At 35.6% G+C, this 54,318-nt stretch overlaps 2 protein-coding genes across 3 annotated transcripts; both read right to left on the bottom strand.

Annotated features, from left to right (window-relative positions):
* Positions 1–1,816: 1,816 nt before the first annotated feature.
* On the bottom strand, positions 1,817–8,602 carry LOC145774900 (uncharacterized). Of its 2 annotated transcripts, none has more exons than XM_082586227.1 (4): positions 8,458–8,602; positions 5,442–5,597; positions 2,422–2,569; positions 1,817–2,082 (listed from the first exon to the last, which is right to left on the bottom strand). In XM_082586227.1, exons 1-4 carry the CDS (start codon positions 8,507–8,509, stop codon positions 1,980–1,982), a joined length of 459 nt encoding a protein of 152 aa, XP_082442353.1. In that variant the 5' UTR covers positions 8,510–8,602; the 3' UTR covers positions 1,817–1,979. The 2 variants fall into 2 exon arrangements, with proteins under 2 accessions (XP_082442353.1, XP_082442354.1); XM_082586228.1 differs by lacking the exon at positions 8,458–8,602 and adding an exon at positions 6,536–6,932.
* Positions 8,603–31,370: 22,768 nt separating this feature from the next.
* LOC145774431 (kelch-like protein 25) lies at positions 31,371–49,939 on the bottom strand. Its single transcript, XM_082585681.1, has 11 exons — positions 49,802–49,939; positions 49,018–49,167; positions 48,115–48,246; positions 46,208–46,310; positions 44,064–44,146; positions 43,582–43,762; positions 43,051–43,167; positions 39,808–39,951; positions 34,769–34,924; positions 31,817–31,958; positions 31,371–31,473 (listed from the first exon to the last, which is right to left on the bottom strand). Exons 1-11 carry the CDS (start codon positions 49,937–49,939, stop codon positions 31,371–31,373), a joined length of 1,449 nt encoding a protein of 482 aa, XP_082441807.1.
* Between the last annotated feature and the right edge of the window lie 4,379 nt (positions 49,940–54,318).

Genomic DNA, 54,318 nt, shown 5'->3' with positions numbered 1-54,318 from the left:
AATAGCCTAATTCCAAAGCAATAAATCAGGCCACGTTCAAAAGTAGTGTATCAAAACCATTAAAAAACATTTTTTGAAACCTTGTTTTTTGTTTAAATTGTCTTCGGCAGTTGACGCTTTTGTCCAAAGTTCTCTAAATCCAAAGCAACAGATCGGCCACGTTCACAGTATTTTTTCAAAACGGCTACCACGCAATTTTTTGAAACCTTGTTTTTTTAAGAATTGTGCTTGGCAGTTGACGGTTTTGTCCGAAGCTCTCCAAACCAGTGACGTAAATTTGATTATGCGGCAAAGTGCAATTTGTCGGGTCAAATGATCGCATATCAGTCAATACAATTGCTCAAGAACAAGGTAGGCTAATACATTTGCAATAAGTTTAGGTGGATTTTCGAAAAATATTTGATCACACCACGCTATGATCAAAGCTACCACTTGTATTTACGCTGTTGGCCGTAAACATCAATGGACCAAGTCTTCAGAGTCTACCATTGCAATCTCTAGAAATGGTTGCTGAGTAATTGAAAGACACTAGATACCCAGGTTATGCTTTTAAAGTTGACCACATTGAGTAAACTCCTCCTTGTGCAGAAATTCTTCACTGGTCAAACCTCAAGAACACTATAGGTTAGGCTACCCGAAATACAAACTAGTTGAATAGTTGATATAAAATAGTTGATATCCAAGAATCATACAAATATTCTGGTATCCTTAGTTGGCTCTTAGTCTTATATTCAATACAGACCTGTTCTATTGCAAGGTTTACATAAAGCACTCATCTTAAAGTTAATCACCAAACAAAAAGCAAATAAACCAAATTAAAAGTGTAATAGTGACTTGATTGTTAGTTTTGAAACTTTGATTATTCTGATGAGGACATAATGCAGTTATATCATTGAACGAAAGAAGAGCAGAAATATCAGTTACAAATTTCGATTATTACGTAGACTTCTATAAGGGAATCAAGGAAAGAACAATTCAATTTGATTTGCAGCGAGCACTACGGATTTAAGCAGGCGAACATTATCCTGCAGCATATTGCTGATATAGCGCTGAGATAGCTATGCGCCAAGGTGACCACTCTAATGCCCCATTTAGAGCCAACCAAATTATCTTAGCAAAGCTTTATGAGATGGATCTTATCATGCAGTGTTTCCTTATCTTAACGGTGGTAAGCAACCTATCAGCAACTATCAATAGATATTTAGATTTTGAGTAGAAGTTTAGCGCTATTTATTATAGAGCTATGAACGACAAACATTAGAGTTCAAATCGAACTGTTTTGCGGTAATCTCTCCCTGGGTTCAGTGTTTTGAGAAACATAACACAACAAAATGCAGCATAGCAAAGAAATTACCTAATTTATGAATTAGTTTCAGGGGCAGCTAAGCTTAGTAAAATGATGGAAATAGGATTGAAATACTAAGCAATGACAATTCGATCAAAGTTTTGGTTACATCACTTGCACAGGCCAATCGAATAATACGTCACTTATTGTCTCGGGAGACTTTGAGCTGATACGAGTTGGTTGAGCATGTTAGAACAGAATATCGCTTGCATGTTCTCTCTTCGCCAGGGCTGGTCAGAGGTTAACAACAAAACAATGCCTGATGAGATCAATGAAAATGACGACTACTTCTGGCTTACTCTGCATTGATATAAAACAACGTTGAAAACACAAAAAAAACATCGTTCTTTGTTCACAGCTCTGAAAACTGAAAAAAAGGATTTTCTGAAAAATTAGTTTAATTTCCACATATTAGCCTACGCTCTTTTATCGTTTTGAAACGATGATTCAACAACAAAATACAATACAAAATAAGTTGTTTGCTGTTTTAAACACAAGAAAATGCGACAAACATAAAGCGAGACAAACAAATCTGCCTTTATAAAAAGGAAAGTAAAAGATTTTGAATTTTAAAATGCAACAAAACAAAACATTGAAAAGTCATCGATGTGATGACGCGACCAGTTGATGACAACTATATCGCCACAATGAATTCTGCATCTTCAATTTCTTCAACATTTCCAACTACTTCCCACGTATTCTTCAATGCATCATAAGTTTCTATTGCGTGGGTTTCTCTGTAAATTATGATCGAATAAAAAATTAGAACACGAAGCAATAATATTAAAAGACAAAACAGTGTTCAAAACTGATTGAATTATTTCAGTCAAATCAACTCTGTCGTTTGTAAAAGTTGAATATCGCAAATTTGAAATATTAAAAACAAAATGGACTAAAACTAGAAATTTTACATCAGCGATGGACAGATGCAACCAAACTATGTTTCAACAAATTGTAATCATCTCATATTAAGTTATTAGCATCTCGTATGTTTCTATTCACAGGTTGGTAGAATCCATTAATTCAACTTATTCATGCTTTCTATGCATTGATGACGTTCACAAACAATCACTCACCCTCCAGCGACATACACCCTCCTGTCTATGACGCATGAACCGTGTGAAGATCTTACAACGTTCATATCAGCAACATCGGACCATGCTTGCTTCCGTGGATCGAATCGTTCAACTGAAGACAGGACGGACAAATTGTCATCACATCCTCCTGTTGGAACAAGGCTTCGAAGTCAATATTCACAAATTGTATAAATATTCTGGTAACCTCAGCTGCCTCGTTGAAGCAGTGCAGACTTGTTATACTGCAAGGTTTACACTAAATAATCAATTCAAGTGAGACTAAATGGACGCAAAGTGTACCAGCCAAGGTGATGAACAAACTGTCATAGCATCTGCATTGGCTTATTGAGTGAATGATTTCGAATGAGTTGCAAAAATAGCAAAATTTTGATTCAACTTACAAGGACAAATATTCATAGCAATTTGTAGCAAAATAAGCAAAAATATCATTTAAAAAACACATTATTACATTTTATGCAAAGGCTCAAGAAGTGACGTCATGCAATGGAAACATTTAGAAATCATAAGTGGTGAGATATCGCAATCATCTTGAATCTGCGTTATAATGACACCTTGGGATGAGATTTGTTCAGCTGGGGATGCCGCGAGCGTGTTTGACCTGAATTTTGTGTTTATGTAGATTGCGCTAAATATCAATCCACTTTTTTGCTTCAGCACCTTCGATATCATGCACCGTGATTGCATTTATTGCTTTATTTTGGTTATTTATTATTGTAACGATTATTTGGTACCGCATTTTCAAATTTTCCGTTTTATTTTAACATATATATAACATTTCTTTCTGTCGTCGGTCATCCTAGTTTTACATCCGAAGAATGCCAGGCTATTAAAAACTAGTTTTCTACATTGTTTTGTAGTGGTTTTTCGAGCAAAAATGCTCATTGCTCATGTTACAAATGAACAACTTGGGGCTGAAACAGAGGATAAAATAAGTGACTCTTCATCATTTTGTAATGCAAGATGACAGTGACAACAAGTGGTTTTCTAAAAATCATCATATTATATATTAGCAATGTCGATGATATTTGCAATTCAAAGACTGATACCAAAGTCATGAAAAAACTAAATGATGATGCTAGGGAATGCTATGCCATCAAGTTTCGTCGGATTCCACAAATGTGTTTTGCAGTCAGATTTTTACAGTTTGACTCGTTCAAAAAAAATGGAATAAAAATTCCACAGAAAATAGTTTCAAATCAGGTGTTGAGAAAGAACAACTGCAGTAAATATAGTCACATTTGATGGCTTGTCACGCTTAGCAGAATATAAAATAAAAGATGCTGATCTAAACTTCGTTTTTGAAATACTAAATTACATGAGTCTCTCTGATTCCGTTCATCACTTCTTTCTGAAATCTTTAAGGTATTCCACAAAGACACTGTTTTGACAGAAATATAAACGTTTTTGCTGCATACATTTGTGTGCAGCGATAACGTACACCAGAGTGTGCTGTTGAATTCTGGTTCACTTGTTTTATTGATTTGTTACAATCTGCAGAATTCTGCTGAGGTTATTCCACTGTTGATAAATAAACTTCTGTCAAACAGTCTCCAAGATGAAAACTTGAAGCAACTTCAATTTGCCAACATTCCGTTTCCCGAAGTGAAGCTTCCAACCAATTGAATATTCAAAACGTGGCAAGATCGATTATGCTGGAAACGTTTTCGGTAATAGCAACTTTCTAGCAAATCGTGTATTGGTGGTGAAAGTCGATGTTTTAATTTTGGACCAAAACATTCTTTAAGTATTTATCCAGTTGGAAATGAAAAAAATCAGAAACACTGGTAAATGTAGAAAGTGATCTTAGAAGCTTCGAGCTGTTCATAATGGTGGACGCACAACAACTACCTGTGTACTTTGCAACGACAAAGTGAATATTTCCGTTTGCATTAAGTTGAAAATTTAAGTTAGCTACTGGAATTCAATGTCAGATTTTATTTTTAAAAGCATTACTGTAGGTTCTTATTGAAGTTACTACCAATTCTTTATAAATTTAGGGATTTTTTTTCAAATAATGATCTGACAATATCTCCTCTGTCATTAGGTGCCGCAATGTAAATCACTAAACTGGAAGTTTGAAGCAAAAACCTTATATTTAGCTGTTCACGACTTTTTGTGTCAAGCAGGTTTATAAGAAAATACTTAACAGTTGCAGCCTAATCAAAAACTAACGAAACATGGAAGGCCACGTACCCGTGTAGCCTTGTGACGTCACAGTGACAGTCGTCACACTGGCAATGGTTTGTTTCAAAGCTTTTCAAAGCAGAGGAAAAGTTAATGCAATGCAGCAGGTTGTTCATGATCAATAGAACTTGTTAAAACTATTACAAAACTAAACAGCAAAACTTGCAAACTTTCGAATTTTTGGGACTTTGTGAGATTTCTGTCAAATTGATCACTGTTAGTTTGACCATTGACATTCAAGGACTATCCACGTATAGGTCGCAACCCAGTGGTTGAGTAGCACTGAGTCAAGTTACAGTTGTTCTCGTGCCTGGTTAGACGTAGAGTGGCGCCAATCTATGCTTTGTCATCATTTATTCACATAGTTTCTCAAACCGCTGCACAAGCCACACTCAAATCGCTGGACAGGCCTTGTGACGTAATCGTCTGTCACTTACTCCAAACTGCGCTGTTCTGAACGCCTCGAAGGAGAATTGTGAGTACCGGACTTAGTTTGTTATAATACTTTTGATAATTATTTCGCTTGTCATATATAAACCAACGATCCAGATATCACACTAATGAAATGGTTAACGAAGTCAAATCTCAAAAATTAAGAAAAAAAGCTCGTTAAATATTTTATAATTTTACATTAACTTTGTTATTTATCAACTTTGAAAGATTTTTTCATGTTCGCCTGGAACTTAGTTGCGTTTGTTCTATCAATTATATTGAGCTGATCAGAAAAACTTGAGATTCTAGATGTCCTAGTTGTTACAAACAGATCAATATAAACATGGCAACAAACGTTGATATAATAACACAATCATTCCTACCTATTGCATAGACTTGATCGTTCAAAACAACTGCAGGGAAGTAACATCTTTTAACTTTCATGGACGGAATTCCTCTCCACCGACCTTCTCGTAGATCCATGCATTCCACTGTGTTCAACCATACATCATTACATCCACCGACAGCGTATATCAACCCTGTTGGAGATTGTTGTTTTGTTAATACTAATATTCCAATTTCATCCCCAGATTTCGTTATAATCAATGCTTAAATAAAAACATACAACAAAAAGTGATTGTTGCGACTGTATCAATGATGATAGTGATGGAAGCTGCGACGACTATAGGAGCGCTACATACCAGCAACTACATCCCGTTCATTTCGCAAACTCAGAAATTGGACATTAAATATTTACTTTGCAAAAGTTCTTAAATTTGAAAAAATATTTTCTCTTCTTTAACATAAATATAAATCAAAATAAAGTGCAGCAAACAATTTAGTTTTGCTGAAAGTTATGTAAAACATTGTTACGCTATTACGGTAATATTGTAACTTCAACATCTTTTGATAAGCAACAAGTGTAATTGTACATACACAAATAAGTAATAAAAAATTTGTAACACATCCTTATAGGCTACTGTTTCAAAAGCAGTATGGCGCCATATTTCATGAAGACACAAATATGGCAATCTAGCGAAAATGTCAAACTCGGCAACTATCAGTGTCAGCATCTGCATGCGTATGTCACCATTCCCAGGATGAAACCTGGCGAACATCATTTCATGCATTAAAGAGCAAAAATAGCTCAATGAGTCAATCTAGGATTGAGTTATTTTTGCATAAAAATCGATTTGATGAAAATCAAACTGTGAAGTCGAACGAAAATTAACGAATTCTCAATTTCTAACTGTGCGGCTAAGTCCAATATAACGTATAAAACTGGCACTTTTTCAAATTCAAAGCTAAATTTTTAGAGTGATCGGTTTCATGCTGTTTTTGGTATTTCGTCACTTAACTACCAGAAATCGTTATTTAATTTTATACAAAAGATACATAAAACTTGTAAGAGAGTGGCTACATATATTTAAGCATAAAAGTGTCACACAAGAAAACATTTCAAAAATACTTCACTTACTTTAATTTGACGCAAAAGATTTTGTCTTGATTTTGTTTCAAATTAAATTGCCAAAAATTTCATTTTCATTGTAAATAAACGTCATTTCGAGCAAACATAAGCTACTGTACCTACCACTAAGTCAAAAGAACAATCATTGAGACAAAGAAATTAACTTAAACAGAAAACTGTAACAATCGGTGACACAAACATAACACAACCAACAAACGTGCTATTGTTCCTCGTTTTATATCAAGCCAGATTCGGAATCGTGCTTTTTCCACCGATTCCGACTCCAGATACATCACACACCTTCCGACTCCACACAGCCCTGATAAGCTCAAATAATTCGATACAAAATTTAGAAATAACAATTACTGCATGCGATATTATTTTAAGACATTGATTTTACAAAATATTCACGATTTGCTTGGAACGCTTAGCTCACAAATTATTTTAATTTTATTGAAAAAGGAAATCAAATAAGAACAGACCCAACGTTTGTTGCAAAGTAAGTTGGAACAAAGTGGATGATGTTAACAAAAGCATTGAAAAGTTAACTTCCGAATGAACAAACGTGCAAACATTTTGCATCTATTTCATTTCTATGGTTTTGCTCTAACGATTTTTTTCACTACAAACAGTGTGTTGCACTGGAAGACCATCATTTTGCTTCTATCTCATGTCTCATTACGTGTAGTGAGTTGGATACACAGAATGTAAGATGGATGGTATGAACTGAAAAGTTTTTTGTTAGTTTCAACTTTTTGTGAGTTTCATGTTGTTCATTAGGCTATTCTTCATATCAGTGATTCTCAAGGGGGGGGGGGGGGGGGGCGTTTTGATTTTGCAGAGGGAGCGGTATGATTACATCGGCTTAAGGGGGGGGGGGGGCATTTTGATTATTAGGGGGGATTCTGGTATAACCCATCTACCGCCCAGCGTAACGATTTCGTCACATCATTTTCTGGATAATCTACTCTACACGCTCGCACGATAGCCAAACAATTTCTCTTACACCATCGTCGTATTTGATTGACCAACCGTTTTGTTTACAAACACTATCTATTTAAAATTTAAATTCAGTAATTTTTCAGTATAACAAAATCTGCTGAATTCCATTATGACGCAACCAGCAGAGCAAAATAAAGGCATTCTCTCGTTTTACCAGGTTCAAATTGTGTTCAAAGACAGAGGCTAGTTGAGATTAACCCTTAGCACCAAAGTTTGCAGTCGTTCAGACTCAGTAACGCATGGTGTGTTAGTTAGTGGCGTTTCGTAGTTTAGTACTATATCAGATTTTTCCATAGTATTCATCACAAATCGCCCAGTTTTACAGTCTGTTGTCATTGTAAGCAGCATTTTTAAAAGGGACATTTTGACTAGGCAATAGGCATAAAAGATATAACTTAGGTAATCGGTAATCCTATAATAAATTTTTGTAATTCTGTTCGAATAATTATGGCACATTGCAAGAAGAAATGTCGGCAATACAGTGTGGATTACTTAAAATTCGGATTCATACCATCACCACACAATCCTCAAATGCCGCTATCTTTGATATGCCATAACACATTTTCCAATGAGGCAATGAAGCCATCTCGTCTAAGCGATCACCTTACAAAGAACCACCCAGCATCTTCTTCGAGTAATTTGGACTATTTTAAGAGATAGAAGGAAAAATATAAAAAACCTACTACAATTACATCAATGGTAAAGAAAACCACTGCGCAGACTGATGATGGACTGATTGTTTCGTACAATATATCTCGCCTAATAGCTCAGTCATATGACTATTGACTAATATATATAATAATATGACTAATTTTGACTAATAGCTCAGTGCGCTAAATCACATACAATTGGAGAAACACTTATTCTTTATGCCATTAAAGAAGTATGTTAAACTGTTCTTCAAAGTACAGATTTCTTGAAGGTGATACCTCTTAGCAACGACTCAGTTCGGCGTCGCATTGATGAAATGGATGCAGACATCGAAGAGCAACTCTGTGACGTTCTTCAAAAGATTGAATTTGCAATACAAAAAATTGACTCATAAAAATAATTAAGGCCTGGAGAAAAGCTAATTCTAGAAGAACCAAGAAGAAAATTTGATTGTAGTCATATCAACACCAAAACTATCAAAATCAACCAGGAAGTTGCAGAGATAATTAAACTTGAAAAGACCTTCAGTTAGGCTAGCTAACAAGTCATCAGTCATTGTTTGTTTGTTTTTTTGCATTTACGAAGATAAATCACAGCTGCCAGTAAAATCCTCAAGTTTAGAAGACAAAGTAAGTTAAAAGGACTCATTTTTGACTTTCTTACATTTTCTAAACCAAGCCATTATTTTTCATCCAACCGTTACTAATAACCTTCAACCCAACCAAGACCAATTTCAGCACAAGTTCAACCATCAACACCAAAGAGGTTAATTTATTGGAAACAAATCAGATTTCAGAAGAAAAAAAAGATCAAATCTGGACAGTTTATTGTACGCTACCACTCCATTTTTTGTTTAATTTTAGTTTGTTATTCTATTAATTTGTAGTTCTACACAATTTTAAAGTACAGTAATCAGATTCAGCTACAGCTAGGTCAAGAGACTCAAGACTGACTAATATTTTTCCCCTAAGTTTCATCCTTTGTGACGTAATAATAATATTTTTGAAATCTTCACCTTCCGAACTGGTATTTTTTTTTCTCGTACTGTATTTTACATTTCGTATTCCGACATTGATCGATATCATAAACCGACTAACTTAGGCTACGTCTACGTAAGTATATCCATTATCCTCGCCAGTGTTAATTCTCTTTTTAAGCTGCATATTTTAATCAGGTCATTTTAACACAATTCATTTGATTCTATATCACTGCTTGACGGAATTTTGCCCTGAGTTACCTCTCATCAACTAAAGTACCGTAATTTAATTTAGTTCCTAGTTTCAAATTAAAATTATTACTTAGTCAATTTCCAAAATCCTTGCTAAATTAAATATTTGATAACGCAATAATAGTGTTTTGTTTATTTTCTAAAGTGTTTCTCACACCACTTAAACCAGACTTGTTATTTGTTCTTTTTCGGTGCTTGTTGGTCACCGTCCTATTTCGTCACACATAAGTGAATTCTTTGATTATCCTGACTACAAGTTATAAATGCAGGTGTTGGTGTTGGTGATTTTGCTTTTAATCTGTTTTGTTGCAAAGTCATTTTGTAATCTTTCGTGTCCTGCGTTATTGGTTTTGTATTCATCTGTTGGTCATACTTTGTTTGTGGCAATGTCTGCGGATTGTAAAAATTTTTATTCAAAAAACTCCTTCTCTTTAACTAACAATATTAATAGGAACCAGCTATCGATTTTACATGTAAACATGAGAAGCCTAGTTGGCAACTTTGAAAAATTAGAATCACTGCTTGTCGAAATGCAAGAAGCACCGGACCTTATTGCTGTGTCAGAAACCTGGCTGAATGAAAATCGATTGCATTTTGTTAACTTGCAAGGCTATAGTTTTGTCCACTTTAATAACAAACAAACTGATGCTAAAATACAAGCAGGTGGTGTCGGGCTATACGTAAGCAGTTCAATAAAGTATAATCAAATTAATAATTTAAGTCTAAACTTACAGGAATGTGAAGATCTCTGGGTGGATATTACTTTATCAAACAATAGACAGTGCACAGTTGGTGTAGTATACAGGCATCCCAAAAATAAGTTAATTGAGTTTCAAACCAAATTCTGTGAGTGCATTAATTCGTTAAATAATTTCAAAAAACAATATTACATTTGTGGTGATTTTAATATTGATATGTTAGCAAAGACAAAAAATTCTGCTGTAAAAAATTACTGTGATGCGTTTCTCTCTTTAGGCTGCAATCAATTAGTACAATCCCCAACCCGTGTAACTTCCACAAGTTCAACTTTAATCGATCATGTATACAGCAACGACCAATCAAATAAAATTCAATGCCATGTTCTTATTCACGATGTTTCTGACCACTTTCCTATTGTAGTTGATAAACTCTGTAAAACCAAAACAAGAAAAATATACACAAAAAGTAAGGAACATGAAAAACTTTGTTGCTGATGAATTCGTTTGTGATCTGGAAAATAGCTTGACCAGTCAATACACAGAAAGGAATGATTCAGTTCATAGCAAATTTAATCATTTCATCGACACTTTTAATGACACTTTAAACAAGCATGCACCTTTACGATTGTTGTCTCGAAGAGAAAGAAAACTCAAGACCAAACCATGGCTAACAAAAGGAATTTTGAACTCCATTAAAACTAAAAACAGACTATATCACTTAAAAATAAAAGACCCAACAAACACTTCTGCACAAGCAACATACAAAAAGTACAGAAATGTACTTACTCATACCAAAGAGCAAGCAAAAAAAATGCATTACAGTTTTCTTATTACGCAAAGCAAGCACAACACTGGAAAAATATGGAAAACCATAAATGACATCATCAAGTACAAACATAAGCACACAGCTCACGTACCAGAAGAAATAATTAGCACTGACAATGAAAAAATATCTGACCCTGCACAAATAAGTAACTGTTTTAATGATTATTTCACAGAAATTGGTCCTTCCATGGCATCTAAAATCCCTCTACCGTCTCCTGGCTCATTATTGAAATTGCAAAGTGTCCCATTCTCCTTTTTCCTAAAACCTGTCAATCAAGAAGAAGTATTAAAACATCTTAATAATCTTTCTGTCTCTAAAAGTACAGGACATGATGGAATACCTATAAGATTTGTCAAACTATCCTCACCAATAATCGCCCCTTTCCTCACCAACTTATTCAATGAGTGTATCGATAAAGGTGTATATCCTGATGTACTAAAGGTCGCTCAAGTTACCCCAATCTTCAAAAGTGGCTCCAGGAAAAATTGTTCCAACTATAGGCTCATATCACTATTGTCCCCCTTCACCAAAATATTCGAAAAATGCCTGTATGAACAAATGTACAATTATCTAACAAAAAAAGACCTGATCACACCACATCAGTATGGATTTAGACCACAATATTCCACTTCGCTAGCTGTGTCAAACGTTTGTGATAACATCTTAACTAACCTAGATAATAAAGATACAACTTGCTCTGTATTTCTTGATTTAGCTAAAGCCTTCGACACAGTTGATCACACTATTCTCATACAGAAACTGCAAACATACGGTTTTCGGGGCCTTCCATTACAATTGTTAAAAAGCTATATCAGCAATCGTCTACAGCACACGGTCGTCAATGGAATCTCTTCAAACTCAAGACAGGTTACCTGCGGTGTGCCCCAAGGATCGACATTGGGACCCCTTCTTTTCTTACTGTATATAAATGACTTACCAAATTCAACAAACATGAATGTTAAACTATTTGCTGACGACACCAATCTTACGATGAGCGACAAATGTGAAATAAATTTGCAGAACAATGTGAATGCCGAAATGCAAAAAGTTTACAACTGGTTGAAGCTTAATAGATTATCATTAAATTTCTCAAAAACTGAATACATGCTAATAACAAATAAAAAACACATAAAAAATTTTAACATTAACATTGGTAACACAAGCATTCAACAAAAAGATCAAATAAAATACCTTGGCGTTTACATAGATAACAAATTAACATGGAAATATCACATAGATAAAATTTGCGGAAAAGTAGCAAAAGGTTCATGGGCGTTGCTTAAACTCAGAAATTATGTCAACACAGACACTTTAAAAGATGTGTATCACGCTTTGATTTACTGTCATTTGCAATATTGTATTTCAAGCTGGGGAAAGGCATGTGACAGTGCACTGGATCCATTAATAAAATTACAAAAAAAGGTTATAAGAATAATTACGAAACAAAATTACTATGCTCACACTAATTTTTATTTTTCAAAATGAACATCTTGAAACTAAAAGACATACATAACATTGAAATAAAAAAACATATGTACAAAGTTCATATGAATGAGTATCCGTCTACGTATTGTGATTTATTTACAAATGCTTCATCTATTCATCAGCATAACACAAGATATCAAACAAGCAACAATTATTTTATAAACAGATCAAACACAGAATTTGGCAAGAAGTCCATGCAGGTATTGGGACCAATGCTCTGGTCAGAGGTTCCAAGTAGGCTAAAAAACTTATCATTTCATTGTTTCAAAAAAGAGATCAAAACGTTAATTTTACAAAGCTACAGTGCATCGTAAGTGATATGTTATGGAAACCAACTTGTCAGTTGCTTCGGAAACTTTATTATTCTCTGCTTGCTTCATGGAATTTTGTGTTTTGGCCTACGTTATCATCAGTATGTTTTTTTTGTGCGTATGCTGTTGTTGAAGCGCGGGAACATTTCAATTATTATTTTTCTCTTGTAAGCTTATTTTAAATGGCAAAATCGTAATTTCCGTAGGGTGGCAATTGACTAGTAGACCGTATGGTCGTCTCGTTGTCTCCCTGTCGGTATGGGAACTTGTGTAACTTTTGTACTGTGTATATTGCATATTTCAAACATGTACCTATGTTCCTGTTACTGACAAATAAAACATTGATTGAATACAATTGGATGAGTCTACCTTACAAGGAAATGAGGCCTTGCTTATGGCCTATGTGCGTTTTATACACAATGGAGAAGCTAGAGAAGAAATGTTGTTTGCAAGAACACTTGAAATAGATACAAATAGTGAATCAATTTTTAATATTCTTCAAGATTTTTCTGCAGAAAAGAAAATACCCACGAAAAACATCATAGCTTCTGCTACAGATAGTGCACCTGCAATGATTGGGTGTCACAAAGGTTTCATATCGTATTTTAAGAAAGTTGTACCCGGAGGTGTCTTTGCCATTCACTGCATTATCCACCGACAACATCTTGCTGCGAAGGAACTGAGCCCCAAGTTACACAAATCTCTGCAGGTAATTATTCAGGCAATAAATAAAATCAAAGCGAGCAGTTTCAATGACAGGTTGTTTCGCAAACTCTGCCATGAGAAGGAAGAAGATTTCGAACGTTTACTACTGCACACAGAGGTACGATGGCTATCCAAAGGGAGCTGTTTGAATCGAATCTTCCATTTCTTTGACACTGTGGTGGACTTTCTTGAAGAAGTTGCTCCTAACCTGGCGACCGAGAAGTCATGCCATCTTGACTGTGCATATTTGGCTGGCATTTTTGAAAAAATTTAATGAGTTAAACCGGCAGCTCCAGGGGTCAAACACAAATTTGGTGGCCTCAAAAAGTCTCGTCATGGCATTTATGTCCAAAGTAATATTGCACAAACACAATATAAGTCGAGCAGAATGTGCACAATTTACATCGCTGAAGTCATTGACAAAAGAAGTCACGGATAATGATCTTCAAGTCTACACATCACATCTGGAAAAGCTACACGGAAACTTTATGAGGCGGTTTCAAGACCTATGTAAGCTGGAAATTCCTGACTGGGTCATGAATCCGTTTGAGGCGAACAGAATTGGTGGATGTGGAAATTCAGGATTTAACAGTAATTGATCTGCAAAATGATGAACCCAACAAACAGATGAAAAACAAGTTTCGAGCACGAGGGTTTGCACAGATGTGGTTGCATGCAACTGAGAGATACCCAGAACTATTTAAAAGAGCTCATATCTTCCTGGTAGCATTTCCAACCTCATACATGGTGGAAAGGGGATTCAGCTGTGTTGTTCTGCTACATACCAAACAGCGAATTCGACTTAACATATCCAAAAGAGGTGATCTTTGAATGTTTCTCACTGGGTTTACACCGGATGTTAAGAAACTGGCACTTTCTAACCAAGCCTAAGATTCACACTTGACTACGTATACCATTTTCATGCTCGCAAATATATATTTTCTTTTCGCAATTAATCGTTTTTGTTGAAGGGCGGTAAAATTTTGTCAGTTTATAAAGGGGGCGTTGGGCCAAAAAAAGTTGAGAAACACTGCTTCATATGCATGCACTGGGACTGCTTGAAACAAACTTTGTTGGGTCAAAACGAATCGAATTCCTTCAGAAAAAGGTTTAATTCATAACAAAGTGAAGACACACATTATTACACATACATTATTTACTATTACATTGATACACATTACTTTTGATTCCCAATTCGTTGCATTGAAGAACTCATGAGAACATTGCAAATGCATAGAAACAGTAGCAAAACCAAGGGACTGGGACGGTCGCAGCGTCTTACTTAAGGCATGTATGACGTAAAAACAATTAGTTTCAACCACAAAAGTGACAGACTAAGAGTAAATTGAGCAAATGCATGCAAATTACTCATGCATTTTATTTCTCACAACACATACATTAATATAAACTTTCACAGTTTGCTTCAATAACAAAGAATAATGAAACTCACTTTGGAACAATATTCATTGAAATTACCATTGAAGCTAAAATATATTTAAAAAAATGCAAACTGAGTGACGACTTCAAAAAATCGTAAGGTATAAAGGTTTAGTTTTCAGGAAATGATTTTCATAAGCAATACAATATCTCAAAAACATAAGATAATATTTGATTGGCCGTTTAGAAGACATTAAAATCGTTCAAGTATTATGGTGTCATGCACAAATTACGTTCGAAAATATGATATGAGTTCTTATTTGTTATTATCGTTGTCCCCAATAAAGGCTTTATACCGATATAATAATGTGTAATCTAACCTCTTCTTTCTGCTTATAGAAGGCTACAACCCACAACACTTCACACAATGAGATTTTTCTTTTCAAGTCCACAAAAACTTTTGAGACTCAGGACAATATCAAAATCAATATTTGATTCAACAGACATTAGTTTCTATGTATCCATTGGGTTTCCAAAACTGTTGCAGTTCATTCTGAACATTTCCAGCTGGTGCTTTTTCAGACTAAGTTAATTGTTTCTATGTTTTCTTGAAACCCAAAATTATGCTCTGTCATTGAAGATTTAGATTAAGTGGACTTGGACAAGGAAGCCAACCTTCGTATCCACCTTCAAGCATATCATTGTGTGTGCCAAGGCACCATGGATAGGTGTCGAACCGACGTCACCAGCATCGTGCAAGCGCTCTCACCTCTCAAACACGTAGTCGATAACCAATAAGATGATTATAATGAACAAACAAAGGAGCACAGGGGAGTTATCAATTATCTCATTTTGTGTTAATTATTTAATTTTGAATGAAATGGCGATAAATCATTCAAAGCATGTTAATTTTTGGAGCGTTGAGCGTTCAGAGATTCTTGTGCGTATGGTTTCAAACGCATAGAAAACATCGGACATAATTTTTTAATATCAAAATTCTAAAATTATCTCTTAAACCTAATTTCTGCAAAGTCCATTTAAACTTGTTAAGCAGTATAATTAGCTTCTAAGAACGAAATAAAAAGGATTATTTGGCGAAAATTGATGACGACGATAATTACGTTTTCTTGTTTTTTTGAACTATAACTGATCCATCTTCTTGAACGTAATGATGTCGAGGCAATAGGTTAACCGACGAAAGGCCTTCAGCATTGTGCAGTAATGGTTGGGGCGAAACAACAGCCAACTAACTGTGCAATAATTACAATTGGAAAACATTCGATTTGATGAGATTGATTAATCCCACGATGAATCGAATGGGATTGTGATCATGTTGTTGTTCTCAATAGAATAAAGAATGGTTTGTAAAACCAATGAAATTATGAGATATTGGATTATTATGTGCTCATAATATTTACTTATAAATTTAATGAATGAGTTTTACTGTATAACAGTGTTAGCGCCATCTATGAACTACTTCATCACAACACATTGATTACACTTATTTAAGTGTTCAACAAAGTTCAAACCTCCAGTGGAAGCCAAAGCATGAGCATAACGACCTTCATTCATATCAACGCTGTTGTACCATTTGTCTTCAACAATGCTTTATGTTTTTCAGTTTCAATGCAAACTAGGCCAACCATATTCTATGCCAATAAATAATGAAACAATCACACATGTTTACAATGTAGTTAAGGTTTAAGTCTGAAACTAAATTCTGTGACATCACCTACCTCAGATGTAACTTCAATACAAAATATATGACAGTATAGCTCCTTGGCAAGTGATGATGTGAAAGCAAGAATCAAAAATTCTTTAAAGCCACAATTATACCTCAGACTGATACAAGGTTAAGCTATAAAACAAGAATTACTTAAAATTTTAATTGTGAGCACTCTATAACCTCAGCAGGTAAAGATTTGGAATCAATGCTGTTATTTTCATGAGTGAAAATGTTGTTCTGAGAAACTTGTTTATTGTCAAAGAGTAACTCATATCATATGATATGTTAAGCCAAAATTTAAGTGATCAGTCATTACACTAACAACACTTTTCAAAATATCTCAAAGTAATGCATGGTACCAAACACATAAATATAAATGAAAATGTACTGGCACCGGTAATCAAAATGGATGCAACATGCATTTTATTGTAAAATATTATAGTTTGAAACATTTTTTGCACAAAAACATTAACAGTCTTGTTTTATTTTGTGGCCATTCCAACAAAATAGTACATTGTGCTTACAGATATATTACAGTAAACAACAGGAAGCAGCGAAGGGACATAGAGTTATCAAGTCAGTTGCATAAAAGAATGTAACAGTTAGAAGTTCAATTGGACTATGCACTAATCACAAACGATAGTTTTAAACTGAACAAAAGAAACTCAACAAGTGATACAAGAATAGTAACAAGTATACAACACTGCAAGAAACAGATTACTTTTTGAGGTGTAAGATACTAGCACATGAAGCAAATGATTTGAAAATGCACTAAAGAAAGATGAACCACAGGAAAACAGTTGTCGGTTGAAAGGTGAATAGTTGTGTTTGATGTTCAGGACTTCCATGATTTTGCCTAGTATGATATGCTTTTTGCCTCAGATTTATAGACTTCTAGAAATGATATAAAAATAGTTGATTGAAGCATTGTTAGTACCAGCTACGCGTGAAACTGCAGCAATCCATTATTACATCAAATAAGTTTCCTTTTCTTTAACCACTGAACCAGTTTAACCAATATGTCATTTCTTAAAGATTCTGTAATTTCCCAGGCAGCCTGCTCCGAGCATAAATAGGAAAAAGGGAGCAGACAATGAAAGGTTTGGCCTTTGGAGCCTAGAAAAAGAATGTTTTGTTAAATATTTCTTGCATTTTGCGTGTTAATAATTGGTCTTTTAAAATGTATATATATATGTATTTATAATCTTGTTCTCTATACAGGAATTCTTAAATTCATTTTATCAGATTATACCTCCAAAAATATGAACACCTTCTGATAAACTCAAAAATATAATTAGATTAACAATACAGTATGTGGAAGGAAATAATAGAGTCAGACTATTAAAAGAGATAAAGTTTTTATCACACAGTTAACCAATTAACATCATTAGACTTACAATATATATATACAGTACTTGTTATCATAAGGCAACATGTTCCATAGGCTATTTGAACTTTTGTTTGTTAAATTCGTGTTAAAGTGCTCTCCAGCTCTCATTAACAAAAATCTGGTTAACATATCAATGTATGCCTAGTTTGTGTCAAGTATTATAAACATTCAAACTTGCAAACAACATTAGAAGAGCAAAAAATAAGCAACTTGAGCTGAAAATATTGGCCCATTTTAAACGTTTTATTACCGGATGAATGTTATAAAAAAAAAATTTTTACACAAGTTTAGCCAGATTTTTTGTACATCTTACAATTAATATTTTTCCACAAAAGGCAGAAATTCCATAAATCTACTTTAGGCAAATCGTTTGGTTAAGGCGATAAGATTTAAAGAGAATTCCACTTTTTAGGGCAGAGCATCACAATTTAAAAATAAACCAACTGGTGTTTGTAGATTTTCACCAAATCCGGAATCAAAAGAATTATATGCTAACTTCATTTCTACTTCAAGATGTAACAAAGTGACCGGCTAGTATCATTTAATTCAACAACAATAAACTTGATGTTTTTATGCTGGGAGTTTATGAGGCCGATAGCTACCAGGCAAAGACTTGTCTCAGATCTGAATACCAAACAAAAACCATGGAAGCCCTGAATATCTAACGCATTGATGTATCTTTCATCAGGCAATTCTTTGCCCGTGGCTCATCATTTCTTTTTTTACTTTTGTAATCATTTGCTTCACGTGCTTGTATTATAACTTATTTTAAACCTCATATAATCTGTTTCTCACAGTGTTGTTAGGTTGTCATCAGTGTCGTGTCATTTGTTGAGTTTCTGTTGTTCGGTTCAGAGGTAGGCTACCGTATTGTGCACAATCAATTGCACTTCAAACTGTCACTTTCTTTTTACATATTAGGGATAGTAGAAGAAGGGCAATGCTCAATGCTCAGTGAGCAATTATTGCTCACTCAAAAAAAGGTGGGCAACTGAATGGTCATAGTGTTATGACAAAATTGGATGCAACTACAGCTTGAGGTCTACCGCCTCATGTTGCATGCCCAGATGCAGTGTATGTGACCCTGTCCACTGTCCAGTGTCCACGCATGTTTATGAAGTGTGCATTGCCAAAATAAATGTATGAAAAAACATGATATCATATTTATTAAATACTATTCAAGGTATGATAATGCAGCAATAAACTTCACGCTGCAATGGTAACGGTAAGTAGCCTTACACTGCTGAATAAGGTTTTGCCGATGGTCAAGCACCTAACATTTCAAGCAAAATATAGTATTTCATTTGATAAGAATGAATACATAAAAGCAACAAAAAATGTTTTCAGTTCTTCCAATTTTGGAATTTTGCAGTGATCTTGCAACTGTCCATATCGCAAGAAAGATCAGTAAAGTGAGTCGTCCTAGTATTCAACTTTTCCTATTAGGGGAGACCGGGGATAGCTCGGACAATTTTTTGAAAACAGCCCATATTTTTTTTAAATTACACAGCAAGTTCGTAAATGTTATTTTGTTGTAAACCTTAAAGCTTTGCCAAAAAAGGGTAGGAGTATCGTTTGTTTCAACAAACCAGAAATGCTTATAAAAAGCATAATTGCTACTGTCCTCAAATGTCCGAAGTTACCCCGGTACCGGGGTAGCTTCGGACATGCCTGGGGTCATCTCGGACAGCAATTTTATGCAGACATTTTGAGTTGATTTGACAGTTAATACAGAATATTTGTTTTTCTTTTATATGTCCGAACCATTGTGTCTTTAAAATCCAATAAATTATTCAAAAGATCTGAAAATAAGATTTTGTTTAAGTTTGATTTTTTCCATGGGGATAGGCCTACTTTGGCCATTGTGTCCGAAGTATCCCCGACCACGTGACTACAGGTAAATGAAGAAAATATGGACACCTGATTAACTGCTGGTCAAAATCATCACTTGCTTATCTGAGTATTGCTTTCTAACTACAACCTCAATCAATAAAAAGTTTGTTTTGGTTAACTGCAACGGAATTATGACCTTACACATACAATTTTGAAATCTTGATATCACTGATAAAATTACTTTTTCGGCCCCAACTTTTTAAGAAAACTAGACATACTTGCAAACTTTATCCTGATTTGTAATGGAGCCACAAAGCTTTGGTAAACGTGATTTAACAATACTCTACTGTGACGTCAAATGCCTTATCCGAGGTATCCCCGCGTCCGAACTATCCCCGGTCTCCCCTACATATATGTCGGCTGCATAGCTGAGTGGTGAGAACCATGGTTCAATGTTCAAAAGGCTGCCGGTCCGACACCGCTCAAAAGCATGAGGCTAAGTCTTTGGCAAGACACTTAGTGGCATGCTATCGATTGCATAGTAGCACCCCTTCGACTATAGCCTTTGATTTCTTTCATGATTATGAGCAGCAAGCTGCTCTAAAAAAAAAACGCCTACGACCTTTTTAAGGCTTTGGTCTGCTGAAGTGATTACATATATATACATTGTTGATGTAAACAATGAATACTATTAATAATATAAAAAGTACTCAATGCCAAGCAAAACTGATTATAGAGCGATAAACTTCACGCTAAAATGGTAACAGCAGATAACCTCACACTGGGGCAGTAAGGTTTTACTGATGATCTAGCGCTGTGAGTATTTTGGTATTATTTAAAGTTTAATTAGCGAATCTGCAGTCTAGTTGACTGATACAAGCTTATCGATAAAAAAAGTAAGAGAGTAGCCTACCATGCTAAATGGGAAAATTCAAGTTTGTACAATTCAAATATAATGAACCTGTATTTGCCAATTTAATTTCATACAATTTTATACTTTTGTTTATTATTTTATCACACAGTACTATGCATTCTTTTGGATCAGTGGTGAAGTCAAAAAAAGATTTTAATGAAGAGTTTAGTGACAAAGTTTTATTTTAGAAACTTATTGATGTCTTGATTACGGTAGGCTATATCAGAAGATATTTCAGAGAAGCATAAGTGGAAATTTTGTTCCAACATTTAAATTTTAGACAGATTGCTGGTGCAAAAAACAGTCTTTTTTGCATCTCTGCATCTTTACTGATACTACTCTAACCAGCTGGCTGTCAAAGTCTTTCTGAATATTGACCTTGCAAATGACAAACTTTCAGCAAAAACTTTATCACCATAGCATCCGTATCACAGAAACGGCCCTCTAGCGGTTAGATTCAAATGTTGCCAGATGATCATCATCATAGTCCATCGTCGGTTTGTTCCCCACTAGTGGGGGTGGCCGATTGTTTCCGCGCAGCAATTGTTTTAACCCCTTTTCTCCATTTCACCCTGTCCCTTGCATCTTCCTCCTTCAGTCCGACTTTTTTAAATTCATCCTTCACTTGTTGTTTCCACGTTCTTCTTGGACGACCGCGTTTCCTCTTCCCATCCACCTTTAGATCTAGTGCCTTTCTAAGAAAACTTCCTTCCTCCCTCCTTATCACATGTCCATACCATCTTACTCCATCATGATCCAATTAGAAATCAAAATCAGAAAAATAGAAAATTTACACCTCGTTTGAGCGGTGTTTCCTAGAATTCTCGCGTGATCTTTTTTGGAAAATTTTTCGTCCGCCCCGATAGCTCAGTTGGTTAGCTCGTGTCTTCTGGAACGAAGAATCTCCAAGATCAAGCGGCGCTGGTTCGATTCTTGGGGTATGCGCTTGAGAAACGCACTTTAAGGACTGCTCTCCGTTTAGCGACATCTGTTGGATGGAATAATTCCCTAGCAACAAGACTTCAACATTCGGAAACTTCACTTTGTCAATCTCAGTGACCGGCCGCAAAATTTTTTTCCCACGTACTTTCTGTCTCATTTACATATTTTGGTAAAAGTTTGTATTAAAACCGTGTGAATACAACATTTTCTCTTTGGCACGGTTGGTTCAGTGGTTTCATCCTATGCCTAGTGTTCGTGTGAACGAGGGTTCGACGCCCGTCGAAGTCAAACTTTTTTTTTCTTTAAATTAATTTTTGCGGTGCACAAGAGCTTTTCAAAAAAAGTATGGTTAGTGAAAGCTTATATTTTATTATCATTGCAGAATTTCATTGGCAAATAGTTATTTCGCAATCTGAATCAACCAATCTCTCAAAACACTTTCGGAAAATCTTACTTTTAGAGTGACTAGAATCTAGGGACGGTAGATACCGGGACGCGCAACTCCGTTGTTCCGCCAACATTAGAAGGGTCAATTGCCAATTTGACATTTTTTTCACGCTTTGTTGCTCGCTTGTTTTCAACTAAAAACCTTAAATTACTTTAAAACCAACTTCATTCTTCTTATATAACTTATAAAATGTACATTATTTTGTAAATCAGAAAAAATCGTAACCCTTCTAGTGTTGCGGATAAGCCAAAAGCGGATGTAGTTGCGCATCCCGATATTCTACTGTCCCTACTAGAATCAATGAAACAGAAAGTTCGTGGGAAAAAAAATTTGCGACCGGGCTTGCGTCAGTGATTCAAAACCTCTACAGGTATGCGAAACTGTCAGGATTAAGCTCTGCAAGAAGCTTTCCCAGTCCGAGGATAAAGATTCAATCAATCATTTCATTTACTACAAACAAACATCATGCGACCACTAAAATCAATTAATGACTTCTACTCCTTTCACTACACAATTAGGGCTGGATTCAAGTAAGTAGCCTAGGCTATCGTAATTACATAATTACTACTTGGAAACCCTACTTGTTAAGCCTGGTCTACACTACAAAATATTTTGAGCTGAGCGTGGCGCATTCTTTGTTTATTTAACACAAAGCTTCTCTCGGCAACAGCGCCGCCGTCAGCCTGAAAACGTCTGGTCATCGCGAGCTTTTTTTACGCTCTGGAGAGATTCGCTTGACCAAGGTTCTGGCTCAGAATTTAGTTTGAGCTCAGGTCTTGGCATTTTGTGGCACTTTGGTGGAAAGGCAGTTTCAGTTTTCTGTAAAAATGGTACTCTGTTTCAGTTAATAGGTTAGTTGGTGTGTGTAGATAAAAATTAAAAGGTTAGCTTTAAAAAAGTTTTACATAGACCTACTTAGCTGTTAGTTTGGTTTTAAGGTGGCACTTCACTAGGCTTTTGGTATGGTTAAAGTTGGCCTTCCAGCTAGTATGGTGGTCCTACCTCTTAGACGGATTCAAACTATCTTTAGCTGTTGGTCAGGTTTAGGTAGCACTTCACCAGGCTTTTGGTCAAACATGGGTTGGCCTACCTGCTAGTGCTAGCCTTGCATTGATTGCAGTGTTCAACTGTACAAATTAAAGGACAGCTCTAGGTCTACAATACTATTCTAGATAATTTTCCGTTGACCTATTACACTGTGTCAGTACAGCGATGGATGCGTTTGATTGATAAGTATAAATCAATTGAAGGCGAATTTCCAGCCAAATGACTAAACCAAGCAGAAAGTGACGTTGTTAGCGCTTGAATGCACACGGTCGCAAGATCAAATTTGCCAGTGTAGACAGTTTTTAGTCAGTCGAGGCTTGACAAGGCAGGCGTTTGCGCTTTTCGGGCTTGTAGTGTAGACCAGGCTTTAGGCCTACTTACTTAAGTAATTCTCAATTAGATGAAATTTTTAAGTGAGCCTAGATTTATGTAAAAAAGCTGAAAAATAAAAGCAAATATTTATAGGCTACGCTGCCCCTTGCGCTTGTTGACACGGATGTAAAGGGTTTGAATGAACAAAAGGTCAGAGTCCCTTGTAGTTTTGGCAGAGAGCCTTGACATAATTGAAGTAAGAGCAAACCATTTTCCAGAGAGGTGTTACAATTTTGAAAAGAAAAGTTGTTTGAATGCATCCTCAAGAAATTCATAAAAAGGAAAGGGCTCATACCAGTGATATTGCTCGCTAAAGTAATAAAGAAAATCAAAGTAAAGAAAAATAAAAGAATTTGTGGGGTTTCCGTGTACTTGAAGGCTCCAGATCATTATCATCAGATGGTGGATTCTACTTCCTTGATTTATCTTAAGAAAAATGATCTGGTCAAAATTACATCATACTTATTGAAATACTTCTTGAAATACTATTGAAATACTTCTAGGCTGAAATACTTCTAGGCTGAAATACTTCTGTTTTGTGAGACTCTGGCTAAAATAGCGCTGGAAATTAGCACTGACGCCGTCAATTTGTTTAAGAACTGACGCAGTATTTTACGCCGTGAAGTTTTTAGGTTATTCGCGATGACGCTGACGCCGTCAATTTATTTCATTGACGCGTACAACACTGCTAAATAGGTTCTCAACATCACACCGTAAATGTTTAGGCTACACCATGAATGTAAAACATGTTTTACATTCTTCCAACCTGCGCTTTGTCAGGTATGTTTAGTTTCCACTCTATCGTTGACGATTTAGTCAATTGCTAGCACACGTCATAACACATTTTCGCACATGGAAAAGTTTCGACACATTTGATCTCTTGTTTTGACATTAAATTGGTCATACTTTAACAGAAACCTTTGTATTTTCAAAATTGCTGGCATTTTGAATTAATTCACTTATACTAAGGAAACTGTAGTACGGTACGTTGTTTGGGATCAATCATTATCTTCCTACGACTTATAGCACAGACTATCAGTCTCTCTTGTCATATAAAGCTACAAGCGGATATTTAAATCCGCTTTCGAAAGTCCTTGTTTTGTTGCACTAGAATGCATTAATGCTCAGTTTAAAACGCCACTTTATTTTTATTGCTGATTGTACATTGTACAATTACATGAATAAATATCTTTTTTTGTCACAAGTTTTATCGTTTTAAAAATTTAAATGATGCCTGGTGCTAGATTTGAAAACAAAACAACAACTTTTAGCAGGCCTAATGGAAATACTGAAATACGTTTTGCAAATCTGGCTGTTGCTGGTGTTGAAGTTATAGTGATGTGACAGCTGCAACTGACAGCATTTACACTGCATATTTCATGTATTAGGAAACAGTGGAGAACTTTTATAAGGCCACACAAACATTGTGATGCCACGTTCAAAAGTATGACACATTTTCATTCATTTCCCAAAGTAACACGTCACACAAGATAAAGAATTTTAGATCATGACCAAACAAAGCATTTTACAATTTCAAAATATGCTTATTTCCATTGATTTTACTTCCTATTCAGTTGTCATTTTTACATCATCATACCATCCCGTAACATTAAAACGATGTAAAAATGACAGCTGTTGCTTGTTGTGATGTTGCAATTATACGCACGGAATCTTTAAGTTGACAAACAACCTACAGTGTAGTGATACTGTAGGCCAGTGTTGTAAGTTGACGCCGTCAACTTTTTGTTGACGCTGAGGCTAGCGCCGTCAATTTATTTTTCAGTTGACGGAAGTGATAGCGCCGTCAACTATTTTGCCGATTTTAAGCGTCAAGCGCTATGCGTCATTTTTGTTTCGTGGAAAATCTCGTTACACAATAAGAGTTTCACAATGTATTCTGGCCAACGCGACTCATCCGAATTACCGGCTTTTGCGTTGGTTGGAATGGCTCCCTGGAATACCCGCGGAAGAAGTTCGCCAAATGGTGATCACCCATGTATTGAGAACGAGGGATCAGAGACAGAAAGCGAAAAATCCATGAATGGCATCGCGGACGTTGAAGATACTTTATTTTAAGAGCTCTATGCCCCTGAAAAGAGCAATATTGGTGCAGTGGACCTCGTTAAAAGATTTATAGCCTACATGCTAAACTATCACAGCACGCTTGGAACAGCGATACCTTTCCGAGTAGCCTAAACGTTTTCAACTTGTTTTTGAAATACAACACACCAATACCAACCAGCGCTGCTGTGGAACGCATGTTTTCACTTGGAAAGGACATTATGCGTCCCAAACGCATCAGATTGTCAGACAAACGTTTTGAAATGCTTGTGTTTTTCTGCGAAGAAATAACTAATAAGCAGGGCCCGCAAAAGTCAATAAAGTCAAGATTTTTTAAGGACCTTGTTTATCCACAAATCAAAGAATAAAGTTGTTTTCAGCACCTAAAGGGACTGTTTCTAAGAATTTTACAGGTCAAACTCAAAATAAAGTCAAAATTGATAATAAAGTCGAAATTTGTCAAATTATGGCTTTTAACAAACTTAATTCTATGTTTCTAGAGAGTAATTTTTGTCAAAATCCTTGTGGAAGCATTGCAAATCAGGAACTGCGACACAATTAAACTATATCAACTCATAAAAGCAGGAATTATGTCACAATGACCACGGATCAGCAGTAACTTTTATCGCAAATTGTCCATTGTTTATTCATTGTTATGTATTTAAATAATTTTTATAAAACACTCCCTCTTCAGGAATAGCCTACTGACATTCTGTAATACAAAAATGCCTAAGCAAGCTAAATCGTCTTCTGCAAAAGTTAGATTTGTGGAGATTTTCCTATCGCTATAAAACACCACGAACTTTTTATAATCCATAAAACACCTTGACTTTTCGACAAAATATAACGTTTGGGTCTGAAATCGACAAAATATTATGTTTTGGTAAGTGGTATCAATTCAAGAAAGAACTGTGCCTTCTATAAATAAGCAATTTCGTTAGGTCAAAATAAAGTCAAAATTTGATAAAAATAAAGTCAAAAAATTTTTTTTTTAGGTCAAAATATAAATGGCCCTACTAATAAGCTAATTACAATACAGTCTCAAAACATAATAGGCCTACCTGCTCTTTATTTATAGCTATTGTTAGCCTAAACTTGGTTGAGATATTTCCGTTTTATAAGACGCTGGCAAAAAATAGCGCTAGAAATTAGCGCTGACGCTGACGCCGTCAATTTCTTTAAGAGCTTACGCAGTACTTTACGCCGTCAAGTTTTTAGGCAATTAGCGCTGACGCTGACACAGTCAATATATTTCAGTGACGCGCACAACACTGCTGTGGGCCTACCTTGCAATGCTATACAATGAGGTAAACGTAACATTGATAGGCCTACTTATCAATGATATGACATTTGCAAGTTATCACTGCAATGGTCCGGTCGAAAAGTGAAATGCTCGGTACAAGACTTGGCCTAGTTCAAAAATAGAGCAAGAGCTTATGTGGTGCTCTAGGCCAGTGATTATCAAATTGGATCACATTGCCCTCTTGGGCTTTGCAGTAAAAACATACAATAGAGGGGAGAAAACCCAGAAAGGGCGATAAGCGAGGGACAGCGCATTCTCAACAAGTTACAATGATCACGAAACTTTTTAAATAACATGCAGCTCATATGTAAAGAAGTAAGGTCATTGAATCTTTCATTTCCGACGTCTAATTTGGCCAAAAGTGTTTTCAGGTTTGACGTCATTGCGATCATCCATCAGCAAACAGTGCGAGTTACGATTATGCTTGACCAAAATGTTTCCCAATATTGAAAAGCTCATTGAAAATTACCAAACTCATCCATCTCGTTCAAGAAAGACCATTTGCTGAGACTCGTGTTCTTCCCAAACAACCACTTTATCTGGTCCAGACCGGGAGGGGTCTATTCAGTTAAGTGACTGTTTGGGTTGTTTATTATATTTGTAATAAATTTGCAACGTGTTTATGCGTTTCTGGGGGCCAATGATAATGTAGACTTCTGTAAGGGGGGGGGGGGGGACAGTAGGCCTTCATAAAGATTGAAAGGCCACTGCTCCAAAGTCTAAGCTTCTTTCGGGTAATATACGAAGACTGCAAAGTTACATCCTGGATCTCGTTGTAAAATTTTCATTGAGTAGATGAAATAACTTAACTTGCAGGTAACTATAGTTCAACCAGCTTAAACTTCAAGTAACAAATACTATACCAATTTTTCGATGAGAAAAATATTTTGAAACGAAGAAAAAAACAAGGAATTTTGAGTCAAAACAAAATTTTCAAAATGTGTTTGTTTTGAACAGCTCGAGCTGTAGCATAGTTTTCCAGTAGTAAATTTGATTATGCGGCAAAGTGCAATTTGTCGGGTCAAATGGTCGCATATCAGTCAATACAATTGCTCAAGAACAAGGTAGGCTAGTAAATACAGTACATTTGCAATAAGTTTACGTGGATTTTCGCAAAATATTTTTATCACACCACGCTATGATCAAAGCTACCACTTGTATTTACGCTGTTGACCGAAAACATCAATGGACCAAGTCTTCAGAGGCTACCATTGCAATCTCTAGAAATGGTTGTTGAGTAATTGAAAGACACTGGATACCCAGGTTATGCTTTTAAAGTTGACCACATTGAGTGAACTCATCCTTGTGCAGAAATTCTTCACTGGTCAAACCTCAAGAGCACTATAGGTTACCCGAAATATAAACTAGTTGAATAGTTGATATAAAATAGTTGATATCCAAGAATCATACAAATATTCTGGTAACCTTAGTTGGCTCTTAGTCTATATTCAATACAGACTTGTTCTATTGCAAGGTTTACATAAAACACTCATCTTAAAGTTAATCACCAAACAAAAAGCAAATAAACCAAATTAAAAGTGTAATAGTGACTTGATTGTTATTTTTGAAACTTTGATTATTCTGATGAGGACATGATGGAGTTATATCATTGAACGAAAGAAGAGCAGAAATATCAGTTACAAATTTCGATTATTACGTAGACTTCTATAAGGGAATCAAGGAAAGAACAATTCAATTTGATTTGCAGCGAGCACTACGGATTTAAGCAGGCGAACATTATCCTGCAGCATATTGCTGATATAGCGCTGAGATAGCTATGCGCCAAGGTGACCACTCTAATGCCCCAGTTAGAGCCAACCAAATTATCTTAGCAAAGCTTTATGAGATGGATCTTATCATGCAGTGTTTCCTTATCTTAACGGTGTGCATGGCCACCTAAAGATATGGCCTGATTTGTCACATTTTGCAGAAATTCCCAGATTTTGCTAACATTAGGCGAATGTTTAAATAAATTTTTCTAAAAATTGAATTTTTACGCTTTCTTTACTGCTTTCTCCAGATGATAGAATAGGTTTTAACATCCTCAGATGTTGAAAAACAAAGAAAATTTGATTTCGAAGATTTTAATCAGACTGTTCATTTTTCAATAACAGTCTGATTCAGCGTTTTTTAACTTACTTTTTCTCATTTGCTACTGGCTTCCCCAAGGCAACAAAAAGCTTTTATATCTTTAGGAGTCAGCAAAAAGCAAAAAAATCTCAGAAAATGTCACTAAAACACTAGCAGTAGCTGTAATCAAAATCTGCAAAATGTGACAAATCAGGCCGCATCTCCAGATGGCCATGCGGTGGGTAAGCAACCTATCCGCAACTATCAATAGATATTTAGATTTTGAGTAGAAGTTTAGCGCTATTTATTATAGAGCTATGAACGACAAACATTAGAGTTCAAATCGAACTGTTTTGCGGCAATCTCTCCCTGGATTCAAGTGTTTTGAGAAACATAACACAACAAAATGTAGCACAGCAAAGAAATTACGTAATTTATGAGTTAGTTTTCAGAGGCATTCTACAGTCGTGGCCAAAAGTTTAAGACCAGACTTGATTTTTGACGTTTTTTCTTATTACGTCATAATACTGCATCAGATGTTGCTTCAGTTGCATCATCTTTATTCTGGGTGGAAATCTGATGTAATCAGTCATTATTTAGCAAATATCAATTGAACAATAGCCAGTAGAGGTTACTTTTCTGTATTATTTATCAGCTTAAAATGGGTAAAAAGTGCTCTCTTTCGGAAGTTCAGCGATGTCAAATTGTTGTTCTCCACGGGGAAGGCTACACAGAACGTCAAATTGGTGAGCGGCTTGGGTTTAGTAAAACAGCTGTGCATCAGGCAATTGTGAAATTTAAGAAAGCAGGAAGTTATACTGATGCAAAACGCAGTGGTCGTCCCCGGAAAACAACTCCTAGAGATGACATCTTCATGAAAAGGCAAGTGGTGAAGTCTCCAACATGTTCAGCCAAAAAAATTAGGGCCGATTTGAATGAAGCCGGTATTCCAGTCAGCAGGAGGACTGTTAGCCGTCGTTTAGTTGTAGAATTTGGTCTGAATTCACGAAAACCAGCAAGAAAACCGAGGCTTACACCAGCGATGAAGAAGAAGCGCCTCCAGTTTGCATTGCAGCACAAAGACTGGACTTCTACCCAATGATCTAAAGTTTTATTTTCGGACGAATCAAGTGTCCAACAGTTTGGTGCAAGAAAAAGAAATGTCCGTCGACCCTCAGGAACACGATTTGATGAAAAGTATACCCGGCAAACTATGAAACATCCACCGAATCTGATGATATGTTTCGTTGATACTATGATATGTTGGCCATTTCGACCAAAGGTACAGCCGGACTCTTTTTTCTGAAACCAGGAACCACGATGAGCTGCCAGAAATACTTGGATTTAATGAAGGAAAAGCTACAACTGCACATGTCGGTGCACAAGTGCACGATTTTTATGCAAGATGGAGCCCCATGCCATCGTTCAAAGATAGTAGCAGAGTTTTTTAGGGCTATGAAAATTACTCTTCTGCAGTGGCCGGGGAACAGTCCAGATCTTAACCCTATCGAAAACTTTTGGACTTTTCTCAAAAACAAAGTTGCTGAAAAACATCCCTCGAGTATTCCTTCCCTAATTGAAGCAATCAAATCAGCCTGGATCAGTGAAATTCCTGAAGCACTTTGCAAAAATTTAATTGAAAGTATGCCCAGACGAATCAAGGCCGTCATCAAAGCGAAAGGAGGGCACACCAAATAAAACTTGAGATTTTGATGCAAAATACAATATAAATGCTTATTGCTTTGTTTTATATACAGTTTAGCAAGAAATAAGTAAAAAAAAACGGCAAGAAATAGGACGGAGAACTGTTTTTCTCGAAATTCGCGGTTTGGTCTTAAACTTTTGGCCACGACTGTAGCTAAGCTTAGTAAAATGATGGAAATGGGATTGAAATACTAAGCAATGACAATTCGATCAAAGTTTTGGTTACAACACTTGCACAGGCCAATCGAATAATATGTCGCTTATTGTCTCAGGAGACTTCGAACTTTCACGAGTTGGTTGAGCATGTTAGAACAGAATATCGCTCGCATGTTCTCTCTTCGTCGGGGCTGGTCAGAGGTTAACAACAAAACAATGCGTGATGAGATCAACGAAAATGACGACTACTTCTGGCTTACTCTGCATTGATATAAAACAACGTTGAAAACACAGAAAAACATCGTTCTTTGTTCACAGCTCTGAAAACTGAAAAAAGGGATATTCTGAAAAACTAGTTTAATTTCCACATATTAGCCTACGCTCTTTTTTTCGTTTTGAAACGATGATTCAACAACAAAATAAAATACAAAATAAATTGTTTGCTGCTTTACACAAGAACGTGCTACAAACATAAAACGAGACAAACAAATCTGCCTTTATAAAAAGGAAAGTAAAAGATTTTGAATTTTAAAATGCAACAAAACAAAAAAACATTGAAAAGTCATCCATGTGATGACGCGACCAGTTAGTGACAACTATATCGCTACAATGAATTGTGCGTTTTTAATTTCTTCAACATTTTCAATCACTTCCCACGTATTCTTCGCTGCATCATAAGTTTCTATTGCGTCGGATCTTCTGTAAATTATGATCGAATAAAAATTAGAACACGAAGCAATAATATTGAAAGACAAAACATTGTTCAAAACTGATAATAATTGGATTATTTCAGTCAAATCAACTCTGTCGTTTGCAAAAGTTGAATATCGCAAATTTGAAATATTAAAAACAAAATGATTAAAACTTGAAATTTTACATCAGCGATGGACAGATTCAACCAAACTATGTTTCAATAAATTGTAATGATCTCATATTAAGTTATTAGCATCTCGCATGTTTCTATTCACAGGTTGGTAGACTCCATTAATTCAACTTATTTATGCTTTCTATGCATTGATGACGTTCACAAACAACCACTCACTCTCCAGCGACATGCACCATCCCGTCTATGACACATGAACCGTGTGAAGATCTTGCAATGTTCATATCAGCAACATCGGACCATGCTTGCTTCCGTGGATCGAATCGTTCAATTGAAGACAGGTTTCGACAATAATATCCTCCTGTTGGAACAAGATTTCCAAGTTAATATTCACGAATTATATAAATATTCTGGTAACCTCAGCTGCCTCGTTGAAGCAGTGCAGACTTGTTATACTGCAAGGTTTACACCAAATAATCAACTCAAGTGAGACTAAATGGACGCAAAGTGTACCAGCCAAGATGATGAACAAACTGTCATAGCATCTGCATTGGCTTATTGAGTGAACGATTTCGAATGAGTTGCAAAAATAGCAAAATTTGTTTCATCTCACAAGCACGAACATTCATAGCAATTTGTAGCAAAATAAGCAAAAATATCATTTAAAAACACATTATTACATTTTATGCAAAGACTCAATAAGTGACGTCATCCAATGGAAACATTTAAAAATCATAGTGGTGAGATATTGCAATCATCTTGAAGCTGCGTTATAATAACACCCAGGGTTGAGATTTGTTCAGCTGGGGATGCCGCGAGCGTGTTTTACCTGAATTTTGTGTTTATGTAGATTGCGCTAAATATCAATCCACTTTTTGCTTCAGCACCTTTGATATCATGCACCGTGATTGCATTTATTGCCTTATTTTGGTTATTTATTATTGTGTTATAACGATTATTTGGTACCGCATTTTCAAATTTTCCGTTTTATTTTAACATAAATATAACACTTCTTTCTGTCGTCAGTCATCTCAGTTTCACATCCGAAGAATGCCAGGCTATTAAAAACTAGTTTTCTACATTGTTTTGTAGTGGTTCTTCGAGCAAAAATGCTCATTGCTCATGTTACAAATGAACAACTTGGAGCTGAATCAGAGGATAAAATAAGTGACTCTTCATCATTTTGTAATGCAAGATGACAGTAACAAGTGGTTTTCTAAAAATCAACATATTATATATCGCAATGTCGATGATATTTGCAATTCAAAGACTGATACCAAAGTCATGAAAAAACTAAATGATGATGCCAAGGAATGCTATGCCATTAAGTTTCGTCGGATTCTATAAACATGTTTTGCAGTCAGATTTTTACACTTTGACTCGGTCAAAAAAAAATGGAATAAAAATTCCACAGAAAATAGTTTCAAATCAGGTATTGAGAAAGAACAGCTGCAATGAATGGTCACATTTGATGGCTTATCACGTGTAGCACAATAAAAAATAAAAGATGCTGATCTAAACTTCGCTTTTGAAATACTAAATTGCGTGAGTCTCTCTGATTCCGTTCATCACTTCTTTCTGAAATCTTTAAGGTTTTCCACAAAGACACTGTTTTGACAGAAATATAAACGCTTTTGCTGCATACATTTGTGTGCAGCGATAACGTACAACAGAGTGTGCTGGTGAATTCTGGTTCACTTGTTTTATTGATTTGTTACAATCTGCACAATTCTGCTGAGGTTATTCCACTGTTGATAAATAAACTTCTGTCAAACAGTCTCCAAGATGAAAACTTGAAGCAACTTCAATTTGCCAACATTCCGTTTCCCGAAGTGAAGCTTCCAACCAATTGAATATTCAAATCTATTCAAATCATGTATTGGTGGTGAAAGTCGATGTTTTATTTTTGGACCGAAACATTCAAGTATTTATCCAGTTGGTAACGAAAAAAAAAACAGATACACTCGTAAATTTAGAAAGTGATCTTAGAAGCTTCGAGCTGTTCATAATAGTGGACGCACAACAATTTCCTGTGTACTTGGCAACGACAAAGCGAATATTTCCGTTTGCATTAAGTTGAAAATTTAAGCAGGTTACTGAAATTTAATGTCAGATTTCATTTTTAAGTATAACTGCATGTTCTTATTGAAGTTACCACCAATTCTTTATAAATTCAAGGAATTTTTTTTTCAAATAATGATCTGACAATATCTCCTCTGTCATTAGGTGCCGCAATGTAATTCACTAAACTGGAAGTTTGAAGCAAAAACTTATATTTAGCTGTTTACGACTTTTTGTGTCAAGCAGGTTTATAAGAAAATACGTAACAGTTGCAGCCTAATCAAAAACTAACGAAACATGGAAGGCCACGTACCCGTGTGGCCTTGTGACGTCACAATGACAATCGTCATACTGGCAATGGTTTGTTTCAAAACTTTTCAAAGCAGAGGAAGTTAATGCAATGCAGCAGGTTGCTCGTGATCAATAGAACTTGTTAAAACTTTTGCAAAACTAAACAGCAAAACTTGCAAACTTTCGAATTTTTGGGACTTTGTGAGATTTCTGCCAAATTGATCAATGTTAGTCTGACCATTGACATCCAAGGACCATCCCCATTTAGGTCGCAACCCAGTGGTTGAGTAGCACTGAGTCAAGTTACAGTTGTTTTCGTGCCTGGTTAGACGTAGGGTGGCGCCAATCTATGCTTTGTCATCCTTTGTTCACATAGCTTCTCAAAGCGCTGGACAGGCCTTGTGACGTAATCGTCTGTCACTTACTCCAAACTGCGCTGTTCTGAACGACACGAAGAAGGATTGTGAGTACCGGATTTAGTTTGTTTTAATACTTTTGATAATTACTTCGCTTGTCATGGAACCCAAGCCTGTATAAAAAAACGATCCAGATACCACGCCAACGAAATGGTTAATAAAGTCAAATCTCAAAAGTTGAGAAAAAAAGCTCGTTAATTATTTTTTAATTTTACATTAACTTTTTTATTTATCAACTTTGAAAGATTTTCTCATGCTCGCCTGGAACTTAGTTGCGTATGTTCTATTAATTATATTGATCTGATCAGAAAAACTTCAGATTCTAGATGTCCTAGTTGTTACAAACAGATCAATATAAACACGGCCACAAACGTTGATATCATAATAATACAACCGATCCTACCTATTGCATAGACTTGATCGTTCAAAACAACTGCAGGGAAGTTACATCTTTTAACTTTCATCGACGGAATTCCTCTCCACTGACCTTCTCGTGGATCCATGCATTCCACAGTGTTCAACGCCCCTCCGTTATAACCACCGACAGCGTATATCAACCCTGTTGGAGATTGATGATTTGTTAATAGTAATATTCCAATTTCATCGCCAGATTTCTTTATAAATCAATGCTTAAATAAAAAAAAATACAACACAAAGTGATTGTTGCGGCTGTATCAATGATAATAATGATGGAAGGTGCGACGACTACAAGAGCGCTACACACCAGCAACTACATCCCGTTCATTTCGCAAACTCAGAAATTGGACATTAAATATTTACTTTCCAAAAGTTCTTAAATTTGAAAAAATATTTTCTTGTCTTTAACATAAATATAAATCAAAATAAAGTGCAACAAACAATTTAGTTTTGTTGGAAGTTATGTAAAACATTGTTACGCTATTACGGTAGTATTGTAACTTCAACATCTTCTGATAAGCAACAAGTGTGATTGTACATACACAAATAAGTAATAAAGAATGTGTGACACATTCTTATCGGATACTGTTTCAAAAGCAGTATGGCGCCATATTTCATGACGACACAAATATGGCAACCTCGGCAAAATGTCAAACTCGGCAACTATCAGTGACAGCATCTGCATGCGTATGTCGCCATTCCCAGGATGAAACCTGGCGAACATCATTACATACATTAAACAGCAAAAATAGCTCAATGAATCAATGTAGGATTGAGTTAGTTTTGCATAAAAATCGATTCGATTAAAATCAAACTGTGAAGTCGAACGAAAATTTACAAATTCTCAATTTCTAACTGTGCAGCTAAGTCCAATATAACGTATAAAACTGGCACTTTTTCAAATTGAAAGCTAAACTTTTAGAGTGATCGGTTTAATGATGTTTTTATACATAAAACTTGAAAGAGAGTGGCTACATATATTTAAGCATAGAAGTGTCACACACGAAAACATTTCAAAAATACTTCACTTACTTTAATTTGATGCAAAAGATTTTGTCTTGATTTTGTTTCAAACTAAATTGCCAAAAATTTCGTTTTCATTGTAAATAAACGTCATTTCGAGCAAACATAAGCTACTGTACTTACCACTAACTCAAACGAACAATCATTGAGACAAAGAAATTAACTTAAACCAGTGGTTCCCAACCGGGGAGGAATTCCTCCCTAGGGAGGAATTTCATAAGTTCAGGGGAGGAATTTCAGTTTTTGCCCGTTCGTGTGCAAGAGCTACATTTAATAAGTTAATAGCTGTTTATTTGCTAATAAATTTCATACAAATATTACCCTAAAAGTGTTTCCAGAAAGCGCTATAATCCATTATTTTAGTGTAATTTTTCAAAAAATTTCCGGGGGAGCATGCCCCCTGACCCCCCTAGAAAACGCGTGCCTTCGGCACGCTCTAACCCCCCACCAGTTTTATTGCTTCCCTTGCTCAACCCACCAGGATACGCCACTGCACATGAGGTAGCGATGTCTTTACTCAAACACTTTGTCGTTCTCTTCGATCCATCAAATATTTGGCCCCCCCCAAAAAAACATTTCTGGCTACGCCACTGGCCAACACGCCACTAAAAAACCTTCACATACCTTGGGTTCCGCTTGCGCAGAATGAGGATGGTCGACACGATGGTTTTGATAGCCAAACCAAAAACTGGCTTATCCGGTAATTTTTATAGACCGCCGGCTGTGCGGTCCCTGATCCCGTTTTTACTTCCGATCGGAATGAGTCTTAGAACCCTAACATAATGGTGTCTATTACAATCTGGGGGAATTGTAGAGAAACCATTTTAGTTAAAATTCTAGGATTTTTAAAATTTAGGACTCCCTTTTTGTTTTTAGTAATATGGGGAGGAATGAATAGTTCCAAAATAGGCAAAGGGAGGAACGCAACAAAAAAGGTTGGGAACCACTGACTTAAACAGAAAACTGTAACAATCGTTGACACAAAAATAACACAACCAACAAACGTGCTATTATTCCTCGTTTTATATCAAGGGAGTCGGAATCGTGCTTTTTCCACCGATTCCGACTCCAAATACATCACACATCTTCCGACTCCACACAACCCTGATAAACTCAAATAATTCGATACAAAATTTAGAAATAACAATTGCTGCATGCGATATTATTCTAAGACATGAATTTTACAAAATATTCACGATTTGCTTGGAACGCTAAGCTCACAAATTATTTTAATTTTATTAAAAAAGGAAATTAAATCAGAAGTCAGAACAGACCCAGCATTTGTTGCAAAGTAAGTTGGTGCAAAGTGGATAATGTTAACAAATAGCATTGAAAAGTTAACTTCTGGATGAACAAACGTGCAAACATTTTGCATCTATTTTTTTCTTGGGTTTTACTCTAACGATTTTTTTCACTGCAAACAGTGTGTTGCACTGGAAGACTATCATTTTGCTAAGGTAGATTCTATCTCATGTCTCATTACGTGTAGTGAGTTGGATACACAGAATGTAAGATGCGTGGTATAAACTGAACAGTTTTGTGTTGGTTTCAACTTTTTGTGTGTTTCATGTTGTTCATTAGGCTATTCTTCATTTGTATGCACTGGGACTGCTTGAAACAAACTTTGTCGGGTCAAAACGAATCGAATTCCTTCACAAAAAGGTTTAATTCAAAACAAACTTAATACATGTACTTTTGATTCCCAATTGGTTGCACTGAAGAACTCATGAGAACATTGCAAATGTATAGAAACAGTAGCAAAACCAAGGAACTGGGGCGGGCGCAGCGTCTTACTTAAAGGCATACTAAAGGAAAATTTCAAACCGGAATTAAGCATTAAAATGAGTAAACTGAACATTCAAGAATACATTTCAAAGACAATTACCCAAAAAAATTTGTTTTCAATGGCGCTGGCAAGGCCCAAAGTCCAGTGTTTCATTTATTTTCATTTTTTTCAAAATGACCAAAACGTGCAAACACAGCTCAAGAATACGTCATAAAGTCCAGCAATAACAAAAACCACGTTACCAATCTGATGTTTTGAGCAAACTGTCTGCTGTTTTGATGTTAAAATGTGCTGTTTTGATGTAAATACATACATAGCCTACAGTCAAATCGCCCGCAGTAACAATTATTGCGTGATCGGTTGATTGCTAGACTTTATGACGTAGATTTTATGACGTTCTTTACAGTCGCACGCTTCGTTGCTCAGGCCAATCTCGTTTTGAAAGCTCTGACAAAAGCACGCCCACAATGGTGGTCAGACCGCAATGGGGCAAAATTTTATTGAAAATCGTTTTATGGTAGCATGTTAAACACAAAGAACGTGGAAAATCGCCAAGTCAGGTTTTTCCTTTAATACCCCTTTAAGGCATGTATGACGTGAAAACAATTGGTTTCAACGTACAAAAGTGACAGATTAAGAGTAAATTAAGCAAAGGCATGCAAATTACGCATGCATTCTATTTCTCACAACACATACATTAATATACACTTCCACAGTTTGCTTCAATAATAAAGAATAATGAAACTCACTTTGGAACAATATTGATAAAAATTACCATTGAAGCTAAAATATATTTAAAAAAATGCAAACTGAGTTACGACTTTCAAAAGGCGTAAGGTATAAAGGTTTAGTTTTCAGGAAATGATTTTCATAAGCAATTCAATATCTCAAAGACATCAGCTAATTTTTGATTGGCCGTTCAGAAGGCATTAAAATCGTTCAAGAATTATGGTGTCATATACAAATTACGTTCGAAAATATGATATGAGTTCTTATTTGTTATTATCGTTGTCGCCAATAAAGGCTTTATACCGATATAATAATGTGTAATCTAACCTCTTCCTGCTTATAGAAGGCTACAACCCACAACACTTCACACAATGAGATTTTTCTTTTCAAGTTCACAAAAACTTTTGAGGATCAGGATAATATTAAAATCAATATTTGATTCAATGGACATTAGTTTCTATGTATCCATTGGGTTTCCAAAACTGTTGCAGTTCATTCTGAACATTTCCAGCTGGTGCTTTTTCAGACTATTTTTTATTTTTTTTCTTGAAACCCAAGTGAGCAGTTTTGTCATATCCAGACTTATGCTCTGTCATTGAAGATTTAGAGTGGACGTGAAGACAAGGAAGCCAACCTTCGTATCCACCTTCAAGCATGTCATTGTGTGTGCCAAGGCACAATGGATAGGTGTCGAACCGACGTCACCAGCATCGTGCAAGCGCTCTCACCTCTCAGGCACGTAGTCGATAACCAATAAGATGATTATAATGAACAAAGAAAGGAGCACAGGGTAGTTATCAATTATCTCATTTTGTGTTAATTATTTAATGTTTAATGAAATGGCGATAAATCATTTAAAGCATGTTAATTTTTGGAGCGTTGAGCGTTCAGAGATTTTTGTGGGTATGGTTTCAAACGCATAGAAAACATCGGACATAATTTATTAATATCAAGATTCTAAAATTATCTCTTAAGCCTAATTTCTGCAAAGTCCATTTAAACTTGTTAAGCAATATAATTTGCTTCTAAGAACGAAATAAAAAGGATTATTTGGCAAAAATTGATGACGACGATAATTACGTTTTCTTGTTTTTTGAACTATAACTGATCTATCTTCTTGAACGTAATTATGTCGAGGTAAAAGGTGAAACGACGAAAGGACTTGAGCATTGTGCAGTAATGGTCGGGGCGAAACAACAGCCAACTAACTGTGCAATAATTTCAATTGGAAAACATTCGATTTGATGAGATTGATCAATCCCACCATGAATCGAATGGGATTGTGATCATGTTGTTGTTCTCAATAGAATAAAAAATTGTTAGTAAAACCAATGAAATTATAATGTAATGAATTACTGTAAGATCGTAATATTTACTTATAAATTTGATGAATGAGTTTTACTGTATAACAGTGTTGACACCATCTTTGAATTACTTCATCACAACACAATGATTTCACTTATTTAATTTTTCAGCAAAGTTCAAACCTCCAGTGGAAGCCAAAGCATGAGAAAAACGACCTTCATTCATATCAACGCTGTTGTACCACTTGTCTTCAACAAAGTTGTAACTTTCACATGAAGTCAAACCAGTGCCACCACCTTCCCAGCCACCAACAGTAAAGATGGAATCTGTTCATGTATAAACAATAGTTCTCTTCAATTGTAATTTTGTTCAAAATAATTAGACTATATAAATAAATAACAGAAACTTAAATAAATAGATTTAATCATTTTCATAATTATTGCCAAAAGGAATACAAATTTCATATTGAACAATGCGAACAAATTTTTTTATGTATAAACGCTGGAATTAAATCATAATTAAAATCCTCTTATTTTGTATTACATAACAATCAGAAACAAACCAATAATTTATGTTGCTATTCTTATTGATTCAAAGAATTAAAAAAAAGAATCTTGACGATTTTATGGAAGTAGGTAGGAACGAAAAACTCACTGAGTTAAGTGGACACCTTGGTAACCGGAAAGTTATTCAATATTCATTCACTTATTCAACACTACGTGTGAGTATAATGGAGAATATGCTGCTACTTTTCTAGAAAAGATTTCCTGATAGAGGAAAATGAGGGATGGCACAGGATTTTCAAAAATAAAAATACACGATGAGAAAAAAAATATTATTAATCTATATCAGGGGTGGGCAAAGTTGTTCAAAGAAAGAGCCGCTCGCGGATAAACCATAAACACCAGCGAGCCGCAAAATCAGTCGACATAACATAACAGCAATAAAAACACAATAATTGTTTATCCAAATGAGTTTTATATGTTTATCCACTTGACTGATTAATCTCTGAAAATTTGGACGATAAGTTGTTAATGCTGTGCGAATTAATTCTTCCAAGTGTGCATTTGTCAAGGTTGGACCATGTTTTGAATTTTACAAAGTTATAAATTCTTGTAAAAATAAATAAGTAAGTTCTGGCACTACTTCTAAGCTTCAACTAATCGCTGCTTTTAGCGACTTTACTAAACTTCCAATTGTTGCTGACTGAACTCAAAATGAGCCAGGAGAAACACAATGTTGCTTTTGCAAAGTCACAATTCCATTGTTTAATAATGGCTACAGTAAAAGAGAGACTCTTTTATGATCTTTGTGTTGTATTGGCCGCAATATAGATTTTGAAGACAGTGTAGGCTAAGTCACAAATTGTAATTTATACCAACCAATTTTTGCGCCCCTATCAATGTGGCACCTGTGGCTCGAGCCATACCTGCTATACACCCTAGGTACGCCACTGCTTGGTTGACAGTCCGAGATAATATATTTATAAAGTATAATCTTAATTTTTTTGTAATATTACGATTCAATACAAGAGCCACAAAATTTATGTTGAAGAGCCACATGCGGCTCGGGAGCCGCAGTTTGCCCACCGTTGATCTATATTATAGATTATGCTTATTACTTCTCTAACAGAAGATATTTAGGGGAGGAAAATCAGGGATGGTCAGAAGTTTTTCGTAAAAAAAGATAAACAAAAATTTAAATATACTACGTCGCCCTCTATGACAGGGGCAAGCAACATTTTCAACAAGTGGGCTAGTTATATTGGACCTAAATTTTTCTCCAGCAAACTAAAAGTTAATCTCTACAACAAGTATTCAAACTACCCGTTTGCTATGAACATTAGATGGAATTTCATTGCATGTCCCATGAAAATATTGTTTTCGTACTCCACAGTGAAGACCAACCAAACACCGCGTGCGATATTTGTTGAAAGCAGATTGCATCCGTGGAATACATTGCGCTTCCCACTAAACCAATATATTTACAAATTTTAAACCAAAAACCGTGATGTTGGTAAAGCTGACTTGACATCTTGGAGCCTTGATGATCAGTACAATTGCAGAACTACCTTTCGTGACCTATCACAGACCTACTTTTATTTCTGCTGTGTAAAAGTAGGTTAGCATACCTTCACTTACCCTCAGGAAAACTTTTTTTTTCAAACTGATTCCAATGAAAACTTTCTCCGTACTCCAGTAAACATATAAAATATCATTTTAACTATACAGACATGTGAATGCTCAAGTAAAAGTTAGTGAGAAGTGCATAAAATGTTATTGTGTTTAAACAGATAATTGAGCAAATAAACGTTCCAAAATAATGAACCATATTTGGGGAAAATGACTGGAAAAAGAAGAAAGATTCCACAAAAACTTAAAAAACATCTTGTTCATCCGCGAGGTGCAAGTTGCCTATTCCAGCTCTACACAATGTGACTTCTGCTCACGTTAATTTTACCACAGAATGATGGGTTTTCAATGTTACATCTGACATCCACATCCATTCTAATACGTCGCCATTAAAAGAAGACAAAACCTATAATAGGAGGCAAGATGGAGACGACGATGGTGATGATACTCGTTACAATCGTTCACATAATTTTTACGTCACTAACCTGGATATCGATCTTATTGATTTGCGGAGTGTTTTACAAATCTATTTTATCTTTTTGGGCTTATTATCACTTATTAACATGAAGTGACATAGACATATAAAACTTTGTACTTTATTGTTGATACATTAATATGCGTATTGGATCCAATGCGTTGTGCTCAGCGCTTTGTGATCGCAGCCGTACGGCAGCATGCATTGTTACACCGAATCTATTTCTTCAATGTTTAGTGCTAAGCAAGAACAAAGTTTGGTGCTAATTTTATAACGTCTCAGACACGACCCGACAAGGTATAGAACTCACGTCTACCGATCAAGAGGTGGGTATTCTATTCACTGCACCACCAAGCCAGCGTTGCTAGCACATATAACATTGTTCTGAAAGCTAAATCGCCTGCAATGTCAATTTATGTTATTAGTTACAGAGTTTACCAGGTCGTGACGTCATAATTTGATTTGCATCTCTGCAAAAAATAAAATAGTTTGGTGATAACCGTTGAGAAAATCAGCGCCCTTCATTACTTTAGTTTTTCATGATACCACTCAGCCATCTTTTCTGTTATTAGGTGAAGAGATTCGCAATCACTACTTCAAATAGATTTTGATGAATGTTTTGTGACATTAATATATAATAAAAGTGATGATTTTGATGTAGAGAAACTTTAAGTACAAAGGGGGAGGGAAGCGACGTAGTAAGTTCCCTAGGAATAAACTTAACCACGCTCAGAGGACTTTCAATCATATCATCTTCACGTGTAACTAATAATTCTCAATGTCAGCTTGTTGAGCTCAGTGAACATAATTAAACTGACTCGTGCAAGTGTAAGTCATTTTATATCGCAAAATGTTGCCAGGTCGTTTTTCATCGAGCGCTATTGTAGATATGATTTCTGTCAGAAGAAAATTCTTTCCTGCATTGTTACTGCCTGCTGAAACGTATTTTAGAGATCAATTTAATTAAATACAAGAGCATTGCAATGCTTATTTTCAGCATTATTCAATGCGAAAGGCAACAAATTTTTAAAACCATTTTAAAACTTTGTTTGAAAGCACATTATTCAAAAAGTGCACAAAGATAACAACTATAGGTAATCTCATCAATCATCAACCTATAAAACATAAACGCTCGATAGTGAATTTTAGGTAAAAAAATGTTGATCGAGTGAAATGAAGGTGAAATATTAGCGAGAATGTGGAACTCCAGACCACACTTGTGTGGTGCGTGTCACATGCGCACTCGGCACTCATCGTTCTTAATATTCATCACTTTTGTCACAAACATGAGTTCATCTGCTTGTTGTGGAACCAACTTAATTTGAATCTAAACTGAAGTGGATTCTTACCATTGCAAACTACAGAAGCAGCCCAACATCTTACAACATTTGTGGAAGCAAGTTGAGTCCAACCAGATTCCTCATCATTTAACTTGAATCTTTCAACCACTTCAGTTTTATTTCCACCAATAACAAAAACCTCACTTTTCTGACAAACAGCTGATCCACGCCCGTGTTCAAAGTTTGTGTTCTGAAGAAACATAAATTGTTAAGAATGTGCGTAAGATCAACAACGTCACGATTTCACAAGACTTGCTTGAATGTTCGACATAATTTCATATCAATTGTGAAACGTCGAGTGCAATCATTGCAACTGCATGTGATGTGTTTGCTGAAGAGCAAGATATCATAAACACGAAAAACATTTAAATATTAACAACTTGGAGCTCACCACTCATAGCACAAAAATAGTTTTTGATTAGAGCGCACACCATCAAATAATAAATGCACTCATCCTAGTAACAATAAACCCAAAACTTTTAATGTTTTACCAGGAAGTCAGTTACTTCTTTCTTTCTTACGTCATACTTCCACACATTCTTTCCATTAAACGCAAGAAATTGATTCCTCGATTCTGAAACAAACAAAAAAGAAACACGTTTAAAATATTTAACAATATAAAATATTTAATAATAATCAGCGTGTCTATATGATTTTTACAGCAAGTACAGTGCAAGAACCCGCAAGCTTGAACGGAGATGGAAAATTAAAGACTTTCATTCACACATTATCAACTGGTGGTATACGACCTCTCATTACATGCAAGATTGCAAGTCTGCTCTTGCATACCGAATTCTAACGAATTTTTATCACTGTGCATTTTGTAAGAAAACAGTTGCATAATACCACGTGGCATGAAAACTACAAAATTGCAAGCTCAAGCAAAAGCGACTTTTCCGGTTACCTCGCTCTTGGCTTTGCTTGTTATGTATCACAGCTTCATTTAGGCTACTGTGCAAAATCCAAGTTTTTTGGGGAAAACTGAAGAGAGGCCAATAATAACCAATCAAGTTGCATTTTGATAAGTAAAAGTTGAACAGATGAAAAATATTAAAAAATACTTACAATATTTTTGAAGCCAGTTAAAGCGCTTGATTGGTTTAATTAAAACGCTTTAGATGTGATGTCACATTAAGAACAACTTTGAAAAACACAAAAAGAGGTTTGTGGCAAGACAACTGTAGGTTAGTTATCAATAGACCGATGTCATATCAATGTACATTGTATGTTATGTTATGCAGGAATGAGGAAATTAACTTTCTCAAAATTAGCGTTGAATTGTTTTTGTTTCCTCTGAAAGCGCACTTTTGTCATTGTTATAATAGTAATAATTAAAAATGTTTGCAAACCACTCTTGCTTCCCTGCTTTTGGCGTTTTTTACTTTGCGATCTTTATCGTCAATCGACCTCAAAATAGCAGATCTTGTGTTGTATTCAGAGATCGATGGCATGTTCATGTTGATGTACGAGCAGTCACTGATGGTTTGACGTACTAGCGGTTGCCTGCAAGTGGTCTCATGTCTTACTGTGAATACTCATGTTCACTGCAAATGGCGTACGCTGAGGGCGGCCATTGGGCAGTACCACCTTTCTTCAAAATGTTGATTGATCACCTACTACCTACCAATCTTACACAATTTGACTTAGTGGCTGTTGTTATCAAATGGACGTTTTTTAATTCGTTGTCATTCGAAAAAATTTTTGAATGGCCCTCCAGCACTTTCAGAAAATCCTGCGTACGCCACTGTCACTGCTTAAATAACCTGATAAACGCCCAGACTGACATTATTACGTCATAGATCAGACAACTTCAAACGAACTTTATTTTACACTGATTAGTTTAAAAAAAAAAAACGAAAGTGACAACATAATAAAAATCTGCTTAAAGTATGCGTTGCTTATTATTCGTCCAAAACACGATTATTTATCACTGCGCATTTTGCAGTTTATCGCTGCACAATTCTGGTTTATCACTGCGTCTTAGAAATGCCGCTGAGACAACTTGATTAGTCACTCTGATAATAGCATAGTAACATTGTGTTATGTGATGTGTCATTTACATACAAAAAAGCAATATGCAGGTTGCAGGTTTAAGTATTTTGTAAAAGTAACAAATCAACGGATGTGATGAGTTAGAATGTCAGTTATCTGCTTTTCCGTTATAAATTGAAACGTGGACGCCTCTACAATAGTATAGCGTCGTCCACGATTGAAATGTCCAGAATTTTTGTAAAACACAGCAATGTTAATATGAAAGACGAAACTAACGTCTTGATTTCAAACCCCAGATCAAATTTGGTTCAAGACTATTGGTAAATAAGCATGGTTCTCTTTGCAAACGTTCGCATTTCTGGAAATTTGTTATTATTCAGCAGCTTCCCTCAATTTGCGCTTGATCAATGCTTGAAGTTGTTAATAAAAAGTAGAAAAAATTACTACTCGTATATTTTCCTAACAAAACCTTTGATTAGTGACGTCAATAAACAAACGATCTGAATCATTTGACTCCGCTATGACTAACTTTCATCAATAATGCGACACAAACTTTGTGGGTCATAAAAGCTGTGGGACATTGTGACTCAATGCCCAACTCTACATGCAGTACAAAAACTTTAAACTAAAAAGTTGTCCAAACCTTCCTTTGCTGAAGGAGCGGGAAGGACTTCAGTTGCAGCAGCACGTGGAATTGCAGAGTGAAATAAAATATTTGTACATTCCACTGAAGTCATAATCAATTCCTGATGAATTGAAAGGAACTTTAGCAAATTTAAACGCAAGTTTACAGTCAATATTTCATTATTTATCAGATAGTTGTTGTTTGTTGTAACATCGGCTTCATAAATTCACATGAAAATATTTGTGAATTGAATTTAGGTACAAAAATTAACGAATGATTGATAAGATAGATGTTTATTGGCGGCTGAGAAAAAAAGATGTACGATAAATCAAAACACATTGTATCACAATTACAAAAAGAATAATAGCATCACAGCAACGGAATGCTGCTAAGTTTCCATTCAAGGTCTTCAAGTCAAGCTTCAAGTCTCACCCACCCTTAAACTCATCAATGATAATTATAATTGGCTAATTGAAACAAATAAATAAATAATAGTGAAGCTGTCCAAGATGATAAGAAATTAAAAATTTAGGTAGCCCAACGTAGTCTACCTTACAATTGCAAGTTTGAATAGTAACTTGGCGTTTGCCTATTACGTGTCAATAATTATCTTTTTGTACATTCTTTCAAAAGTTGCAAAGGAGGATTTGCGAATTTCAACTGGTATATTATTCCAAATTTCTGCGCCAGAGTATTTTATAGACCAGGGGTGGGCAAACTACGGCCCGCGGACCGCATGCAGCCCGCGAGACTATTTTATGCGGCCCGCCGGCACTTGCAGAAAATCATACTCATCACTTATTGTTTTAATTAAACAGGTTACATGACAAAATATTATTCTCTTTACGAGTGTGTTTTTCGCTTCACTTTCAGTGCGTAAACACACACACGTCAGTCGCGCATGTATTGCAACATGATCTCACGCATTGTTTGATTCAATTGTTTGATCATAAAATACAAATACGGTAGCGGCTACCATAGGCCTACCAGTGTGGGAGCTAAGAGAAGAAATCGTGATGTTCCTGAAAATGAAAAGTATTCAATGTGATTTTAGTACCAACATAGTTGATGAAGAGTGGAGGTTGGACTTTAGGTTTGCCATTCGCCTTCGCCTTCGTATGTCTAAATTCTATGAAATCTGAGACAAGACTTCTAACACCAAATCCGCTTTTAATTCCATTCTATACGCAATATGAATTGCTGTATATCTAGATTTCGAGTATTAAACTCTCTTCAGTACAGCTTGAATAGCGAATGAATAAACACTACAATGAACCAGTATATATAATGCGAAAACAACACGTAGGCAACAATGACGAAACAAATGCTTCATCATCATTGTCCATTGATATCATGGAAAAGTTGAACGAATTTAATGTAAAACTTCAGGGCAATGGTTCATTTGCACACGAGATGTAGGCCTACGTCCGCGTTAAATCATTCCAAATGAAGCTTTCATTGTTCCTCAGACAAGCTGGTAACAACAGGTTTTGTCACTTTCCTTTGCTGAAAGAAGCAAACATTTTTGGTGAACTTTCAGCAAAGTAGGCTATAAAGTTCAGTTGGATACCTTGGCTATTGAATTTGGCAGAAGGTTCCAAGACTTAAAGAACCTGGAACCGCAGTTTAATATGCTCATTGCTCAGCTCTCCATTCACTCCAGAAGTTTATTCGGCTCCTGAGGATTTACAGCTGGAACTGCTGGACTTGCAAGCAAATAATGACTTGAAAGAGAAGTTTAAGTCAGATTCACTGCCTGACTTTTACAAGTCATTGTCTGACGATTTGTTTCCAAACTTAAAAAACTTTGCTGCTAAGTTTTTGACACTGTCTGGATCCACATACATATGCGATTATGCGAACAAGCATTTTCTTGTATAAAAATAAACAAGTCAAAGAACAGGTCTTTGCTGACAGACACCAACTTGCATGATGTTATGAGGATATCTACCAGCAAACTTGCTCCCAATTTGCAGAAAATTGTGAAAAACTGTGTACAGTTGCACAAGTCTCATTAACTTTTGTGATGATGATTGCACAGCTTTAAACGCAACTGACTGTGAAATACAAAAATTGTGTTTAATATGAATATGCGTTTATTTACACATCGGGTAAATTTTCCTACTTTGTAATGAGAGTGTGTGGCCCTCCGGCTGCAACATTTTTTCAAATATGGCCCTCAGTACAAAAAGTTTGCCCACCCCTGTTATAGACCGTTACAGTTTAGTGGTTGTGTATCAATAATAAATAGTGATCTAGGTTGGTCGAGTTTCCAGTAGTAAAGTTCTAAATTTGGTTGCATTTTTTAAAGCAGTTTTGAAAAGTGCCGGGCAATGAATTAAAACTAAACTGGGCCATAAATTTAGCAATTTCAAAGTTGTGCAAATGTTTTAACTTTAGGATATTGATTGCAGATAAAAATACTCGATTCCTTCTACACAACAGAAGCCGTATGCTGGAGTGGAGCCACTTTTGCTTAGTTTATATTGATTACATCAGTACGTTAGTTTATTGTTTTATAACGTTGTATTCAAACTTCTTGCTATTGTAATAACTTGTGTTATGTTTCCCATCGCTATGGTGAGCTGAATGTAATACTTCTCGTAATTCTTCTCACTTATTGATGAAGAATCTGATTTAGACGTAATGTTTGTACAAGTATATAGTACATTATGCTATCTCCTACATACTTTCAAAATAATCACATATGTGACAATAGTGAATGGGCATTGGGCAGCACTGTTTTGATGATATTCATTTCATCGTTTTTCCTAGCACAACCATGCCAGTTAGTGATTCCTAAACTGTATAATATTTGTCAGATTTACCTCTTTCAATGCAACATCTTGCAAGAAATTCCAGGATAATTTTCCAAGTTTAACAAAACCGAACAGTTCAACCATGTGCTTCTTATGTGTGGCGACGTCATGTTTGACCCAACTTATGAGCGCATGAAAAACATTTTCTTCCGAAGATACCTGAATGACAACATCAATTATTACTGCACTTCATCAGAAATGAGTATTACGTCACAGAACAACAAGATATGAAAAGTCAACTCCAAATTCTTCTGCTCAGTTCACGGAATGGGAAGCAGATAATGGCCAAGCAAGCAATTTACCAGAATGTTGTCCAGTACTTGGTAACATTTTTTTACAGTTTTGAATATGAACGGCAGTCACAAATTTTAACTTTTCTGTAAGCGTCAGCATTACTAGTCTAAAAAGTTGCTGTGCTGCGCAGGTTCAAATCGACTTACATTGAAGTAGAATTCACTTATTGAAGCTTTCATAAATCATGTAAACATCGATATTTTGTCGCGTATTAACTATTTAGGTACTCCCCAATTAGTTATTGCTTACTGTGTGTTTACCATGGAGAATAGACATTTGATATCTAGGGATGGTTTGCATAATAAACGAGCAATGATTGCTTGTATGAGACTTGCCGTCTACATTTTTTCGCACCCACAGGTCGCACTTGATTATGTGACTGGCCCAAGAACATGTACAATGCTCAGAAATTAAATAACTGGTGAAGAGTCTGGTTTCATTTTGTTTGTGGACTTTGTGATTGTCAAAATCTGTTTGGAGTCATAATTAAAATACAAACCTTTTTCTCTTTCACTTGCATCACTTCAAACATCACGTCTGGTGTTAGCTCTTTGAACTCTTTTCCACCGATGACTGATTCAAAGTTCTCAGCAATGACAATGTTTGCTTTTGCCACAACTTGGTCCAGATTATACATTTTCGAATATGCTTGAATTGTTAAGCAATTCGTCACATCAGATTCATCAAGAAGAAATTCGATGCAATATTGCTTGAGATCTAAACAACAACCAACATCAGTGAAAAACCTTATTGTGCAATGAAACCTGTTAAAAAAATTAATAAATAAATAAAACTGCCAACTCCTGCCATGGTATCTTTGCTATGAAATATAAAAATGCAAAACAATGATTGTTTTTTAATGTTTTGAGTTAACCCTTTGCTTTTCAACGTTTTTTTGGAAGTTAACTGCTCAAGGGGGGGCCGTTTTTGGATCAAATTCAATCAGCTGTTACGTGTTATCCGCTGATGCTATTTGAACAGAAGTTGCACTGGTGTGAAAGCAAATCATTTGTATATAAGTTTGAAAAGTCATTATTTTAAAATTTTATATGTTAAACTTGATATTTCAATTTTTGCAAAGGTACCCAAAAACGACAATTTTGATTTAACTTGCCGCTATTTAATTACCGTGCTAATCCGATTTCATGCAAACTTCTGAATAACAAAGAGCTCGATCGAACGCACGAAGTGTGTGTGCGGTGTGCCGAATCATTGCATTGATTAGAATTTACGACTTGCGAGCAAATCTTATTGTAAGCTACTCACTGATTCTAAAATAGTTACAATCAAAGTAACATTGTTACACGAATTTGAAAAAAAAACAAAACTGCGTTTGTTGTCTTACATTTTTATCCTAAACTAATGCATTCCCAAACTCATGGCTAGCTTCTAGTTTTATGGAACCAAATTTCTCATAAGTAACACCTTAGCCTGCTTGAATAGCTGTTTACATCTTCGTTTGTGTATTTAGGTCTACAATTGAGTTTGTAGTATGAATATTTTTAGTAGAGAGAAGACAGTTGAACAAGTTGTTGAAATTATCTGAAATTTCTAAGTTCAAATTAGGTGCTTTTGAAATTGTGGATTTGTGTCAAGTCGCATCACAAATATCATGCAGGCCACATCATAAGTCATTTCGCTTACGGGTGTTTATAAACATGACTCATAAATTACATCCACAAAAAATACAGCATTTATATCAACAAAGCTAAGTTCGAAGCTCACTTTTTATTGAAGATTGTGTCAATCAATTCGAAATAATGCAACAGCGAATTGCCGCCAGCGTCGAAATAATGCAACAGCGAATTGAGGAACGTGCGTAAACAAAGGAAATGTGAAATAACCCACAGTCAGCAAATCTACATAAATTTAACGTTTACAAATGTTGAATCAATGTAAAAGGACTGGATTGCTGACTGGGTCCTTATTGTTTGAAGCACTAAAAATACGCGTAATATCGACAACATCAGCAAGGCAGTGATTATGTTTCTGGCCAAAAAAAAAAAAATAACTTTTGACTTCAAAGATAAAAATGATTATAACGAAGCTTCAAAGTTTGTCGTAAAACATTTTACAGAGATACAATAAACATAATCATTTTGTGCCAGATTGTGAGAAGACTTCCTAGATTCTTTCCAACCATTTGCATGATTGCAAATTATTTTCTATAACTCTATATTGCTAAAAAATGGCTTCTTTGTTGAAACAACGTGGCTACAATTCTATAAGAAATTCTTAGGCCTACTACATTGAAGTAATGAAATTTTTTTTGTGATTTTGCTGATGACGTTTTACAATATCCGAGAAGTAAAAAATAATAATGATGAATTATTTTATAAAACCGTGGTTTGCAAGTGCTTCACAAAAAATTGTTGAGGGAAAATTTACTATTAGACGTAAAACGTTTGTAAAAGAAAATTGTCGGTTTACGTATTTATAATGTTTATTGCGCTGTTATCGAATTATAAACTGCCTGTATTGTCTACCTTTGTGGTTGCCGGCCAGCTTAGAGCAGCATGCAAACCATGCGTTTTTGGTATTTGCATCGTGTTATGATTCTCGAAAATCTCCCACAAGGTCTTTATTTTTATCGTGATATTTTTGTGCCTTGTCTGTCCTGAACTTGAAGTCATTGTGCAGCACAATCCACATCGGTTTTTAGACTCAGTCTTCATTGAAAATCTTTTGTGTGGTGCATCATTTCAAGTAGTGTCTTCCCCTAAACTGTTACACAAATCGCCCAGAACCAGAACCATCGTGTTATCTTACAGCAGTTGAGAGCCCGTTATTGTATGTGTGGAATTATTACTGTAGATGTCTGACTAAATTCATGCCAAAGTTGAGCAAATTCTGCTTTCGGGATCCTTGCCGTTATTTACGGTATTTTTTGTTGATAAGTTTGGGCAGCATTTTTCCAAGATAAATGAAGACATCGGTATTGTTCGTCACTTAGATTTAGTTTTCTCAGCATTGTTTATTCATTCTTTGATCCACTAGTTTGTCCCACTTTTGGTATAATCGGATCGTTTATAGCCTAAATGGCGGGTCTTCACAATAGCCGGCCTCTTATACATTGGCGCAACGTATTCAGATGTTGAATCAATGATGAAGAAAGCTGATTTGTTGTTTGTCTTATGTGACGCCTAACTTTATGCCTCGTCTACAGTACAAAATATTTTGTAATGTACATTGTGTACATTGTACATTTTGTTTGTAGGCCTACATTACAAAATATTTTGTAATGTAGATGAAGCATTATCATCTTTATTTTGCGCTCTTTGGAACAAAACACAGTGCACTGTGAAACAAAAATACAGGACATAACAACAAGTAGGCGACATAAATCAGTGAAGGGACGCCATCGAGTTAGCTGCTACGTGTAAATGAAGCCTATCTCATAATTTTGAGTATCTCACAATTACTGTTTGCAAAAACGCTATTTCTCCGGCTTCTCCCAAAAGCATTTGCAGTGATACATTTCCTCAATTGCAAGTTTTGTCAATGAGAGCATTTCCATAGAACGTTTATTTCGAAACCAAGTTTTCGTGTCTTTATCCAAGAGAAGATTTCTTATTGTAACGTTTTTTATTCGTCAATGAATATTATCTGCTTGAAACAACTGTTTTGAATAGTTTGTGGCCTCCATAGTCTACTATTTTGATCGTGGATTGCTATTCTTCTTTGTAGAGCTGATAACGCAAAAAACGTTTGCTATTATTGTTTCTAATTAACAGCTTTGCGATCACTGGCTTTTCTTTGTAGCATAAGAAATAACGCGCTTTGTATTATTGAGGTCAAACCAAACAAAAGAAAGCAAGAGAATGCTTCTCTCTGCTCGCGCATATCGATGCACGAAGCAATTATGAGCTTATGGCTTGTCATCGCAATGTAATCCATTTCACGCTTTGCTGGAAGTTAGCTAGAAATAGCAAAAATTCACCAAAATCTTGAATTTACAAGAAAACTACACAACTTTTAGCATCAAATTTAATATCATCAGATCCGCCTGGCAATTTTAGGAAAAGTCAAGAAAAACCAAGTGCATGGCGTTACTGTGCTTCAAATAATTAAAGGAAATATGAGGGGGGGGCCAAATCCGGCCTCCCTTTGAGGAGCAAAGTGTTAACCTAGCCGACTGTGTCCAAAAATGAGGTCAGGAAAGGAGAGAACACTAACAAGTATATAAGTATAATACAATAAAAATTGCTGCAAAATCATTCATCAACAAGTTAAAAATTATAACTTTTGCCGTTTTATTGATATTTTTGCCACAATCTAAAAACAAAAATGTTTAAAAAAACTGATTGTATTAAAATAATGATTAAGTTATCATAAGCTGTTGTGAAAAACGTTTCCTCACATTTCTAAAACACAAAAAAGATTAATTTATTCTTAAACAGTCGTTGCAACATCCATTTATTGAGTTTTAAAAAACTAAGAAACGAAGTACATCTGTAAAACACAAACCATAAATATTAAGCGAAGAAAGCAAATCTGTTTCACACAATCAGAACTTAAAGTAACAAAAAGTCCCCTATAACCGAACATTGCAAGTAAAGTTCTTACGACAACTAGACTGGGGGAGCTGGGAACGCGAACTGAGAAAACAATCAACGTAAAGCGCTCCAAGCAAAGAAACCAGAACGCAGGAACATATGTAGATTAAACGTAATTTTACAACATTCTTTCCTCCTAAAACGTAACGAAATCGCCATATCGTAGTGGTGGGACGCCTTTGTTAGTTCGCTTGGAACGTCTGATGTTTGGGTTTACGTCGTCACAGTCTAAATCGAAGCTTCTTGTGCTATCATCAGAAGTATCGAGTCCAATGTTATTCGGATCATTGCCAACATCCAAAACTGATTTAGAAAACTCATCAGCTTCCAGTCGGGAATTCTCTGTGACGAATGGTTCAGGGCAATGAGATTGATTGGGAGAGTCGTCTGGGCACGGCGCTAGGTCTCTTAGCGATACATTTGATTCTCTTCCATCTGAAGATCTTGCAGTTGCATACAT

The sequence above is a fragment of the Aplidium turbinatum genome, chromosome 7, assembly GCF_918807975.1.
Source record: "Aplidium turbinatum chromosome 7, kaAplTurb1.1, whole genome shotgun sequence".
NCBI lineage: Eukaryota > Metazoa > Chordata > Ascidiacea > Aplousobranchia > Polyclinidae > Aplidium > Aplidium turbinatum.
Note: the sequence above shows the minus strand (reverse complement) of the source record. Positions and strands in the feature narration are given on the sequence as shown.

Bases quoted from the DNA above. Each gene is read 5' to 3' on its own strand.
- LOC145774900 (XM_082586227.1), bottom strand. From the start codon at position 8,509: ATGTCTGCATCCATTTCATCAATGCGACGCCGAACTGAGTCGTTGCTA. The intron at 5,598-8,457 runs GTATCACCTTCA...AATCTCCAACAG, and splicing joins AACTGAGTCGTTGCTAAGAG to GGTTGATATACGCTGTCGGT. The intron at 2,570-5,441 runs GTAGGAATGATT...TTGTTCCAACAG, and splicing joins CGATCAAGTCTATGCAATAG to GAGGATGTGATGACAATTTG.
- LOC145774431 (XM_082585681.1), bottom strand. From the start codon at position 49,939: ATGTATAATCTGGACCAAGTTGTGGCAAAAGCAAACATTGTCATTGCT. The intron at 43,763-44,063 runs GTAAAACATTAA...ATGTTTCTTCAG, and splicing joins AAGAAGTAACTGACTTCCTG to AACACAAACTTTGAACACGG. The intron at 31,959-34,768 runs GTAGGATCGGTT...TTGTTCCAACAG, and splicing joins CGATCAAGTCTATGCAATAG to GAGGATATTATTGTCGAAAC.